The sequence below is a fragment of the Perissodus microlepis genome, chromosome 11 (assembly GCF_051167445.1).
Source record: "Perissodus microlepis isolate ML-2025 ecotype Zambia chromosome 11, ASM5116744v1, whole genome shotgun sequence".
In the NCBI taxonomy this organism is placed as follows: domain Eukaryota; kingdom Metazoa; phylum Chordata; class Actinopteri; order Cichliformes; family Cichlidae; genus Perissodus; species Perissodus microlepis.
Window position 1 is genome coordinate 34,389,039 of NC_140471.1, and position 70,515 is coordinate 34,459,553.

General features: G+C 39.9%; 7 protein-coding genes and 1 long non-coding RNA gene across 10 annotated transcripts in view; 7 read left to right on the plus strand and 1 right to left on the minus strand.

Annotated features, from left to right (window-relative positions):
* Positions 1-4,695: 4,695 nt before the first annotated feature.
* On the plus strand, positions 4,696-10,627 carry LOC146378341 (interleukin-21 receptor-like). The gene is made up of 8 exons (XM_084944933.1): positions 4,696-4,765; positions 6,954-7,089; positions 7,205-7,359; positions 7,517-7,668; positions 7,762-7,924; positions 8,282-8,378; positions 8,461-8,545; positions 9,790-10,627. The coding sequence occupies exons 1-8, from the start codon at positions 4,696-4,698 to the stop codon at positions 10,324-10,326; spliced, it is 1,395 nt and encodes a 464-aa protein (XP_084801059.1). The 3' UTR covers positions 10,327-10,627.
* A 9,419-nt stretch (positions 10,628-20,046) lies between these two features.
* Positions 20,047-23,152, plus strand: LOC146378342 (uncharacterized). The gene is made up of 4 exons (XM_084944790.1): positions 20,047-20,261; positions 21,023-21,117; positions 22,210-22,369; positions 22,476-23,152. Exons 2-4 carry the CDS (start codon positions 21,115-21,117, stop codon positions 22,631-22,633), a joined length of 321 nt encoding a protein of 106 aa, XP_084800916.1. The 5' UTR covers positions 20,047-20,261; positions 21,023-21,114; the 3' UTR covers positions 22,634-23,152.
* A 1,965-nt stretch (positions 23,153-25,117) lies between these two features.
* Positions 25,118-30,870, plus strand: LOC146378343 (uncharacterized). Its single transcript, XM_084944360.1, has 4 exons — positions 25,118-25,785; positions 27,867-28,151; positions 28,643-28,733; positions 29,558-30,870. Exons 1-4 carry the CDS (start codon positions 25,398-25,400, stop codon positions 29,976-29,978), a joined length of 1,185 nt encoding a protein of 394 aa, XP_084800486.1. The 5' UTR covers positions 25,118-25,397; the 3' UTR covers positions 29,979-30,870.
* LOC146378344 (uncharacterized) lies at positions 30,869-42,220 on the minus strand. The gene is made up of 4 exons (XR_014801681.1): positions 42,100-42,220; positions 41,472-41,579; positions 34,085-34,151; positions 30,869-33,265 (listed from the first exon to the last, which is right to left on the minus strand). It is a non-coding gene; the product is annotated as an uncharacterized LOC146378344 (long non-coding RNA).
* On the plus strand, positions 32,787-39,089 carry rpz (rapunzel). The gene is made up of 3 exons (XM_084944361.1): positions 32,787-32,865; positions 35,311-35,382; positions 36,622-39,089. Exon 3 carries the CDS (start codon positions 36,671-36,673, stop codon positions 37,352-37,354), a length of 684 nt encoding a protein of 227 aa, XP_084800487.1. The 5' UTR covers positions 32,787-32,865; positions 35,311-35,382; positions 36,622-36,670; the 3' UTR covers positions 37,355-39,089.
* A 229-nt stretch (positions 42,221-42,449) lies between the features above and the next one.
* Positions 42,450-47,511, plus strand: LOC146378346 (protein rapunzel-like). Its single transcript, XM_084944358.1, has 3 exons — positions 42,450-42,555; positions 44,583-45,079; positions 45,195-47,511. The coding sequence occupies exons 2-3, from the start codon at positions 44,586-44,588 to the stop codon at positions 45,883-45,885; spliced, it is 1,185 nt and encodes a 394-aa protein (XP_084800484.1). The 5' UTR covers positions 42,450-42,555; positions 44,583-44,585; the 3' UTR covers positions 45,886-47,511.
* A 15,242-nt stretch (positions 47,512-62,753) lies between these two features.
* rpz4 (rapunzel 4) overlaps positions 62,754-70,515 on the plus strand; it is an 11,483-nt gene continuing 3,721 nt past the window's right edge. The window contains exon 1 of one of the 3 annotated variants that reach the window (XM_084944366.1): positions 62,754-62,899. Coding sequence is in view for 1 of the 3 variants with exons in the window: in XM_084944364.1 (XP_084800490.1) it covers positions 65,496-65,615 (120 nt within the window). In the remaining 2 variants the exon portion in view is untranslated. Of the gene's footprint in view, positions 62,900-65,377; positions 67,081-70,515 lie in introns of those variants that run through there. The other 2 variants (XM_084944364.1, XM_084944365.1) reach the window with 2 other exon arrangements.
* rpz5 (rapunzel 5) lies at positions 64,421-65,421 on the plus strand. The gene is made up of 2 exons (XM_084942656.1): positions 64,421-65,309; positions 65,399-65,421. Exons 1-2 carry the CDS (start codon positions 64,421-64,423, stop codon positions 65,419-65,421), a joined length of 912 nt encoding a protein of 303 aa, XP_084798782.1.

The window sequence follows — 70,515 nt, forward strand, 5'->3', positions numbered from 1 at the left end:
AAACTTTCACCTGAGGCCACAAGTGAGGGAAGGATAATAAAAACAATAAAGATTCTGAATTATCATTGCCGTAATTGCATGTGTTTTCTTTATCAAAACACCTGGAAAATATGTGAACTACTGATATTTTGAAAAATGCATTTAAAAGTTGTTCAAACTTTACCCTGGAGGGTTTTTTTGTTTTTTTAAAGAATGTGCTCATAGTATCTTAATTTTTACATTTAGCTGCATTCACACTGTTACTTCTGTTTATTATGAACATTTCTGACTTTTCATTAAATGTTATTTACCTTTTATAACGTAATGAATTAACAGCAAGGCAAAGAAGGCAAGAAGAAATTGTTAACAACCATCAATAAACAGCTGCTATAAGAGAGCTGACTTCACATTCTGATTCATGAACCTTTTTCTGAAAGAAAATCAGGAAGGAAAAACTGGGAAAGTGTGACTACTTATTAGTGCCACATTAAGAAAAAAATGTTGTCCCTTTTGAAATTTTAAAGTTAAACATGAAATGGTGTTTTCAGAGAAAAGAGGGGAGGCTATTTTGAGGAAAGAAAGTAAAAATATGGAGATTACAGTTGTCCTTTCAACCCTAACAAATGCCACAACTTGAATAACCTCTACAAAAAGACTTGTGTCCATCCCCTTTATTGCACTAGGGTGTAACCATCAATATTAATGCAACTGTCCATTGCCAGAGGCATCGACGCTCTCGTTCAGAACCAAGGAGAAAAAGTCAAAAATATCCACTTTTTGTTTTCTTCCACTGTAGGTCCAGATTTTCTGTTCCAACGCATTTACAATGAAGCTGAATTCACTTAGACCTTGCACCCCAATACAGGAAGTCTGGTTCAGCGCTCTAATTAAAAAGTCCTATTCTGATTCTATGAATATTATGGCAACACAGAGTTCAGATGGAGCCTAAGGATGGGTGAGGGGATTCACCCAGTACTAACTGCCCCTGTTACCTACCCTGCCCCTATGGTAAAAATGAGCAGAGAAAAAGTCAAAAATAATAAAACCAACTTGTAGGTTCACTATGGTTGGGTGGTGGTGGCTCCTCTGGCACTACCTGTTGGCACTACCATTTCTAACTACGGACCTCAGGGACTGAATCTTCAGATGATATCTTCTGCTCATCGCAAGAACTAGATGAAAAAGCACTGCAAATGCCCATTTGCCTCCCCATCTCTCTTTCCTATCTCGACGGTCACCAATGTCACCTGATATCCAGCCACACTCTATCATCACCTCCATCTTCGACCTTTCACTTCTAACTAAGGCAAAGGTTGCTTCATTGATATTACGTCATTACGTTTTACTCTTTTCCATGTTATACTTAACATAATTTGTCATGTCAGTAACTATCAGTCACATATGAATTAGGATTATGTATTATCATTACAACACGTAATACCATTTCTCTTATTCAAAATCATGTATAATGACAGTTTGGCGACAAAGTTCTTATATTTTCACATTCCTGCAGACACACACAAATCTACCAAGGTTAAAGCTGGATCGTGTCCACACACAAGATTAAGACATTAGAACAGTGATTTTCGCATTTAACATATTGGCCAAACTTACATTTTGATTATATATTTGATTAAGAATAAAGATGATTTACTATTAACAAATATGGTCGAGGTCGTTTTTAGCATCTGGTATCATTTCAAACATGAAAGTCTGGATGTTGTTTTGGACTCTTTTAGATGCAGGGAGAGGAAAGCTACAGGGCTTCAACCACTCTCTGTCCCACCTCTCCCGATGGCCTATCTGAAAGTGATACTTAGGTATTTTAGTGATGGAGTGCCTTCAAACAGTGATGTTGATAGCTTTGGTATGATGCTTGACCTTTGATTCTAGTCTAGTGTTTTGATTTTCTGTGGCTCATCTGCATGCATTTGCAAACATGCAAACCAAGCAAAGATTTTTTTTACATGTACTGAGCGATGTCGATTTACTGTGAATGTGTCTTTTCTCACAATCTGATGTCTATCAGTTTCCTCTCCATGTCAAGTTCTCGTTCCTGGTTTGTGAATTGTTCAACAAATGAAAACCTGCTCTTTGTAAAGTGAACATCCAAGTCTAGAAATAATAAGAAATTAAAGGAAAACCAGTGGAGGATCTCAGTCATCTGTCAGGATTATATAATAAATAAAATAAAGTGTCTGATGTAGAGAGGAGCAAGTGTATTTAAACTTTATAGACAGTTAAAAGAGCTTTTGAATAATTTCCTACAGTTGCTTAGTGCAGCTTCTTTAGCTGTGGGGAAGTGTGATCCATTTTATGTGCTTGACAGCTAGAATCTAATTTTTGGAGAATGCAATTTTTGTTTTCTAACTTCTCCTCTCTACACCAGATAGTGCCAGATAAGTATTCCCAAGAAAACTTAACAAGAAATGCATCTTGGGACTTCCTGTTTACTTTTATTTGTGGTTGTGAAACGGGAATGTTGAGGAGTTTAATTGTTGGATATGCACATAACTCGTTGAAACATATTGGTATAATTGCAGTGCAGTAGTAAAACATCAGTATTTTAACAAGATGATGTATTTCTGAAATGGATGATACAAAGAACCTGTATGTGCAGCGCGGAACAGCCATTTTCTGGCGAGATCATCTGTGTGTTCCGGTATTGCAAGTGAACTGAGATTGCTGTGGAATATAAGTGTTTATAGAAAATGTATGTAACACTTCCACATTTTTTAAAGGAGCCTTGTGTGATTTAGCTCTTTGTAATTTGTTCTGCACAGAGAGAGGCCACTGCCGTATTTTTGTGTTTGTATTTTATTTCATTTCCCTTATTCCTCACACTGGCGCATCTTTTTATTTATCGTTTATCCTGTTACTTACCTCTCATACTGTTGATGTTCAGTACAAGTCCATATGGCTGCCGTTTGACAAAAGTGAAGGTCAAAGGACATTTATGTTTATTCAGTTGCCATTGGCAATAAAAACTGCACATTAAGAACCCCAGTAATTGTGTCCTGTGTGGCTAAGCATTTCCCAGGCTACATTTAAATGACCTTGTAATAAGAATAAAAAAGAATCTAAATCTAAAGTCACTGCCAAGCTTGTTTTTACAGTTTTTGCAAACAGCTGTGTTGATGTTCAAAACTTTTTCCACACCAAATGAGATTTAAATCTTGATAAGGAAAAACATTCAGAGGCAGCCATTCTCTCGAGCCTATCTCTAATCAACTTGTGGTTGGTAGCTTCACTGAAGTGTGAGAAACCCAGCAAAAGTCACAAGCAAACCAGTGCAGTAGTTCTCAGATTGTTATTTGTGTTCAGAGCTGTGTCCAGGATCTTCACTTGTTCTAGTGCTTAATTATCATTCTTTAACATGAAGCTTTAATTCTTTTTGGGGTTTTTTAGTTCCCATTTATGGTTTTGTAATTGTTGAGCTTTGGATGCCCATTACTTTACTGCTCCAGCCCTATTTTGGAGTCTTTGAGTATGTTATAGCTCCCTCATGGTTTCCCTCAGTGTTCTCTCTGTCTCATCTTCCTGCTTCCCCTCTTATGTGGTTCATTCATGTTTCATTCCTTGTTTCATTTATCTAAGCAGTTATTTTCCTGTTTATTTTCTGATAACTACTTTCCTCTTGTGCTTTGTTCAGAGTTTTACTGGAGGTCTGTGCCCGTTCCTTAATCACCCTTTGTGTGTACACCGTCCATCATCTTATGCTGATGGTTCTGTGTATCTTTTCTGGTTTGCTCTCTATATTTTGCTGAAGTGTTTGACTTGTTTTGTTTTGTTTTTGGACCTTGGACTCATCCTTCAGCTTAATAAAAAGCTTTTTTTTCTCCTGCATTGGAGTTCCTTATTCTGTAACCTACAGCACACAGAAATTACTTGTTTGGCTCAATATTTGAAACCTTAAACATGTTTAATATGAGCACTAATAGTTTAGTACTAAGAGTACTAGTAACAGTTTGTGTGTGTGTGTGTGTCTGTGTGTGTTTGTAGACATAATGGGTCCCCATAAATTGTAAACTTGTTGCACTATATTATGGAAGACCATCAAACCACCAAAAAGTAAATACATTTAGGAAGAATAATTATCTTTTTTTTCTTTTTTGACAAAGTTGATTTTTTAAAAAAGAAACTTGCACGAGCACTAAAGCGAATAAAAATGCAACCCTAAGTGACATAAAACAATGTCTCTTTAGGTTTTGTATCACAGAAAAAAAAACTTTAAAGAACAGGATAATCTTCAGAGACTGAACAGTTTTATTAGTACAATGAAACTAAATCAAAAGCACGTGCCCAAACCAAGAAGGCAAGAGGGGAAAAAAACCCCAATGACGTAAAAAAAAAAAGACTTCCTGTGATGTGATTGATAAGTTTAAACCTCAGCTCTATGTCTCATTCACCGTCTGAGACATCACTGGTACCACAGATCTGAGGTAATGGCACATTTACTAAAATATCACTGAACTCATGTCAGCTGTTGAATTTATTCATTATGAAAACTTATAAACTTGATGCATTTTATTTGTTATTTTCCTATGACAAGTGTAGTTTACGAAAAGATCAATTCCAATCTATTGTAATATAGATGAAATGGTACAAATTTCATAATACTGAAGAAGTAGATACATTGTAATGCAAAATTCAAAGAGGCTTTAAACATACATGTTTTATTCATATCCATAGAACGATACCTGTGTTCAAAAAGACATGAAGTGCTGGCAGCTCCTGTTTGGGCTTTGGTGCTACGGCATCCTTGCAGTGACCAGCGGGATCGAAGGTATTGCTCATTTGTATGGAGATGTTTTTCACTTAGCTATGGGAAGTCATTAGTAAGGCAGCTTATGGTTTATCTCATCTTGTGGCTGTATCATATCATCCTTTTCTTCCTACTATGATTAATTGCATAGCTTTTAATGTCATACATTCCAGTTGTCAGTAACAGTAGGAGGTTCAGAGGATATGTTTAAATGTCAAATAGTCACACATGTGATCTATCATCATATCACATGTTGTTTGTTTTGAGCTTTGATTAATATTTTGATTATTAGATATGGAAAGTAGCTTGATGTTTACCAAGTAAAATTGATTGTTATTTCTATTACTGTGGAGAAATGATGTACTTTTTTACTCTGCTACATATTTGACAGCTGGATATGCTGGTTATTTACCAATCAAGGTTTTAAATAAAAAATAAATAGAGTGCCTTCTTAAGGATTGAACCTTTTAAGGGAGTGTGCACATGGGATGACTGAGCTGCTAGCAAAAGAGATTTACCCTCTAAACTGGTGATTATCAAAATTCAATCAATCAAAATTTATTTATATAGCACATTTTAAAGACCGAAGTACACCAAAGTGCTTTCCAGTAAAATCATGATACAGATAAAATATCACAATATAAAATATAAATTACAGATATCAATAAAATAAATAAAATATAAAATAATTACATAATCTAAATGCAAAGCCAGATGTAAATTACCCTAATTAGCCTTGAATGCCAGGTTAAACAAATACATTTTTAGACGTGATTTAAAAGACTGAATGGAATCTGATGCGCGAATATGAAGAGGAAGAGTATTCCATAACCTGGGCGCGGCAACGGCAAAGGCACGGCCTCCTCTGGTCTTCAGCCGAGACCTAGGTTGCACTAAGAGCAGTTGGCCCAATGATCTTAGTGCTCTCTGAGGGCTATACAGAGATCAGCTAGGTAGTCAGGTGCCATATTGTTTAGGATTTTATAAGTAAACAATAAAATTTTAAAATCAATTCGGTATTTAATAGGAAGCCAATTTAAGTTGGCCAGAACAGGGGTGATAGAATCATACTTTCTAGTGCCGGTCAAGAGACGTGCTGCGGCATTTTGGACCAGCTGCAATCGCTGAAGAAGAGAAGATTGGAGGCCCAAGTAGAGCGAATTACAATAATCCAGTCTTGAAGTGATGAAAGCATGAATGAGTTTCTCCAGATCTTGGCATGGTATATAAGGTTTAGCCTTAGAAATTAGGCGTAGTTGGTGAAAGCTGGTTTTTACCACAGTAGACACCTGTTTATCTAGTTTGAAGGAACTATCCATGAAAACTCCAAGATTCCTAGCAGCATCAGTGAGGTGGTTAGCAACAGGCCCGAGTGTACCGGTCAGTTGTCCCAGAGGCATATTTCTATCAAAAACAATCATTTCTGTCTTCTTTTCATTTAAAGTAAGAAAGCTACGTGATAACCAGTCTTTGACATCCCTCAGACAATCAAACAGAGGATGTAGTGAAGATGAAACATCCCCAGTCAGGTGGAGGTAGATTTGAATATCATCAGCATAGCAGTGAAAAGAGACATTATGTTTTTCAAAAATGGAGCCCAAGGGCAGCATGTACAGAGAAAACAACACAGGACCCAATACCGAGCCCTGGGGCACACCACAGCGAAAAAGGGCAGAAGAAGAGGAATATTTTCCCATCATGACAGAGAACGACCTCTCAGAGAAATATGATTTAAACCATGACAGAACATTTCCAACCTTGCCAAAAGGATATCATGGTCAACCGTGTCAAAGGCTGAAGTCAAATCCAATAGAACTAAGACCACAGAGCGCCCAGAGTCAGATGATTACATGGTTAATTGTATAAGGCACAAAAACATAGGCGTATCCAGTGTGTCAAACAAAATAAAATTCTTTTCAATTTTTTTTTCATTTGTTTCGCAGCTCCTCAGATTATCCTCAACCTTATATAGCTGCACCTCTACCAGCTAAAACCTGCCCACTTATACATCCTCTTACACTGTTATATGTCTATATTAATTCTAATGTTCTCTTTTCCTTAAATAAAAGATCTGAATAATTATTAAACTATTCCATAACTTACTATTTGTTACTTTGTCATACATAAGTATAGCATTGAAGTAATCAATACCAGAAACTGTGAAATAATAATTGAATATTTCTTTTCTTCTACTTTTTCTTTTTTCTAGCTGATGTACCATCATGGATGTGTGTGACTGACTATATACACAACATTACTTGTGTCTTCAACAACATCACTGCTATTCCATTGGGAAAGAACAAAACGAACTACAGCCTATATTTCAAGGAGAAGTCCGAACACAAGTAAGTTTTTCTTAAATAAATACATAAAATACTTGATTTTTCTTACAGAATTGAAAGTGTGTGTTTCTGCTTCTAAATTCACAAACATGTCCATGTTCTGTTTTTGTTCCAAAAGCCCTTCTTGTCCACTTGTGGTGATGAATCACAGTTACTACTGTGAATGTCAACTCAACAATAAGCTTTGGGCGGATTATAATTTCTATGAAATTGACATTTGTGATGAATCTCAATGCATCAATTTAGAAAATGAATTTTATTTAGCACATCACAGTAAGTATGAATTACACTTGTAGTTGTTGATTTTGTCTTAATATGTTAATGTGCTTCATTTTTAATGATAGTCTGAAAAAAATATTATGCACCCCCTTGATGCTTAGAGGAACATTTTGATATACCTAAATATGATTTGATTGATATTTCTAATCAGTTCAGCTGAAACCGCCGCCTGAGCTTGTGGTCCAAGAAACAACAGAGACTTTCAACATTACATTTAAAAGTCGGTATGATAACCATTTATACCTTGGTGGTGACCTCCTGTATGAAATATTACTTCATACACCTGAAAGCAGTGAGAACAAAGTAAGATGAACTGTTATGTGCAGTATATTTACTAAGAATGTGTTTTATTCTAAAAGAATCAGACAATAATTGTTTCTTTAAACGTTTCCACAGACTTTTACGGTTCCACCCCAAAAGAAGTTTGAATCTATTAATCGGAAATTGCACCTGAAAAATAGTGAATATTGCATTAAAGCAAGATATAGACCTCAAGCATATAGTGAAACTTGGAGTGAATGGAGTCAACCAACATGCTGGGAAAACAAAGCAGAAGAAGGTAAAGGACACATTTTTCATAAGTAAAAAAAGGCCTCTGTTATCTGGAGCTTTCTAAAAATATGCTAACAGTAAAATTCAACTACATTTGCTTTAGCAACTTTATGACAATGATAAAGGAATGGATTTTTAGGTTTATTTAATGCTATTCATAATCACAAACATAGGTGGGACGCTGCTCGTGTGAAGGAGCCTTTTGTTGTCTTGTGAGGTGTTTTCTCTGAACAATGTTTATCAAAAACAAGCACTGCTCTCTTCCCTTTCTCTCAGTGCTTTTGTAAAATAGCACAGATACTTGATAGATAATGGACTTGCTGCCATCTTTGTAGTGTGAGTCAATAATTCTGTGTAATTTCAGAACCAGAAACTTTATTATTATTATTGGCCAAATATCTGTTCCCACTGTGTCTGGTTGTGGGAGCTCTGCTGTTTGTATTCTACAGTCCAGCTGCAAGGTAATTCATCTAAGCTTTGGAATGATTGCATGTCTGATGAGGATAATGTGCCTCTTATTCATATTTTGTGTCTGTGTGGCAGAATGAAGATAAAAACTCTGTCCTACACTCCATCCCCGGCTCCTTTCTTTCAGCCTCTGTATCAGCAACATAAAGGTGATCTCCAGGTGAGGAGATAACATGAGTGATTTCTGAAGGAGTTTTTGGTTTTCATGCTTATGTTTAGCTTAATTTTAACTTCTGTTAAAAGGAATTAAGTGCAGGAATCCTAACATAAGGGTCACAATGGAAGCACAGTGCAAAATGACACATTAGAAATGAAAGAAGACCACATAATTAATGATAGATGTGTATAAGCTTTATACACATCTATCACATAGTAATGATAACTTCACAGTGGATTGGTCAAGGTCCATGGATAGGCAGATAATCTGCTGTGGTTACCCCTAACAAGAACATCTCTGGCATCCTTATTTATTTGATGTGTCAGTCAAAGACAGCGTTCATAGTGTTTGTGACACTTTAGTAACATTCTGACGCTGCAAAAAATGTGAATACCAGCATATTGTCAAACTAGAAATGCAAAAATGCTGAGTTTAGTGTAAGGATGTGTTCTGTCTATCATGTTGACCATCTGGTAACTGGTGATAAAAGAAAGCATTCAGCAAAATAGGATTTTGACAGTTTATCAGTCTTACTGAAATAAACCCAGTGGCTGGAAAGCAAACCCTCAATCGTGTGACGCAGAGCTCCAGATCTTTCAAAGGATAAATAAACTCTAACTACAAGTGACTTTAGATAAAAAGTCGGCGCATCATTAAAACATTCGTCCTGTGCTACCATATTCATACCAAGTTTTATGGCAAATCACACAATTTTTGCTAACACGATTCAGTTAAAAACAGTTCATGGACGCACAATACTCAACTCTGCACTAGAAATATGAGTTGAAGAGTTCACGGTAATCCCCTCAGAAGCAGAATGAGACCTTTCAGTCAGAGCAGGAGTGGATGGCCAAATGATAACAAACAGTGCTAAAGCCTCACAAACAAGCATGAGAAGAAGTCTGTTTCTGTTCATGTAGCGGTTCTACAAATGTCCCTCCTTGAGTTAGTTGTTAGACTTTATGATACTGTGTATCTGGCTGCTGTGAGAGAAAGCTTTCACCGGTCAATAGGACCAGAAATGAACCACTCAAATATGGTTGCAATGACAGATGGTAAAAACTGCAAGTAAAAAAATAGACACCCTAAGTCAAATTTGTAACGGCAGCATGTTACCGTGACAAACCATTAAACATCTGAGTGTATACTGCATTGGTGCTTCATATTCTGAGAGTGCAGGTAGTACACAAGTGTGCTTTTTTCTACTGCGTCACACCTGATGCATCTTCATTTTGTTTAATTTGCAGGAATGGCTTTCACCGAAAGGTAAAAATGTACTAACGCACAAAGCCGATGAGAGCATGATAAGTGATAGAGTGGCTGTTGTGCCAAAACCCAACACGAAGGACCCAGAAGAGACCCAGATCTTCCTAAACCCTCCAGTGATTCAGCTGGCATTCCCTCAGTGCCAGACCTCCTATGTTGGCCTGCCTGGGATGGATATGGCTCCTGCTCCTATAGCTATGGTCTGTCCAGCTAACACCTCTTATACTCAGCTCCCCTGCTCCATCTGGGAGAGGGGCAGGGAGGCAGAGATTGCCTCCTCTCCACCTGAAGATGTCCTGGAGATCAGCTGTGTTGACTCTGGCTGCAGCTTTGAGGATGTGACACAAAGCCCAGAGTACAGTTTACCAAGCAGTCCTGTTGTTGAGACTCTAGCACCATGTTACTGTAGTGATTACTGCATTCTTAACAAAACAGCTGAAGGTGTTGTTCCTGTTTTATTGTCTAAAGAGAGCAATGTAAAAGTTTCATCTGATTCCCAGCACGAGCGCGAGAGTTAAAGCAGGAAATGGTTCTGTCCGTTTGTTTGGAGCCAGAGAAATTCATAAGAGTGGTGGCACTGACAGCCATGGCTGTAGACCACATGGCAGGAGAGATTCCATGAAGTGGCTTGAAGCTGGCCAGTTCACTTGTTGCAAGTTGCTGTGTGTTTTTGATAGCAGCGGGTTTGTGCTTGAACTTCATACAACATTTATATCTGTTCAAATGTATGTGATTATCATTTTTTTGGACAAAAACATAAAAAACACCATATAACACATAGAGTAGGCTTCTGCTTTGGCTGATTTGCATATGTTAACACTTGACGCATTCTGACTGCAGAATGTTAAGACGTGAATGTTTGTGAATTCCACTAGAGCTTTGGATGATATGATTTTCTGTAGCTGTATGGGGAAAGTGTTTTGTTCTGTTTTTTTCAATTTAATCTACCTTATTTGCAATATGTTTATACTTTGCATTTAGCTTTTACTAAGAAATCAACAATAAAAGAGATAAAGATCCATATCTATGCTTAAATCAGTAACTTTGTTCTTGTTTTACTGACTTGTGAGAGATGTGTTTGGATCTTTCTTGGATCATTATCCATCTCCAAGTTGTTGTGCAGGTGATGCAAATATTTAGTGGAAACAATTGTTTTGAAATTTTCCTAAGGGAACAATAAAGTGTAACCTCAATACGAAAGTTTCACTATTTATTTCTCCAGTCAACATAACCAGTGCTGTTGCTGTGGGTCTTTTAGTCTAAAGCAGCTTTAATTTTTAGCCTGCAGATGACAGTCACTATGGTGGACTGGGATGCTTTGTAACAGCCATGGAAATTGCTTTGCCATTTTATTCAGCACACATTCAGGTTTTGTTCCTTTTAGTAGCTGCAACATGTTACTACATTTGGTACATCTTGGAAGCATTTGGAAAAAGACAAAAAACTACCCACATTATGAAGGTGGTTTCTATCGTGAACTTGAACAGCTATTAAATAGATTCTAAAGTAAAGGTGGTTTCTTTAACTGTCACTTCTAAGGTGAAGAATGATGTTAAATGTGACAGATTGAGAGGATACTCTTTTCATACACATGCGTACAGCACACAGTGACAAATTTCTCCAGTTTTTCGCACCAAAATGAGATCATTCAGAACAACTTTCTATTGATTTTCAGTTATTTCTACCATTTAATGGGATAAGTGGCCCCAAATAATGCCAGCAAAATTCCCACTCACAGCATAACAGAGCCTCCAGAGTCCCTCATAGTACTGATAGATTTCTCGTCTCTAATTAGTATGTAGCTTGGGCAGCCACACATATGTACCAAAAAAGTCCTTCTAGAAACAATGATCGCACTTGCAGACCATCTAGGGGCAGAATTATTAGTTTTAGTGTATTTTATGTTTGTTTTAACTTTTGTTTTTAAATCACGTTTGTTTCACTTAGTTTCCAGAGTGGATTTTCTTGTTTCAGTTAAGTTATTTGTTTGAGAATATTTAGTTTTAGTTAGTTCAGTTTAGTCTTCTTAATCATTATTGTATGGAGACTATATGTCAGAGGTAAGATTTAGGAAAATCTGTAGCTATTACAATAAAGAAAAGTCTAACTTTTGAAATCAAGTGAAGGTAGTTTTAATGTTTTAGCTTTTTTAATTGTATTTTTTAATAAACTAAAATATCATTCACATCTAGTTTTAATTTTCACCTCGGCTTTAATTAACAATTGCAACTCTGATGACAACTTTCTACAATCCATTTGTAGAATCACCATCAAATTGACTTTAGTCCAAAATAAGGTTTTAATTTTTTTCCCATCCTGAAATTATATTTCTACCATCATTCACTGATGTTGTGCGAGTGTGTTAAAGACTTAAACTTAAAACTACAGTTCCCTGTGACTCCTTCGGCGGCTGCGGCCGAGCAGACGTTCAAACACCACCGAAGAAAAAGTCATTCGGCAGAATGGGGTGATTTAAATGTGGAGATTTAACTGAACCAAGCTTTATATCGTATTTCTGGCCTCTCTAAGAATTTCAACACCAGACTGTGGCTGTAGATACTTTCCTTTCCCCCGGTGCTGCTGTCATCTGTTGGCGGCTCGTTGTGTGAGTAACTTTGGGTAATAACAAGCCCGACTTCTGCGGTTGTACACCATATTTGGCCGAAGAGGAAGCCGCGGCTGTAAAAACTGTGACCCACGTTATCTGCGGCACCTGAAACAGCAGGGTGCAGGAGCACCAGAGGATGGTGGCCGAAAGGGACAAAGACATAAGAAAGCTGGGGTCCAAGTCAGACAAAAGTAAAAGTGAGCCGAAGGTGCTGCGGCTTTAGGTGGGCAGAGTGCGGCAGGATGAACTTTCCTGCTCTGTCAGCAGCGCTGAAAACAGCCGAACAACCACTGAGTCAAGTCTGGTGGTAAGTACAATGAGTCGATATTGAATTAGATGGAATCCACCCACTCATTTTTCTATTCATCTATCTGTTCATCACATGTAGGTGCAGCTGCTCCTGCGCAAATTTCCCCCAAATGCCATGACACAGTGGCGGCTTTTCCCCGTCAACACGCCCACTCTGGTGAGCCCTCACCTGTTAAACAGGACCCCAGTGGCTATCATTGATTGGAGGTGTGTGAGGCTAGTTTGCTGGGCTGGACCAGCAGGGAGGGTAAGCATCAAGCCAAGTAACATTTGTCAAGAAAAATTATAAGAAAAAGGTAAGCTGGGGCTGAGTTAGTAATAACACTGAACACTGACTAGGCAGAACGATGCTTCTCATGCGTGTTTGCAAAGTAAAACCCCCAGATAAGGCTGTTACAGTAGAAATACATTACGTGAGAAACGTGACTCGTGGACAGACGCCTGAAAAAACAGTCAGGTTTTAAAACGAACGAGGTAGTAACAGGTAATTTAGCTTCCCTCCTACAGGTTTCAGTCGTTTGTGGTTGGCACAGTGTGCATAGATTTACCCATGAAGAACCTGGGGCAAAACAGTGAGCTGAGACTGATTTACTGATACTGCAGTTTTAATGCCAGTCTTTAATCAGTCCGAGGAAGGACCTCCAAACACGCTAGAACTTATCACATGATTTTCACTACACAATTACTGCCCAAAGAACCCTAGAGAAAATCTGCAAAAAAATTTCTACTAGTCTAAATTATCCATTCATTTATTCTCTTCCACTCATCCTTGTCAGGGTTGCAGGAGCCTATACAAGCTGTCTTCAGTTTGCACAGGTTGCCAGTCAGCCATAGGCCTAACACTTAGAGACAGACAACCATTCGCACCTATGGGCAATTTAGAGTTACCAGTTAAACCTAACCTCACTAATTGCATGTCTTTGGACTGTGGGAGGAAGCCAGAGTACCCGGAGAGAACCCACACAAACATGTGGAGAACATGCAAACTCCACACAGAAAGACATTGGCATGATGGTGGAATTGAACTCAGGATCTTCTTGCTGTGAGGCAATAGTTCTAACCACCATGCTGCCAGTCTAAATTATGCTTTTTAAAAAAAAAAAAAAAAAAAAAAAAAAAAAAAATGTATATAGTAGTTTCATGCCAAGAGAGAGGATTTTGCCTTCGTTGATGGAGAAGTGTAGATGCACTGTGTCGTTGTGGATGTGGTGCAGGTTATGTATGAGGACGGCAAGAAGGACAGTTGTGCAGCAGAGGTGACAGATGGATTCAAGGTGAGGTGGGATTACATCAGGTTTTCAGGTCTGTAGTCAGATTAGAGAGGAGGTGGAGGTATGCACTGAGGAGAAGAGGAATGAAAGCCAGCAGAAGCATGACAGAATTCATGTGTGTGAATGAGACAGGGAGACAGATGTTAGGGTGAAGCAGCAATCAGAGGGAGTGTTCGCCCGGGGCGCCAAACAGGCTAGGACCGCCACTGAGCGGGTTGGTGTGGCAGAAGAGGATGCTGAGGATTGAGTGAGGTGGAGGCTGAAGAATAAAAATGAGAACTTAATGTATGCAGTACTCATTTTATACAAAAATTATCACAAAGCTAAAAAAGAGCATCGTGACAGATATCTTGAATGCTAGGAAAACAGGGAAGTGGAAAGAAAGGGAAACAAAACATGACTTAAGTGAGCAGCAGTCTCCAGTGCTTCACCTAACGAAGCAACAGCTGAACTGTTTTTCTAGAATTGTCTTATCTCACGTGTAGCAGAAAGGAGGAAATAGTCTGCTCAGACAAACACTTCGCACTACTGGAATCACTGTGCATGGTTTAGGCCAGGGAGCGTTCCCAGTGTGCTGGGAGGGAGCTCAGCAGGGATCTTGGAGGTTAAAATCGGCTAATATCCGATTCGACCGCACTGGGTATTCACGATCTCGCTTCAGGTAATGTTTAGAAGACTTTACGGCTGCAGTGAATGTGTGAAAACTGCTTTCGAGTAACATTATGAAACTTTTGAGGGAAGTACTGAAAGTGGCTTCTTCATTTTAATGATTCATCGCATCGATGCTGAAGCACAGACAGCGCTGTGTGTCTAGGTGGAGGCTTTTCACACCATCTTTGAGTGCAACCTGCCAAAAGAGGTTTTAGCACAAACGACAGCGCTGTTGGAAAAAGATTTTTTTAATGTGTTTAGATAAACATTTCATCCTCATAACTGTGCCCATTATTAATGGCATTTAATTTTACAACATTTTTTGATCACTTTAAATACATAAACAGCACATCAGTCAGAAGGAAAACACAAGTACACTTCTAGATTTAAATTGGAGTCATTAGTTCCAGATTAGGTGACACTGTCTAATTTAAATAATGTGCATCTAGTATGGGGGCATTTCTTAGAATCTGGTCAAGAGCTAATAACATGTCTAAAATATATGAAATATATCATGACACTGTAAGAAACATTCTTTTGGGCTGGCTTCGTTAACAATGTCTGTGAAGGTTCTCAGTCATCCAGGTCATCGTAGTCAAAGGAGCTTGCAAAGAAAAGCGTCTGGACTTCTTTAAGTTACTTGAAGACGTTTCACCTCTCATCCGAGAAGCTTCTTCAGTTCTAAGGTCAAATGGTGGAGAGTCCCAGATTTAAACCTAGTGGGAGTATCCCCCCCCAGAGGGACAAAAGGACCCCCTGATGATCCTCTAATCGCCTGAGCCAAGGTGTGAAACTGGGTGTGGGTCCCAATCAGCCAGAGTTTCGGGCTCGATGAATAAGTCACTGTTGCTAACAATCGGGCTATCCTGCCTACTGCCTTTCTAGCTTGAATACTTGAAAAAGAACGATGGTGGGCCCGCTTACTTACCCAACAAAATTTATTCTACCCTTTTGACATTTGCTGAGTCAGAAAGATGTAGGTTGAAACCTCTTTATCAAGATGCCTTTTATAAATTATAAATATTTGATTCATAATTAGCTTTGAAACCAGCTAGTTCACAGAAGATGTTATCACAGTCACTACTTAGAAAACCACCAAGTTACTGTCCCTTAAGAAAGAATTCAGGCCCCTGTACTTTTAAAAAAAAAAAAAAAAAAAATTTCTGTTTTGGTTTTAGTGACAAAGTGAACTCGTGTTTTTAGAAATGTTTTGCAGGTGGCTTTAAAGGTCACAGGTCACGTTCTGGTTAAGTAAATTCAACCAAAAATTAAAAAGACATCATCAAAGCACAGATCTCTGGTGGTTACAACACCAACACAACCAGAGATCTGTGCTTACTGTTAAGAAATAAATCATGATACCACTACCATGCTTCACTGTAGTGATGCAGGTTTTGGCACTACTGATGGGAAAAATAAAGAATTTATATCCCTTTAAGAGATAGATGATAGATGGGTCTGAATACTTTTGAAATGACTGTAACTTCAATTGAAAAACACAATTAAATATTGAAATGTTTAAACACTTGTGTTCAGACAAAGATTTTTTTATCCAGTTAAGTTTTATTATAATAGTGTTATAACACATATCAAAGCCATACTCTGCTACAGCAACAAAGTGCATCTGGTAAGTTGATCTGTTATCATAGAGTTAGCTTATATTAAAGACAACGTTTAAAGTCATGAGGCTAGCATGTGTGTAATTTAAACCTGGTAAACTAAAAGCTCAGGCATCACACTACTCATCCAAGTGACAGTCTCAGCTGACTGCAGGTTTCCCCAATCTTATAAACTGTACATTCGCATAATGACTGAAACCAGCGCCACTGAAGGAACAATGGGCTGGGAGGTCAGTTCCTTCATCATAATTATGGAGATTCTCATGAGCACTGATCAAGGCCCACTGATCAATGGCCATGACTACCATTCACAGATACTCTAAAGCTCCATTTCATAGATTTTTTTTTTTTTTTTACTTACAAAACTTTTTGTACGAGGTCACGGCAAATGAATCCCCCCAAAATGGGCATATATAGATGTGACTGAGCACAGTAGCTTGAGCCACGTGCTTTTCAAAGCTTCTGTCTGTCAAAATGCTTCAGAGAAGATAAACTGAGGGGCATGCTAAGCCCAGTATAAAATAAATAAGGATTATTTTGAGCACTGAATAATCAAAAAATACTGCACTGTACAAAAGTCTCGAGTCACCCCTCATTTCTTTATCCTTTGTTTCCAGTAAGTCGGGCTTCCTTGTGATGGTCATAAAGTGGTCTCGAGTGATGGATCTCCAGGTGTTTTGAAGGTCTTTCCAAGTTTTTCCTTTTGACATTGGCTGTTTGTTTTTTGGGGTTTTTTTTGGCTCATTTTAAGCTCAGTTCCTATACCAATACATTTTCAAAGGAATGTTTGTCATCACATAACAGAAGCTTAGCAGAGATCTATGAAAAATGCCAAAGGTAATACAGTATAACAGGCATAAAATAATATTTTGGCATCAACAATGGATTTCAACAGAGCTGCTAATCTCAGCATTATGTCCGTCGTGTCCTTGGACAAGTGGAGAACAAAAGAAGAAGAGGGCTGGTCTAAAACGCTATCTAGGAAACAATCCAGCAAATATCTGACACAGAACCTGAAAGATCCATCTGACCCTTTAGATCCGGGGTCCCCAATCCCAGTCCACGAGTGCCGGTGTCCCTGCAGGTTTTAGATGTGTCCTTGATCCAACACAGCTGATTTAAATGAATAAATTAACTTCTCAACATGTCTTGAAGTTCTTCAGAGGCCTGGTAATGAACTAATCATGTGATTCAGGTGTGTTGACCCAGGGTGAGATCTAAAACCTGCAGGGACACCGGCCCTCGTGGACTGGGATTGGGGACCCCTGCTTTAGATGATCCATCTGCTGTTCACTAAAGCCACATCAGTAGAATGGTGGTTGTCAAGAAGTCATTTTTAAGAAAGTGGGTTACGTTCCACCCTTAAAGGACTGGGGATAAGGGAAAGTAACAAAAGGTTTCTGTGTTGAAAAAAAGGAGACAGGGAGCCAAAATGGTTCAATTAAAGGGTTTTAGTAATGTTTCTATTAGTAATTAACCTAAAAGAGATAGACAATCCACTATCACCTTTTAAAGAAGGGAAACAAAACCCAGGAGTTGGTCATTAAACTGAGAAGCTAAAAAGGGTTAGTAACCAAAACGGACTCCTCTCCACAGAGCAAACAGCCACCACACACACGCACAGCTCACTAGCTCAAAAAACCAACAGGGCTCTCCAGTGCTAGAGCGCACCTTTTTTCGATTAGAGTCAGCTGTACAAAAAGGGCATCACCTAAGGCAGGAGAGACGGCAGGACACGCCCACACGAGTTGTGTCATTTATAATCTTGGCTGTATTCTGTGTGCTGTTGTTATATTTTTTAGTTCTAAAAATTTTTATTACCATGAGTTTTCTCAGTTAGTAAAAAAAATGTTGGTCTTGTTGAGGGTGAAAGGTAAGTTTGTATTCACTGTGAAACCATGAAGACTCTTTGTGTTTCCCTTCTGTAAACCTTTTGCTTGGCACTCGGACATGATTCTCACCTCCTCGGGAGTGTTTGGATAAGCCATTCCTTAAATAAAGCTGTTATTGTTGTTTTTTGTATGTTTGTCTAAATGAAATATGAATTTTTTTTATGATTCTCTGCCTTTTCCTTTTCAGGATTCAGTGCAGTAGCAAATTCTTTACTACTGTTTGTTTCAGTTTGATTTTTCTCACAGGGGTCTGAAAGACTGAAACTCCTGAACTTGGGTTAAAGTTTTTCTAAGAAGTGTGAGTAGGTTTGGTTTGCTTCCTCTTCCTCTTCTGAAAAGGTGGTTACTGTACTTCCTGCCTTTGCACTCAGAATACACCAAGCAAAAGTGACTCAATGATCTGTGCTAATTTCATTCAGAAGTAATAATAATAATAGTAATGGTATGGTTACTGTGTTTAACCATGAGTTTGTCATGTCTTATGTTTTTAGGTTTTCTAGTACATGCATATATTCTGTGTTGTCCACAGTTTGTTGTCTCTGTTTAATTTATTTGCTTTTTATTCCTCCTTTTTATAATTTTTGGTAACTTTAAAAAAAAAAAAAATTAATGCTGTTTTAAAAAAAGTTGAACAAAAATGAAATGTAAAAAACAAAAACAAGCATATTTTGAATGTAAAGTGGTTATTTTTTTCTGAGTTTTCTTTATTGTTTTACTTATTTTACATAGTGAATAACATTTATTACTAAAGATCACAAACTCTAGATCCTCTCTAGATATGACTAAATGTAACTGCTGGTTCAGATTAGTCTGTATATCCTGTAGCTACGCTGTACTGATAGTTACATTTAATGTTAACTAAATGTCCATCCATCCATTTTCTTCTGCTTATCCAGGGCCGGGTCGTGGGGCAGCCCAAGCAGAGAAGCCCAGACCTCCCTCTCCCCAGCCACCTCCTCCAGCTTGTCCGGGGGGACACCGAGGCGTTCCCAGGCCAGCCGAGAGATATAATCTCTCCAGCGTGTCCTGGGTCTGCCCCGGGGCCTCCTCCCAGTGGGACATGCCGGAAAACCTCACCCAGGATGCACCCAGGAGGCATCCTTGCCAGATGCCCGAACCACCTCAACTGGCTCCTTTCGATGTGGAGGAGCATCTCCCGAATGGCCGAACTTCTCACCCCATCTCTAAGGGAGAGGCCAGCCACCGTTTTGAGGAAGCCCATTTCCACCGCTTGTATCCGCAATCTCGTTCTTTCGGTCACTACCCACAGCTCATTAACAGCACAGTTAACAAAATGTAACAAAAATAATCCAGATTAATGTCCCATGGGGGGGAAAAAATGAAATAAACTGCATAACCATGTGTTTGTGCTAGCAAAATGCTATCAAGTATCAAACCTGGTGATAAACGTCTGTTAAGTAACACTTCTAGCACGTTTTTAGATGTTGACTGCTTATTGGTTCTATATTCTAAATCTAAATAACTTTTTAGACTGACAGACTGAATGTGAAGCAAAAACTCCTCATTCTCAGACAAACAAGTTGATGTGTGAAGGTACTGCTACAAGAGTCAGTCTGAATTATACCGGATCACAACAGCTACGGAGCACAGCTCCGTATCATCAAACATTAATGCACAATAGACCTTATCATGTCAGTAGCAGACGTACATCCCTATGTCAGCTCCACAACCCATGTGTGACCATAACAGTTTATATTATATTTTTGCATCATTATTCTGTATTTTGAAATCATAATGGATTAGAATTGTTGAGATAATCTGTGGTTCTGTTCTTACAGCATTACTGTAATATCAGGTTTCATTTTAATTTTCAGGCATCCAGAAGTTGGACCCCAAAGGCCTTCTTCCTTTGAACACAAAGCAGTGGACCTCCACTGCTCACAACAGGGTGGACCCACGGCTGCTGGTTCTTACCTTCATGCAGTTGCTCTGACCCCTCAAACGGGACCAGTTTGCCTCGAGAGCCCCTGCCATCCTCAAACTCCCTCAGAGAGTGGAGCTCTTTGGATCACCCTGACACTCAAACCCCTCTTAGAGTACAGCTGCTGCTCCATTTGAGATGGTCTGGGCATCTGCTAAGGTGTAAGTTATTTCAGGCAAGTCCTGCTGAAAGGAGACAGATCCAGGACAGACTGAATGAATTATGGGGCACATTTACGAACAGTCTGCACCAGAACAAAACCCTCTTTGGCTGTTGAAAATCTACTGTCAATATTTACTAAAGAGCTGCAATGTCACTTTTCCCACGGCAGGATGGTTCAAAGCTCTGAGTGCAGTGCCTTAGCTTTGGCTGTGCCCTGTAGCGCTTCACTAATTCCTCTTCCTGAGTCTTTAGTCTGGTTTCCTTTGTTTAATGCATTGCTTGCTCTCTTGCCCTATCAGTGTTGTGTGAATTTGCCCAGCTTAGTATATCAGGACGTGCATCTTTTGCCTGTGCATTCTGCTACAGGAGCTGAAGTGACAGATAGGCAGAGGGAGGTCAGACTGCTACCTCCATGACTGGACTATTGTTCCACATAATTCACACATAATTATCTTCTTTCTCCCTAACCAACCAACCAAATATAAGGCTGCTGCTACCTGTCAGTCACAGCTTAATGAAACTGCAGCCAAACAGGAAGGAACATTTACAAATACGTAGTACTTTGGTAGATGCAGCTCCAGTCAGTCTAAGAATAGCACATAAAAGGCTTTCTGGTATCTGACAACACAAGTGATTATGTATCTCTTTTTTAAGCAATACTTCTAGAGGTTCTTGTTTCACTGGAAACCATCAAAAAGCAAAACAGCACTGTTCTAAAAATACTGCGGTCACGAAATTCATCTGCTGTGTGAACCTCCAGATGCTGAGACGCTTCCTCTGCCGCTGCAGTCGGTACAGGATTTAAGAACCTTGGATCACAGACTCTGCACTGAGCCACAGCTGAAGAAGAAAATGGTAAGTATCACCAGATGTTGGAATTTTATCAGTTTTAACTTGTGTCAGTTTTCACTAACGTTTGCATGTGATGACTGGGAAATTTTTCTCTTTATAAGGTTTATTGATAATTTTAGAAAACATGATAATTTGGGCCACCTTATAAAGTCTTAAATTATATTTACTCCTCAGTTGTTTTTGTAGTTGTCCTTTGCTCTTATATGCCAGTGCTGTTTTTTGGTACTTTAGCATTTTGCTTGGTGAAGTCTGATGACTGGTTGATTCTCATCTTGACTTTCTGGGCTTGGCGGGTCAAACTGAAGATGATGTAACTTTAATACAAATAAGGTGGACTGTGCCACAAGGAGGGGAGGGAGTTATAATTAGGGCGGCTGCTGTGTTCGCTTCGTATTACTCCTCACCCCCCACCCAATCCTGTGGCTTGTCATGTCTTTCACAAAGTTGTGCTGTGGACATTTATGTGCTTTTTGTGCAGAGGAGTTTTTTTGTTTCCTGTTCTCATGCTGTCCTACCATGGAAGCACAGCATGAGTAGAGGTCTCTTTTTTTCCTCTTGTACTTTCCCATTGTTGTGTATATTTCAGTGTTTTTCTGTAACGCTGCCGATCTCCGACTTGTATCCCCATGTAATGTCTGTGTTGTGTCTGTAAGGTCGGGGGGGGGGGGGGTCCCATTTCACTGCAGGGCAACCTGCATGTGGCGAATAAAGCTTTGATTGATTGATTGATTGATTGATTGATTGATTGATTAATTACTGTGAGACTCTTTCTTCCTGTGGTTCTGCATTCTGGGTCTTTGTCAAAATAAACTGAATTTTTACCAATAAACATTTCTCTTTAATTGTAATAACAGTTTAGCGGTTTATGTACTTCTGCAAATGTAAGCAGCTGTTAGATGTATTTGTAATGGTGTGTTGATATGGGGTAGTATTAGTCTTGTCATTTTTTGTCGTATTTTTTCCTGGTTGATGTGAACCATGTAGGACCAAAATTTGTTATTTATAGAAATTATTATATATAGTTTTTTGGGGAGGGGGAATGCCACATGGCGTATATACTAATGAGTTAATGTGCACGTCATTCTTTCTGTGCAGATCTCTTACTTCGACCTGTCTGGAGGTTTGTCCAACAAACACAGTGTGTGGAGGACAATGACAAAGCTTTTTACTAACACTTTGGCCAAAAACATCAACTGGAGGGGAAGAAATAACAAGCACAAAATAGAGAACCTCACCATCAAGAGAGTTCTCCTCAGTGAGTGTGCTTCTACAGGACACATAAAAAAATATGGTGTATTTTAAACAGTTAAAGCATTTACTTACTTTCATGTGTTCACTTTGCTCCCCTTTTACCCCTGCAGACGCAGTCAGGCAGAACTCGTTCTGTAAGGATGCCGTGGACGAGGAGATAGAGAGGTATATAAAGCGATGGCTGCAGCTGGCAGGAAACCGAGATGGAGGAAGAAAAAGAAGACAGGGAAAGGAAGCGACCAGCATGGGGAACTACTGCGTAGAGTAGCACAAAATGCATCTGCAGCACATGTTATTTTGACTCTTACATCTACAGCATGAGATGAAAAGAAAAATACTATCCCTCCAATGAATGCTCACAAGGCTGGATTCATCATGTCGTGTTTACCTGTCATGTGATGCTACATGTAAGTTAGGACCTGATGGACACAACCAGAAACACAAACACAGTTACTTTTTAAAATATTATTTAAAAAATCGTTGCACTTTTACTGTTATAGCCATTGTAGTTTGATCGAGTTCATCATGCATTACACTACTATGCATTTTAATCATATCTCAGCATCAGTTTATAATGCCATTTCCTATAATCATAATCATATTTATTCATTTTACTCTAAAGATTATTAATTTCATGCAGGTAGATCTTGTAGTCATCACTATTAAAACATTTCTTGTTTGGGATGTTTAAGGATGCTGTCTGTTTATGTCATGTGTGAGCATGTCAGTCCCAGCCACGAAACGCACTAAAGTGGTGATATCAGTAAAATTACATCTTTGTTGTTAATTTTTCTACATTATTTGCTAGTTGCTTATATTTTCTTCATAAAAACGACTTCTCCTTTTGCACTTGGTTTCAAATGTGCACTGTGTGGAAACTAGTGACATCCAGCGGTGGATTCGTGAATTACAACAACCCAAGCATGTGGTGACTGTTTATAAGTTTCCACTAGTGCCATCCTGGTGTTCTCGATTAGAGAGATTCTGCTCACTATGCAGATATGAAAGGCTCATTATCAGCTTACAACAAAAAGAAGCTCACCAGTATTTTCAATTATGTTTAATGTGACAGCTGACATAATTGAAAATACTGCAGAATTATTATCACTATATTCCATTTCTGCTAATAGAATCCTAAATCTTACACGCTGTCTTCTTTTAAAATGATCCAAGTGCCAGTCAGTCTACATCCATTAAGCCCATATTATCAAATTAAAAATGAAAATTAATTCACCCCACACTTGTAGGGTTTCCAGGTAGAAGCTTTGAAGCTCCCTCACATTGGACAGGAAGTTTCAGCTCTGAGGAGTCTGCTTGTCCCAGCCACTGAAAAGCATCAGTATAGCACGATGCTGGCTCACAGAGTTTTGCACGTTCGCCCATGCTTGTGCGGATTTTGTCTGGGAGATTTGGCTTCATCCATCATCGGAAAATGTCATAGATTGCTGCTACCCAGGACACTCAGAAGAGATCTCAAGAGTTTCACTTCATGGTAAAATGAATGAAGTTTTATTTTTTATTTTTTTTATAAATTCACAAATATGCCAGGAGGATTGCCAGGACTTATACATCGGGGAAACCAAACAACCTCTGGCGAAGCGGATGGCACAACACAGAAGAGCTACCTCGTCAGGCCAGGACTCTGCAGTCTATTTACGCCAGTGATGAGAATGTACACATCCTGGACAGGGAGGAACGCTGGTTTGAGTGCGGAGTCAAGGAGGCCATTTACGTGAAAAGGGAAAGACCATCTCTGAATCGAGGAGGGGGCCTAAGGGTACATCTTTCGCCATCTTGCAATGCTGGGATTGCAGCCATTCCCCAACTCTCTGTGAATGGCACTCATGACCATTGATCAGTGGTCTTTGATCAATGGTCATGAGAATTTGCATAATTATGATTAAGGAACTGACCTCCCAGCCCATTGTTCCTTCAGTGGGCTGGTTTCAGTCATTATGCGAATGTACAGTTTATAAGATTTGGGGAAACCTGCAGTCAGCTGAGACTGAAGAAGACACTTGGATGAGTGACGAAACGTTTCTCCCACAAAACGCTACGTCCAGATGAACAGAATCAACTTTTGGAGAATTACTTTCCTGGATGATTGAGAATGCATCAAGAAATTCACAAATACTTATGATTTCAGAGTGCATGGATCATTGCAGAATAGTTTGGCCAAATGAAACCAAAAACAAGCGAGGCCTCTGAAGCAATTATTGGCAAAGCAAGGCACATTAATTTATATAGCTCGATTCAAACACAACAATAATTTAAAGTGATTTACAAGAAGAATTAAAACAACTTATTTTCTTTTTAGAAAAGAAAATATATAGATTAAGAATAAGTAGAAAAAAAAAAGATCCATCCATTCCCTTTTGCTCCTTTGCAGTTAAACAACAAACAACAAACTGATCTGGATGATTTTACTTCAGAAATATTTTAAAGATTGCTGAAAGATTTAAAAAACTTGACAGTAGTATGGGTGATGAAATTATGCTAATTCAAAAGGATTAGGACATAGTTTTATCCCCAAAATAAACCAAATAGTGCTGAAAATGTTGATAACCTGTGAGTTTTGGATTGAGTTATTTCCTTAACTATGAATGAAAAAAAATCAGTCCGTCAGATAAATCTCTAGGTTAAAGAAAAACAACTTTATTTGCAGTAATGTCATACCATTGCTAATAGTAACTGTTAGTGTAGTTAGTCAAATGACCAGTAGTCGGTGCTATCACCGTCAAGTCAATATTTATTGACCGCCACTTTTAGGCGAAGAAGATAATGATGCCCCTGCTGCTTCTGCTGTTCAGCTAGCGGTAATAGACACGGCATAAGTGACATTAAGAATGTAACACTCCATCATTTTATATTTTTAAATCACTAAAAAAAAAGCTTTAATTGGTGTGTTAATTGTTGTTTTTTGGAGGGCGCATGCGCGCGGCTTATCGCTTCAGTGAGCCAGCGCATCCTCACATCTAACGCTAGCATCTCCCTCTAGCACAGCCTGTCAGTACAAGTCAGTTAAAGGAAACATGGATTTGGTCAAAAACAGAACTTTGCACCCACATCTCCGCGACGACGAGGCTCTGGTGGTGGAAAACGCCATCCGGCTGGCCATAGACTCTGTGATAAACGTTTTGTACGGCGTAAACAGCGCCAAGAATTACGAGTATGAGCGGATGGTGGCCGACAGGGACAAAGAGATCCAGCGCCTGGAGTGCAGACTGACAGAGATGGAGCACGAACTGCAGGTGCTGCGCCGGCAGGGATGCACTTGCGGGCTGTTCAAGAACGAGCACAGCCTCGGCAGGTCCCGGAGCTCCGGTGACCGGCAGAAGGGAGATCAGAGCGACTTTGATCCGGGATGCGTTGACACCGAGCTGACAGCGGAGCAGCAGGACTGTGAGACGAGTTTATCGTGTAAGTAAACACGAGCGTCACTTCTGGCTTTGCAGGTTTAGGCTGGTGACAAATTACAGCCGGTCAGCTGTTGCCTTGAGTGTTCCCTTTGTTAGACCCACTACAGGCCACTAGTTCACAAGAAGATGAGAAGTAATGTCTTTGACAATTCATAATTGCCTGTAAAGTCCTCGGGATCATTGACCCCGAAACGCTTCCAATCCCGACTGTCTGATTGGGATTTGAACTGAGAGAAGTTTTGTTGGAATTGCTCCATGAAGGAAAGTAGATGAGAATATTAAAATGAAGAAAAAGAAAACTGATCTTCCCAAAGGCCAATGGCCAAGTCCTTTTACCCCTGCACTTCATTTGTCAGGGCAGGCTAGAAAAGAGCAGCTAGTGGATGCTGTGCAGATAAATCAATTAAAAAAAATAATCTACCCTGGATGGTATGTGGTGCGCTCCTGCCTCTCTTCACCTTCGCAATCTTCTCTTGCAGTAGGCTGAATATATGTTGTCCCCCTCCCCCCTCCCCCACCCCCCTCTCTCTCATTGCCACCCACCACCTTATTACAGAACATTTCTATAATTTCCTCTAAGATTTTGTCTGCTGTTGAGGACAGGAGTCTGTGACCTCTATGTCAAGCACCGGTTATGCAATCTATATGAGACTTGCTATAATGTCAAGGGGCCATCCTGGGCTTTCTATTCATGCCATATTCATGGGGGTTACATTTGCAGTCCATACTTAGGGTGGCTGTAATTCTGGAGGTAGAGCAGGCAGTGTTACTGCTGTTAAGAGAGGGGGTGGAGGAAGGCTAGACATTATAGCAGGAAGGAGAAAGCTCAGAGGAAGATGTATGAGCTTCTGACCCCCTCTCCATTATATGGAAAATTGTTTAATGTAGGGCTCTGAAGTTTTTAGGCATTATGATAACTAGAAGGGGAAACTAGAACCTTTCCAGTGGAATTCATACACACCCAGTCCCACACACACAAGCTAAGAGTTTGAGTTCTTCCTTTATGCTGTTGATTTATATAATTAATATATAGAATAGAATAGAATAGAATTCAACTTTATTTATATACTAAAAGTGCACTAAATCCTATGTCTCCTGTCTTCATCAATTCACTTTCAGCCATACTGAAGTTGGGCAGATATTATTTTATTTATTTTTTTTAGCATGAAACCGAAAAACAGGGCAATGCTAGCCACGGCCACCAACCATGTAGTCAGCCAGGTTTTAGAAGAAGAAAAAACAGAGCCCACAGACCACAGGGAGGTGCTCATTTCTGAAGGTAGCATTAATACCATACTGAAATTGGGTTGAAATTGTTTTTAATATGACACCTGAAAAAACTACCGGCGGCCACAACTACCAAACAAGTGGTTATAAACTGAAACTAGGCAACCGGGTTTGAGAAAAGGAAAAAACAAAAAATCAGAGCACACAAACAAGTGGGAGGTGCTCATCAACAAGACTGCCATGGAAAGATGATTCCCTTCACAGGCTGGTGTCCTTTCTGACAATTTCAGAGCCCTAGCTTACACATTTTGCCCTTTTCAGGCTCCTCAAAGGCATGTCCTCCTCTCAGCTCTCATCTTCTCGCTCTCATGTCTGGTCCTCCTCCACCTCATCTCCTGAAGTATTATTCCACTTCACAGTTTTGAGTAAAACCATTTCTCACTGAGCCCTGAGATTTTTTTAAAATATATATAGAACATGAAAATCCATTGTAGTGAGTAATGATTTACGCATATCAGAAAATTGAGTGATTTTTCTATAAAAGTTGGAGTATATCAGGGAAAAGGTGCCTGTTATTGTCATTTCAAGCTCTTGTTTTTAATGCTAAACTCTACTCACACTGAGTTGCATGTTTCATAATTTACATGAATCCATAGTTGTGTTATAAGCCCCCCAGTTCATCTTCTGTGTAAAAGAAGCTGTTGTAGCTCCTCCCTCTTTAAGCAATACTGCCTTTTGATTGGTTGCATCTAGAAAACACAGTGTTTGAACGACTTGAGTACATGTGACTGTGGATATTATGGAAATATAACACACAAAATAAGCCTTTCTTTTGTTTGTTTCCTTTCTTTACAGTGGGTTTTTTTGCAAGACCCCCCTCACACGTTTCCTCCCACAGCCAGGAGTCAGCTCTTCCATCTTCCCCCAGCAGAATGGTCCTGGAGCACAGCTGCACCTCCCGCTCCTCCGAGGTTTCGGGTATAACGGAGTCAGCCAGAAATATGCCAACATCTCCCAGCAGCCTCGTGGTCAAACAAGAGCCATGTGACGTCGACACAGTCTTAATCAAGTGGGAGATGAATGAACATCAGCAGAGCACGGGCAGTCCGTGTCAGGACAAAGAGAGTCTCAGTGTAAAAAGTAATGCACTCTGCATTTAATTTATTCACATTAATATTCTCAGCACTGGAAAAGCAAATCCTCTACTTCTCTTTGTTTTGCTGTTTGCACAAATGAGAAATATTATATAAATATAGGGCACGCTGTTAAGGCTTTTTGGTCACTTAATCATAGGTCAGTCCACAGACTGCTGCCACTGTTGACTTTCTGTAAGATTCTGATGAAATTCAGCATTTTTTTTCCACCCGGTCCTGTCACATGGTGCCGTTGGGGGAAAACGACTCGTCTGTTTTAACAACGCTAAACTCATCAGTATCACTGTTTTCTAACTGACCCATCAAACACTGAAGATCTAACATGGAAGTCTGGTTTTGGAATCTAGCAACAGAGAAGCTTGAAAATAAATACAGCCAAAGGAAAAAACACTGTAATTAAATACAATCATAGTAAAAATAATATCAACATTGTAGTGGTACGACTAAAAATATGTTCATCTCTTCTGATCCATGTAGAAAAAATGGAGACCAGAGAAGGAAGGACGTTCAGGGAGAAACCACAGGCAGACCCGGGCGGAGCTGCAATGACTGAGGCAGAGCACATGAGGTGAGTTGTATCAGAGAAACTAATGAGCTGATAATTCAGCGACGCCTCAGAGGGGATGCTAATACAGAAACATAATAATTATTTACTCGGGGACTTGATGATTTGTTGTATTTTTCTCTACAAAGTGTTGAAACCAAAGTGCTTGTTTTTGTCTAACTAGCAGTCAAAATGCAAAAGATTCAGTTTACTAAAAGAAAGAAAAGCAGCAGATTATTGATTCATCGTCACTGTGGGAGTGCAGACTGAAGTTCTCTACAACAGCAGCGTGCAGCCATCACCTTTAAACTCATCTGTTACTGAAAGTAACACTGTCAAGGCTGTAAAGGTGGTTGTGAGAGTTGGGCGCCTTTGATGTAATTGATTATAATTTAGTACTTGAACTTATGAACTCATTATTATAATTCCACGTCTCTTATATCTGTTTCAAATGAACATCTCTGGGGGAATATAGGGCAACCTCAGCGGTGCAGGAAATTAACACATACAGGGTGTTTCCTGTCTCAAAACGGGACTTAGTGGGATGATTACGCACGTAAGCACAGTTTCTCTGCGGGCAATGAGTTTGTGTTACCCTACTTAACCGAAGTCCGTGCCTCGTATCTTTTTTTTTTTTTTTGGCTTTCAATTTTAAAAAATGTTTAAAGGTAATTCCTTGAGACACTGATACAGGACTACAGCCTGGAGACTAACCAAGTAAACGCAGAGCACAAAAATTCCCAGGGTGTTTTTCAGTTGATTAATTTATAATATCTATTAGTTTAGAAGTGTCTAACAGAAATAATTTTGGTGTAAAATCTTGCTTTTTCAACCTTTTACCTCCTCAGGAACAAGAAGAAGAGCGTGCCAATGTCGGAGCTGCCAGAGGAAGCTCAGAGACTGAAGAGGGCAGCCTGGAGAGCAGCTTCCAGACGATATTATGCTCGAAAGATAGCTCGCCAGCAGGCAAACCCATCACGATCCAGCCCCTTCCCCCACATCGCAAACTCTCAGTATTCACAGCCCAGCTCTTTTGTGGATAAGAGGAGGAGGACACTGATATCGGAGCTACCCGAAGAGTCTCAGACGCTGCAAAGGGAAGCTTGGAGAGCCGCATCCAGGAGGTACTACGCTAGAAAAATCGCTCGGCACCAGACGGAGACGACACAGTACAGAAACCTGCTGGAGAACATAAACCCATCTGGAGACACGCAGGGACCCAACAGGGAAGGACCTCACATGAACACTGGAGGAATAATGTGCAGCTGATAGACAGCAGTTTTACATTTTAGATGTTTCTGTTCAGCAGATTGGAGGCTCCTTTTTACTGCGGTGTGAAGAATAATGAAATCTGACTGTTTGTGTTTTGGTGGCTTTGAATTAATAATGATGGGAATTGTCTCAGGTCTGAATAACATGAACCTGGTGTTTCAAATGAGTCATCTGTGCATTTCCTCAGTTCATGACCTCTTGATGATGTGTTAGGCAGCAGGATTCATCAGAATCCTAGTACTAGCAACATCGAACCTTCACATATCACACATCTCAAAAATATATCAAACAAAGAAATATTGGAAGAAATTGTCTTGATGTTCTTTAAAAATTATAAGTTAATCCGGCTCCTGTCATCCTTCTGCATCCCGGAATTTTTGGTGGAGTCATGCAGTCTCAGACTGTTATTGAAGTTAACCTTCATGAGATCAACTCTACATTGTGACCTGTCTCCCTTCATGTCAGCAATATTTGCATGTACAAAACTCTTACTGGAAAAGAGCCTGAATAAATGTATCATGAGGCAATATGCATAAATCCATGGCACTAACTAACATGGCAGAACAGCGCCCCTGGAGTGTAACATCTGTAACTACAGTGAGTGCATCAATAGTGGCTACAATTTTAGCTCAACATCTTTGATTTCAGTGTCGGGTAAAGAATTATTAGTTCAGACAATGCTGGTAAACTTTAAAGTGTATTTTTGGACTTTGTCAAATATTAAAAACACGATTACAAAAACTGTCGCTCCCCTTTTCCCGTTGAAATGAACTCTCATCAGTTTCTGGGTTGCACTTCAGTATTTGAAGCAGGCAGACAGGGTGAACACAGAAATGTTACATTTCTCATTTTGCAGTAAATGTGTACAATAAAACAAAGAGACAACGTTTCCATGTTTTTGTATTTATTTATTCTAGAATATTAAACACATTCGCAAACAATATCTGTCTGGTGTCCCAAAGTATACAGCACACAGAGCTGCAGTAAAGCAGCTTGTTTAATCTAGATAATAAGAATGGTGACACTGTACATGAATATCTTTCGATGTTCTGTAGTCGAGCCTCTGCCCCGGGGCTTCAATATTGTGGCTTTCAACGTGTCAACAAGGCGCTCCTCCTGCCCCCAGCTAAAAAAAAACAAAACAAGGTCTTGCAACAGAGATTTGTCACCGCGGAGCGTAAATATTACGCACAGCTGATCTTGCACAAATGCGGTTACTAGAGTATAGTATATGTCTGCGTGTATTCATCACAGTCTGAAATGTGAGCCGACTGACAGCTGCGGTGGCAACTGTTCACTGAGGACAGGCGTGCGTCCGGCTGCAGTTCCGCCTGCAGCTGCGGTGCTGAATAAAGGCTGTACTGGCTCACAGACGCGCTACTGTACCACCAGCACGCCCTGAGCGTCGATGCGGACCGTTTTCCCAGCCGATAACTGAAAGCTTTGTCGTTTCTAGTGAACAGTCGGCTTTTATCTCTATTTTTTCCCACTTCACAGCGCGGGGAGGACAGGGCTTCTCTTGTGTTGCTGCTGCCTGAGGCTGGATGTCTCAGTGAGGGGATGCGGGGTCTCTAACCCACTCGCGGCTTGCTCAGGTCTGGACATGCTGGGAGGCAAACGCCCATCCTAACTGTGGCTGTGTGCTGCTCTAAAAAGCGACGCAAGGAGCAGTCAGGTTAAATGAGGAACAAGTCTGTGCTTTAACGCTGTGTCGTGCTGGTCGCTGGCAGCAGGATTTGCATGAGGTTTATTTTGGGGGAAACAGCTTCAACCGTCGGCGCAGCAGGCTGATCCTCACACCAAAGGATTCACCGGATTTGGCTGCACGTTTTTTGTGCCTAAGGTTTCCATTTATTCTTATTTAAGGCCGCATGAAGGACCAAATCATAACTATACACGATTACTTTGGCGCACTGAATGGGAGCGCCTGTAGCTCAGGCTTTTGTCTGCTAGATAGCCCTTGTTGGTCAGACAGGCGCTCATCTAAATTTAAAAACATGTTCTACGGTGCTGTCAGTAATAACAAATGTATTTTTCAATAAATTATGTATTTAAATAAGTTAGATTAAAAAAATATTGTCGACAGTGCCATTGCGCATTTTGGAGCATCTTTCTGAATGCCCTTCACTTTTTTAGTAGACTTGAAATTGGACATTTTTAAAATGCAACTTTTAATTTGTATGTACATTTGGCAAATGTTGGTTATATTTAGGATTATATTTACCTTTTACGCTGGATACAATTTTCTTTTATACTCCTGTTGCCTCTTGAGAGCTCCCTGAGCATTTGGATACACCTGTGCACTTTTGGAGATGTCCATTTGGATTCGCGGCTCACTTTTGGCTTTGTTGGATTTTATTCACGTGAAAATATTTTTCTTCGGATTCTTTTGATCTAGTCCATAAGAAAAGGGTCCGTTTTACCAATTAATCCCACCAATGGAGTCTGTGTAGCTTCTCAGAGATGCTCCATGACTTGGCAAACGCACGAAAAGCAGCAGCAAGTTCCTAAGAGTTCAGTTGCGCACTCACGGACAATCCCTCTTCAGTATTAACTGTATGACTACTGGATGGACCAAAATAAGTTGAAACCATAGGGGTAGAACAGTATATTTCTGAGGAGGGGGCTTTACCTTTTAATGCCATTTTTTAAATTATTTTATAATGGGTTATTGGAGGTCATGTTTATTTAGGGCCCAAATGGCCATTTTTAGATTTGGGGGACTTTCTGGGCTTTTTAGAAATGATTTTGTCAAATTTGTTCACCCCTACATGAGCTACAGACATGGAAGTGTCCTTTTTGCAGGGATTGCTGGGAAGAAGAAGGAGGCTGTCGAGGTTGGGAGTTTGGAGAGGGAGGTATAGTTAGAGCCACTGTCTGAAAGGTAAGCAATCCTCTGTTCTGATGTGGCCAATGGTGCCTAATGTTGGCTGGAAGGCAAGTAGAGCCTCTATAGTCATTATTTAGACAGAGAAATTTAGGTTTTAAGATGTATTTTGGTGTTTTTACTGTATAATAGATCAGGGAGGGTCAGGGCATTATGGTGTGCAGTAACAAGGAAATATGGAGGGACTGCTAGGGGGAGCCAGAGCTGGGGCAAGAAGGCAGTGTGCCGGGCCTGGGCTGTTAGGAGAGGATGTTATTCTTGTAGAACTACTTACAAACACGGACGAGAACTCCGGATGGCCCTTCATTGTTGTATGTTCCTTATCAAAGTAGTTGTTTGGCTGTGTTGGCCACCAAGGGAGCACTTCCCCAGAGGAAAGCCCCACACAGGCTGAGCTCTGTGAAGGGAAAGTATCCTGTCATTTAACACGAATAAGTAGCACAAAAATAATCAGAATAAGCATTGAAAATGTAAGTGGCGTACATTAGGAATAATATTATTGGAGTTTATTGTGTAAATTTGCGCTAGCCTAGCATTGGTGACGTTATAGAAAACATTCAAGATGGCCTCTCCTCTGCTTGGAAACAGGTGAGAGCCGTCTGACGTTTCCTGATTACGTCACAAAGCTGCTTTGGTTACAAGGTGTCGCCAAATGTTTCTTTAAAAGTAAAAATAAATAAATAAATACAATTATTATAATTGTTCCTTTGCTGGTTTCTGCACAGACGCACATTAATGCAGAAGCTGAGTCACAACTACTGAATCACAGCTTTCTGTCAGCTCCTGAGAAGTGTGCAGCCTGCTGGCTGTAAGGGCCACGCTGCCACTCAGCACTGATTGGTTAACCCTTTCAGAAGGCTTTAACCTCAGGAGCTTTAGCTTCTCCACTTTGTTCACATTTAATTAGGAGTTTTATTAATTGTCCTAAACTTATATACTTAAATATGATTGAGTTTCTTCTTCAAATGACTATGAATATCTTAGAATGATGGAGACCACTTGCTAAGAAAAGGTCAAAGGTCAATATAAGATTAATTTCATTAACACAAAGGGTTAATTTAATGCCGCTAATAGAAGCACAGCAGTCGTGCTCTTTAATTGGTGCACAATTCACTGAGTTTGTTATTAATACAGCTCAGATTATACAAATGACTTCACATTTTGCTGTAGTATTAAATAATCAAAGCTTTAAAACTGCAGTTAACCCTTTCATTACCTTATTGCCTCGTGCAGTTTGTTGTATTATGTTGTGAAATGGGGCATCTTCTCCTCCAGATCACCTTCTGTGAAATTAAGGACACAGGTAGGAGACACAATACGACATCAGTGCAAATTTAGAAGGATTTAATTGCCATCAGATACCAAAAATGAAGCAGAATTGGCCTTTTATCAACGTCATGGTAGGAAAACAGAAACTGGAGGGACATTTACTGACAGAAAAAATGTATTTCAGCCAAAAAATGAAAAAACTAACCACTTAAAAATTGTAAATTCCTGAAAAAATGACATTTAAGAAAGCCTTATGAAGCTCTAAAATCATTCAACGTGATCTTCTAAGTGCAGGTTTCACAAGTACTTAGATTAGTCAGTCGTTCCCTGTTATTTTTGTTGATTACAAGCATTTAAACTGAACATTTAAAGTTATCCTAAAGCTAAAGGGTTAAAAGTGAGCGTCAGTGCTTTTAGTCCACAGTGGTGGTGCTGAAATCAGAAGGATGGTTGCTATGGGCGGTGTTTTTATTGTGGGCATATTACCGCCCCCCCCTGGTGGTCACGGGGATTTACAAAGACAGGAACAAGACCGTGCAGTGAGTGTGGGGCCTGTTTCCACTCGCTGCCTTCTAGTCACCACAGCGCCGCTGATGTGATTAGCTATATTAGTTTGAGATGACACGGCACCCAACAGGTCTTTTCTGACAATTACAGGAAAATGAGAGGGCTGAGCGTGCAGTCTTTGTAGAAAACACCCACATATAGTTCTGTTAATAACAACTGGACGTCATCAGCTCTTTACAGCAGTCAGTTTAAACTTTAAACTTCCACAATCTTCCTCTGAACTGAAGACTGAAAGCACTTCCAGAGAAGCTGCTGTTACACAATGAACGGGTTTGTCAGCTCAGTCGGCCGTGCCATGTTTGTTTTTGTTCCTGTACTGCGGCTGAAGAGCGTCTCTGTCCCGCCCTGAAGCTACTCCGGCTGTCTCGGTGCGCGTCCTGTTTGCCTCTGAGGAGCTATCTGCTCGGGCCATAGAAACACAGAGAGAGCAGCCTGGTGCTGAATGCAGCTGAAAGAGAGAGAAGCTGTTAACTCCTTCACTGCTGAAAACTGTAGCCAGCGAGGGACAAAAATCTGTTTACTTCCTGGTTCAGAATCAGTGTCATGAGACGTCTTTGTTGGATCCAAGTGTGCTGTCTGAATCTGTCTCTCTGTCTTTTGTTTCAGGAATCATCTTCATCAGGACCAGCATCCATATTTTCATTGTTCCAGTGTGAACTTGAAGGGAGGAAATTTGATGTAAGCTTCAGCAGCACCTTTGTGTCACTGTCGACACACAACAGTCCTCTGTCACGTTGGAAACTCTGTGAAACTGCCATGAAATGCTTGTTTTCTGTGGCTGTCACAGCACAGCGAGCGGCAGCTGTAAATAAATGCTGCTGTTAGATCTGCTTTTCTATCAAACAGCTGACACGTTAGACTTCTGCTACACCCAATTTGCCTGGTGAATCACAGCCAGGGGACATTTATTATTATTATTATGAATGAAGGATCCACACTAGGCTTCTATGACATAAATTATATTTCACTGCATTCTTTTGCAGTTTAGCATCACTTAAATGTGTTGATACAGCATTATATTTAATTAGTGTACTACAAATTGTTGACGGGTCAACCAGCATAATATCACCAACCATGATCGGGACATTTTATGTCTTTGCCTCAGACTGAAACAATAAGCTTTTTTCTTTATTAATATATTCATTAAATTTTACATGAATGTCATACATGGGAGCCTAAATATGTTTGTTTTATTAAAAGTAAAACTACTTAAAAAAAAAAATCCATCATAGTGGATATCAGTGAGAGCAGATATCCCTGCTCCACTCAGGTATGCAGCTTTGGTGATAACCACACAAGCACCACCCACTGGCTGTTGGTTTTGGTTGGGGACATAGCCAGTTAGACTGACTGTAAACTGAGGGAGCTACACAAGATAAACATGAACCATTTAGAACTGTGGATCATGCAAAGCTGCTCTGGTACAGGCTAAGAATAAGAGTGAAGTTGGAAATGAGCAGAATAATGAAAACATAATTCCTTATATTTGCCTTTTTAAATTTTGCATGTTCACCTTTTAGATCCATGGCTCATAGCCAGAAAGTTCTGCTAATAAAACAAGCACATTATGTCGATAACGTCCTCTCATGTCAGTCATATTGTAGTCAGTCTCATTATCAAGTGACACAAAGCCCACTGCAAACCAGGGTCGCTGGCCCTGAGAGGTTTGAAATCCTCTTCTTTAGCTAACTCAACAAAATAGATTGTGTTTTCTTATTTTTGTTTAAGAAAAATATTGAATGTACCAACTACAGATCAGGGAAATCTAAAGCAAAAGCACAAGAGTATATTTATGTCACAGTAAATTCAAAGAATGTAATAATCCAAATCTGAGGTTAAGCATGTACCCAAACTGACATTTTGATAGATGCACAGGATCGAAATGCATAAAACTAACCTAATCTCTAACTGTCACAGATCACGTCCCACTTCTTGACTCTGTGACCTCAGCACCTGCACCTCAGCCATGATGGATGAGGAGATCATCGAGGAGAAGGCCAAGCTCAAGCAGGGTCTGGTCAAAGTGCTTCAGTGTGTGGCCACCATCTCTTCAGCTGCTGCTGTAGTTAACCCCATCTTTGGTGTTGCCGGTTCCCTGATCCGGGTGGTGCTGCACCACATCGATGATGAAGACATTCGTACTCTGAAGCGCGAGTTTGCGTCAGTCAACCGAGGGCTGGACCAGCTCTCCCAGCTGAACCGCAGCACGCTTGTGCAGATCAAGAAGGAAACGCTGGACGGCCAGTACAATCAGGTTGAAGAGAACCTGAAGCACCAGTTCAGAAAGTTCATGGAGATGGTGGAGGCACGGCCGGAGCACCGCGAGCGCAAGAAAGACGACTTTGAGGAGAGTTACGCCAACGATCTGGGTGACCAGAACCTGCACACGCTGTACGACGGCGTGGTGGGGAAACGCAAGCTGTTCAGTAGACCCATCCTGGAGGTCTACTTGAAATACTCGCAAGGCGATCGCCAGACAATGGAGCGACTGTGCACGCGCCTCACCTACCTGTTCTGCATCGGGCTCATCGCCCTCATGGGGTACGCGGCCGTCATCGGAGACGACGAGGAGGGCCTGAGCGAGGAGTGGGCTGAGAAGATGGAGCACGTACAGGAGAAAATGCAGGAAGCTCTTAGCAGGTGCAAGTGAAGAACCGTGAAGAGTCGTCGTCTCTGCTTCATCAGTGCTTTTCTTCACTTTTCGGACTCGCCGGTCCACATTCCTTCTTTCATTTTCTCTCCCAATGACAACGTCTCCCTTCACTGCTTTAAAAGCCTGGTGATTGCTGCACATGTGAGCTGTGTGTGAGACGTGAGCCTGGCCCGTTTCCTGCTGCTTTGACATCGACTGGCTGATTCCTCAACTTAAAAAAAAAAATGTTACTGCAGTGGTTTCAGCTCATGGCAAGAAAAGATATATTAATCATCCATGGGTTCAGTATGCTGCGCTAAAGAAATTGCACACACATAATTATACAAAAAACATTAAAAAGTAAGTTTTTTTCATTCCAGGGCATCAAATACTCCCGTTCTCAGTTGCTCACACAAGGTGTGCCAGACTTTGCCAGATAGAAGACTTTAGTTCATGTCCTTCATTGGACATTTTTGCACTTGGCTTAGTTTAAGCAAAGTCCCTGTGGTTATTTATCTGGGACCAGTCTAACCTGATTTAAAAAAAAAAACACAAAACACTTTTAAAAAGTTTAACAACTTGACGGCAAAATAAGAAAAAGCTTTAAAAAGCTTTCCCTCCATTGAAGTTGCACATATGTCTCTGAAATTTCTGCTCAGGATTGTTTGAGCGCCGCAAAATATCAAATACAGCCCCCTACCCAGTGTGTTTAAATGTGACACTAAAGTGTCCTTTGCAAGTATCTGTATGTGACGTGTTGACAGTGAGTGCGCCGCCTCGTTATAGCTTTAACCAGTGCTCGTTCACATCTGCTCTGTCTCTGGGAGAGTCTGGTGGCTTTGTGGGAAAATGAACAGAAGCATTTTAAACCTTTGGAATGAGAACTGACTGTCAATGCATCAGCTCCATATTTAAACGTAATCTATTGCAGAGCTTTACATGCAGTCTATTCCAGCCAAATGCACTTTGTGAAAATATATTACACTACAAGAAAATCAGTGTGACGGCAGGAGAAACCAGCCTTCAGGTGAAAGAGTTCAACTAGAACTAGAGACAAGCATCTCAAAGCCTCATATCTATGAATCTAATAACCGACTACTGTGATATAATCCTTTATTGAATATAATCAATCGTGTCATCTTAAGAAAATTATCAAAATCTGTGCCACAAATGTGTCTGTCTTGTTCTTACGTTAAATTTATTTTACACTAAAGTGATGCTGCTGTGCTGAGTTCTTTATTTTCTTTCCCGAGTGCAGAAAATATTTGAAACATTAAGACACTACAGATTTTCCATGCAGCACTACACCTGCCAATAACGAGCACTTCACTGGAGCAAGAAGCACTGAATATGTCATTATTTACCATTTATGAGGTCAAATTAAGCAATGGCTGCAGTTCAGTTTCCCCAACCTGTAATACACACCTGTGGTATTTGAGTTTCTAACAGAGCTCTCGTTCTGTGCAGCTGTGCCACTCTTACTTTTCTATTTAATGTGCACTACAGCTTTTTAGCGATGCAGGAAATGCACCAAGTATGTAAGGAGATATCAGAGGGTTTCTTTGGTGGGAGGTTTTTAACATCTGTTGAGCCGTCATTTTCTTTAAGGCCATCCTGAGCAACTATGTATCATTTTTAGCGTTTTGTGTCCTTTCCTGTCTGAACAACAGTGCCTGAATGTCCCGTTTTTTTGTATTTTTATTAAGGGGTTTGTTTTAATGCAGTCTTTATGTTTTGAACAATTTCTCTTATTTTTCTAGAAAACTGGTGATGCCAAGAGTATCAGATGGTTGGTGGGTTTACTGCATTAGAACACAACGTCAGTTGTCACAGTGTTTGTTGGAAAAGTTATCCAGTAACACCTCAGTTAAAATTATTTTTTTAATATATATATATATATATATATATATATATATATACACATATATATATATATATATATATATACACATATATATATATATATATATATATATATATATATATATATATATATATATATATATATATATATATATATATATATACATACACTTTTCTCCTACTTTTTAAACACATAGACTCTGTTACAGACTGGTTTATGGTTCTGTTGCAGTTTGCCGCCATCTTGTTACAACACTATATGCTACATAAATATAGTTAAAATTCTGTTGATATTTTGGGAGATCATATCGCCCTCTTTTTTGGTATGCCCTGTATGTGAACATGTTGCCTTTTTGTTCTGCAAATTTGATGCCTGATTGTATATGCACCATAAATAAACAATCAATAATACTGACTTGGCATACTGAATTATTTAACAGCATTAAGAATAGATCGGTGTGTTTGTGATTAAGAAAAAGTCTATTTTCTTATGTTAAAAAGCTTCTGCCACTATGAAAGTGTGCGTGTAACTGAGTAATTCGCACATACAGGTGACCAGACTTCCCTTTATTTGTGGGACGCATCATTTTTTTTGTTAAAGCTCATCTGTTATCCTACATTTTGATTTGCTCTAACAGTCTCTTTTTGAGTTAACACTGCTGTGAAAAAAGCAGGTATGACTGACACGATCAGGTTAATCTGTCGCCCTCTACAGCCAAAGGGAGAACATTACAGGTCACCGCAGTGTCACAGGTTTTGCAGTTTACAGCAGAACATGATGGAAACTGTCAGTGCGCCCCAGGGCGGCTGTGGCTACACTGTAGCTTACCATCACCAGTGTGTGAATGTGTGTGTGAATGGGTGGATGATTGTGTATAGTGTAAAGCGCTTTGGGGTCCTTAGGACCAAGTAAAGCGCTATACAAATACAGACCATTTACCAAATGTCATAATAAAAGACAAAGCTACAATAAGACTAGAAACCTATTTATAACTGAATTAACCTATTTTCTGATATTCATGGATGGAACAGCAGATTTGCTGTATAAGACGCTCCTCTTTGTGCTGATTATATTTACTTGGAAGGTTGGCAAAGTTAGTCTTTTTGAGTCTCTGTTGGATGTAGGAGGACTTATCTGGCCTGCACAGAGCCCTGACCTTTTACCCAGTACTAGTCATCAGTACTGGATGTGATTTACTTTCTACAACAAGGTTCTGCAATCTGATGGAAAGCACTTCCAAAGTAGAAAAGGTTTGGAATTTATTTCAAATTTGGGTCATTTTTAGTTATTTCTTTTATTTCTTTTACTCTTTTGTAGTCTAAAAATGCTGAACTAGCCAAAGAACTGGTTTAGATGTGTAATAAATGTGGCATTTAAAATGTATAAACTAAGAAAATGTGTTGTGGGAACACAAATGTAATAAATTTAATGCCATTAAAAGAATGTTTTTGGTCCTAAAAATTAGATTTTAGATATATTGTTAAAGATATACAAAGAAAGGTCATTGCTCAGTTACATTAAGGTGTGTAGTGCACAAAACGAAATAAAAAAGATCAAAACTGAAAATAAAACGCTCTTTAGTAATGAATCTGTGACATGAATTATTGTTTTGTTCCAGTTTCTTTATTTTTTCCATTTTAGTGAATATTTTACTCTTTAATAATGCTGGCATTTTTTTTTTAAATGTATTTAACATTTTTTGAGTTTTTGTTATTTTGTCCAAATACATAAAATCAAAACCATCCATCAATCATCATCATCTCCTTACAAAACGTGTAAATTTCCCCGAAAACAAGTTATACCTCGTTTAATTTTAGCTATGAATAAGAACTTTGTTATTACGGTTCCTCTGTGCAGCAAAGAGAGGCGTAAACTGAAGTGCAGTTTACTCATTTGTACGCAAGAGGGCGTTAGTACTTTACTTGTGTCACCATTACACCTGTTTTCTCGGCGCTCCTTCAGGGTCCACGGAGTCATATCTGTGTATCAAAGCTGTCAGCCTAATAAAAGCTGTTTCCATTTTTAGAGGCCAAATAACTCTGCTGGAAAACCCGAAATTAATTTACAAACGAGTGAAAAAAAAATCGCTTCAGGTGAGGTAAGCAGGGCGCATCGCCGAGCTTAAGTCCCTCTGGTATGGCCCTCATGCATTATTATCCAGATGAACAGGTTTGACTCACAGCTCAGTGTTGGGGGATCAAAACAGGAAAATGCGCATTACGGGCATTTGCAGTGCGGATTACTGAGACACAAAGATTTTGAGGCGCTTACCTGCGCTGCAGATTAATGAGTGCTTGTGAACCACCGACGCACATCCTCCGTCATGTGATGGAGCTTTTTCTTCTCCCCTCTTCGTGACACGAGGTCCTTTCGAAGAATCTAAAGAAAATTTGTATTATTTGAAAATTGTAAGAGCTCTCCGTCACATAGCGAGTATGAATCCGTACATATGATGTTTTAGCCTCGGCGCTCAGGGCGCGTCGTGTGCGCACTGAAAAGGCGGGGGTGTGAGGTTTAATTTAATCTCAGCCTCATGAGAATGATGAAAAATGACAACATATGGTCTTTAGTTTATAAGAGATGTTTCACGGATGTATATAAATTTATGGCAAATCTGAACAGAAAATGATGACATAGTGATGCGCAGTAGTTCTAAAAATACACAGTGGGTAGTTGTCAGATTCCCCTCGCTGATTATTTAAAATATCCTTTACCGTGATAACATTTTCACAGCAGTATCAAAGCTCTTAAAGGCTCTGAGCATTGGGGTTTCTAAAACTGCAGAAGGTCAAATAAATTCGTTAATGATCCGAAAACGCGGTTGAGGTGAAAAGGAAAATCAGTGCATCGTATTCAGACGCTAAAGAGACAAAAGACAACAGTTTTTCGATCGTCTTACCTCAACTTCTGGATCATTTTCACAGCAGCTGAGGCATAAAATGGTGAAATATCTGCGACAAGTGTGCACGAACGCTGCCCCAGAACAAGAAGAAGAAGAAGAAGAAGAAACGCCCACTAGAAAAACAGTTTGATTAATTTCCGTTTTGTTGAAGAAGTTAAACCTTCCAGTCATGGTGACCTGACTGAAAAGAAAATGGACCCACCACACATTTCACCCTGCGCAGTTTTGCGCTCTCCTCCTCCTCTCTCTCTTTCCATCTATCTCTCCTTCTCGCGCGCTCTCTCCCCCTTTGCAGGCATTCAATGCGCATCTCCGCTCTCAGTCCGGTTTTGGACCCTTCTCAGCAGTGCATGAGAGAACCGTGGGAATTTTCTCAAACTTGAAGGGGGGAAACGTGTCTGCAGCTGTTGGAGCTTATCAGCCGCGAAGAAGCAGTAGAAGCATTTCATTCAGGTACAGAAAAAAACACTGTTACTATAAGAATGTCATGAATGTTTATCTTCCTCCCTCATCCCAAGGGTTAACATGCTCCAAGGTGTGTCCGATCCTCTGAGGGGATTTGCGCGTAAAAAGATCCACGTTGCGCATTTCTTTTGAGCGCGCATGGCAGATAGAAATGGTTCACTTCGGGCACATGGAATTCCCATCCTTAGAATATTTACTTAAACCTTGTTGTTCATAGTTGGTATCTTATTGCGCTCATGTTTGTCTTTATTAATACAACAAATTACGAGGCCTTTTAAAATGTAAACAAAATGAATGATGATTTGTCGCCGGTTGTCGGTGACGCAGATTCGAGTTCAGACACAAATAGCGTGTGAACTGGGATTGCACAGTAATTTATACATGTCAGACTGAAAGATGAAAGGTTTTTAAACATGGTTTGGCCTTGATCTGCGAATCTAAAACGAGTCAGAGCCAAGGGCATCTTCTCATCCAGGCCCCCATTTTGTTCACATGACATCATCATCTACATCCTTTTGGATGCGTAGTTTAAAAAATGAAATGTAATCCAAGGACATAATGGTGCCCATCAGAGCAGGATTAAGACGCAATGTGACCAAAAAACAAAACAAAACACCAAACCATGCTCTAAAAATACTGAATTTCATCTTGAACTCAGATTTCTGACATCGCATCTCTCCTCCACTTCTGAAAGAGTCTTTGACATAAGATTAAATAATAATAATAATTCAGTGGCATATTTTTAAAATAACAAGCATTCAGCAATGTCATTTGACTTGTTTGTCAGAAAATGTGTATTTATAGCATCAAATTGATCTTTTCTACTATTTACAAAATAAATATAGAGAGTTGGCTTTAATATATTTAGAAAAAAGGTCCTTACCAGTATGGAGCAACACAGTATTAAACTGTAGAGCATCACTGCTCTTAAATTCAGTGTACACACTACAATTACTAATCAGGTAAAGTTAAAGCTTTTATTTTAAAGCAACACCAGTGTCCTTCATTTTCACACACATGCAGTTCAGTTGAGCTTTGTTCCTGCAACATCTGTTGTCTTAATATTAAATGCAGATACAGAAGTGGCTTTCAAAGTAAGGACCAGGGACCCCCAGGGGTCTGCAACAAATTGCTAACAAATCTGGAAATTGATTTTCTATAAATAATATGCCAACAAACTTAATGTGTCAAATAGTGTGTTCTGACCAACACAAAGCTTCACTTTGCATTGGACCATTTTGCGCTCCATAATTATTCTCATCTAACAGCCAGTGGGGGAACCAACGCCTTTAAAAGTACAGCCAACAGCTGGAACAGTAACATTTCCAGAAGTTAGAAATGTTCTGTACTCTTCTGCAAGCTACCTCCCTTTTCTGCTCTCTTTATAAAAAGGGAAGTTGGATCATATTTCTATTTTTAATTCTTGGTAAATCCAGGTTATGAAACCATAACAGTCTGAAGAGAATTATTTGCTGAAGCTGGATTTTTTTCATCTAAGCAAGCCGTTCAACAACTTTTGGTCTGAACAGTTAAATTTATTTTTATTTATATAGTGCCATATCACAACATATGTAAACATGTGTGCAGAGTGCAAAATGTAGAATCCCACGCTTAATTGGTGCTTGGATTTTTCCATCCTTTCTCCCTTGGCCCTTTCTCTCTTCCAAAGGACTCATTGCACAACAAAAGGAACTTTTCATTCACAGTGTGGGAATTTTTCAGAAAACTAACAAAAAAACTGGAAAAGTATTTTCATGGTGCAGAGATTTATATTCAGACCTTACTCCATCTAATCTTTGACTACTGGACTACCAGTTAAATAATCTGAGAGACACTTTACGGTTTCATGGCAAAGTCTGAGAAATGACCACTTTCTCCTCATCCTAATGAAGATCATAGATGGAAAGATATTATGAGGGAATTTTTTGTATGATTATGATAACAGCATAAAGAATCATCGCTTAATTTCTACGTTTCTATCTATGTTTGACATATTTTGCTTCTCTGTATCCCAGAACATGACTAATCCACTGGAGAAGGTTGTGGCTCAGAAGAAGGAGGCCATTGAGGCAGTGATGGATATGTTTCAGAGGGGGGCCGAGGTGCTGGCCAGTGCTGTGGGTGAGCTCTTTCCTCTTTGCGAGGCTGCTGCTCCTGTCCTGCGTCTGGCCTTAGATAATGTTCAGAGCAAAGAGGTCTTCTATGTCAAAGAACAGTTCCTGACAGTAAAGAACAAACTCGATGTGCTCTCGAGTCAGCTGGAAGACATAGACTGTGAGCTCAAGAAGGGAAGACTGGACTCCCAGTACTTCTCTGTTGAGGAGAACATTCGGAACCAGTTTAGGAAGTATATGGATATACTGGAAGCAAAAGAGCAGTTTAGGGAGGTGAAGAAGAGACTTTTTTTGGAACACTTTGCCAAAACTAGAGGAGAGAAGAACCTGCTTGTGCTCTGTGATGCTCTCATGGGGACTAACTGCTTTGGAGAGCCCATTTTAGATGTGGTAGAAAGGTAAATTGTTCCATTTTGTCACATTTATGCTTCTGGATTTACAAATCACCACTGCACATTTCTGTGGATGGGATGTCAGATGAAAGTATGATGAAACTGCTCTTCTGTGTTGTAGGTATGTGGCACGGAACCGCCGCCTTCTGGAAGATTTCTGTGTTCGGATGAAGGAGCTTCTCTGCTTGGGTCTGATTGCTCTTCTGGGTCACTGTGCCTTAACACAGGGCCAAGAAGAAGAGCAGGAAAAAATCCAAGAGTGGAGCAGCAAAATTGAAGAAGTTGAATCCAGGATGAAGTCAGCCATTGAGTCTTGCATTGCTGCTTTCCCAGAACAAGCAAAATTAGACACCGAACGCCTCCTGAAGGAAAACCACGAAGAGAATCTTCAGGATTCAACTCAGCAGCTTTTAGAGTTCTTGGTGAAAAAGTACGACTGGGTCAGCTGGTCAGTGCGGCTGATCAACCATTCAAGCAGCACCTATCGAAACTGGCGAGCAGGGGAGCATTTTCACCATGTGGCAGGGCAGAACTGGTTCGAAGTGCTCCAGGTGAACAACATCAACCTGGTGGTGTCCTACAGCACCAAACCGCAGCCTGTGCCCCACGACTGTATCAGGCAGGTGATGGAGGGTCAGGGGAAGAAGGGAAATGCCCCAGCTGTGGTGGAGGTGTTGGAGAAGCAGCTGTGCGGGTTTGTTGTTCATGCAGTCAGTCGTCACAAGGAGTCCGCGGCTGCGTGGAGCTTTCCGGAAGACTGTCATTACTGGGAGAGGCACAAGAATGTGGCTGTGTGTGTGCACTCAGAGTAAAGCTGCTAGATAATCCAGGTTTTAAGATTTTAAGGCAGAAAGGTTTATCCGAATGAAGACACTTAACATTTTTGTTGCTGAAAGAAAAATTGATGATACACTGCATTGATCATCAGATAATTTATATTAACACCGATCACACAAACGAAGCATTTTCAGGTATTAAGCCCAGACCTAATGCATTAGTAGTAATACATTTAAGGGGTGAAGAGATAAAAAAATTAAGTTGAAAATATTACAAAGCACTTTTGTTGGCAAATAATTATGTTGCTTCTATGCAAACTGAAATGGACCAACATCTCTGACTGAAACTACATTTAATACAACAATTCTTTTAATTTCAGCTGTAGGGTTTGTTTGTAGTGACAGCGGACTGAATCAAACTGACACTGTTGCACTTATTTTTAACATTCATTTTGTGAATGGAAAGTTTAATAAATGTGAAAGATTTCAGAATGCAGCTTATGTTTTAAAATCTTCCTTTTTAGTCTAGAGGTGTTTTTTTCTGAACGAGTTATGCCATAGTTTTACAGTAAAGCCCATTTGAGAACAGAATTGATTTGACACTCCTACATTAGAGCTACACATGACTGGATCAGTGCTCTGCGTACGCCATCACCCAAACCGACACGTTAGAATCAATATTGGAAAACATCCGATCAATGCAGCTCGTTCAGAAAACTTGGTTTCACGTTTTAATGTTTTGTTAAAATAATATAACCACAAATGCACTTGCAGAGCTGCGCGAGCTCTTAGATACTCTCGGATATTTTCTACATAAATTTAGTTATAGCTCTTTAAAATCACTTGCATATTACAAACTGTATTGCTACATGTCTATCCATAATGCTAACAGTTTACTTCAAAAGCATTTTACCTCAGCTGCATGCAGTAATAACAACGTCTCCCTTGAGAAACGGCTTCTCTACCTACTTACAGCTTTCAGGAGATGGTTTTGCTGAGGCTGCATCTACAGCTCTCTGCTCCCTTTTTGTCCGTGCTCAGCAGGCTGGCCTACATAACCCTGACAGGGAGCGGAGAGGTTACTTTTTCAGGCGTGAAAAACAAGAGGCTTGGAGGTTGGAGACACGACAATGTGCCTTGTGTTCTAAACACAGTGAAAGCCCTCGATGTCGAGCCAGACGCACACTGCCGTCCAGTGCTCTGCCTAAAAATAATAACACGAGTTAACTGCTTCACATCATTTATGTTTTATGTATCATTTCACCTATCTCAATGCAATTTACTTCCTCTGTTAGGTATTCTTCCTGACATTAAATATTCAGTTGTTTTGTCTGAAATTTAAAAATCAACCAAAGATTTTCCCAGGAAATTTTTATGAACTCTGTTTCTTTTTTTTAAAATCCACAGCATTTAGATAAAAACTATTGCTTGCTTAAACCGCATCTGCTTTGTTACTCATACCAAACCATCTTAACAAAATTAGTGGATAATGAATGGCTAGCATGTCTTTTTATGCTTTATGATAATTAATGAGTAAAAACAAAAAGCAAATGGATGTGTAAACACGTGTAATCTAATATCTGTCTCCTTTTTCTTGTATAAATGTGATTTATGTAGCACTGTTAGTGCCTGTGCCCATTAAACCGAAGCAGTGCACCCTCAGCAACGCAGACTCTGGCTAATTTAATTGATATTTACACATAAGTCAGCATTTCCTGACCGCAGCTCTGCTTTGATAGTCCATGAATAACCTTTGGCTGAGCTAATATCCTGCAGACGAGCAGCAAAGTGCTTGACTTAGCAGGATGGTATCAGTCATAATGCTCAGAGTAGGTGCAGCGCGGGTGGAGATGCCCTTCATGTCATATCTCAGTGGATCTGCAGGGTCTTTAGCTGCGCGGCTTGTGTGTCGTAAATCAAGCCTGTCAGAATCCATCAAGCGCTGTTCCTAAGACCCAGTGCAGTGCAGCAGGAAGTAGACTGTGTTCAAAGGAAAACAACTGATAATTCAGCTGATCAAATTGATGTATGTAAAAAAAGCTAATTAAAAAATTACGTATAGAAAAGCCTAATTAAAACTATTTCAGAGACTGTTAGGGTGCAGACTGTGGGGGAGGAAACATCAGACAAGATCAGAACTAAAATAAAATCAAAAATAAGTCAAGTTTCTCCCCTCAACAAAAAAATAAAATAAAATAATATCCAGAAGTAAAAGTAAAGTAGAGACAGACGAGTACTCCAATGTGACCTATGTAAGAGGATTCAATTCTGTGATGAGTGTTTTTCCCAATATCAGGGCTTCATGAAGTCAACATGAAGAAACTTATTCATTTATTAAGTTGAATTGTATAGAAATTGATAATTAATTGATCATAGTGTGCAATGTGTGTTGCACTTCAGATTTACTATTTTTTTTTTGTTATTCTAATAACAATAGCCACATTCCTTATTTTGTTCATATGTCTAAGACCGGTAGATGAGGTCTAGGCTGGATGCTGTGATCATTTTCCACTGGTGGAAATCCTGATTGGATGCAAGAGTAGAAGAGCTTGACCAGTCTTCTCCAAAGCTTTGAACATTTCTCAAATTAATTAGTAAACCAGCACTTTATTTGTCCTAAAACAAAAAAGTAATCTGACACATAATCTATCATTACATTTCTAATTGGCATTTTAGGAAAGAAGATTAAGAGGTTTTAATTAGCAGTTTATTAAAGTTGAACAGTTTCCCTCAGTTTCCCTCTGTTTGAACCCTGGATGCTACCCTAAAGAAAACCGTCTCGAGACTGTAGCTTCATATTTACCCTGCAGCAGTGGAATGTGTATTTCTGAACACTGGAAAGTGCCGCACTAGCATTCAGTCTTTAACCTCCTAGAACCTGGCGTCCACATATGGGGACATCACATTTTGGATTGTCTGGACCACAATACCAAATTTTTCTCTTTCAAATGAGCCATATTGCTGAAAGGGGCACAATTGTTGTTTCTCGTTTTGTTTTTGTACTCAGGAAAAATGCTGCTGTGTTCACACACCAAATAAAGAGTTTTGCACATCTTTACTCAGTTGTGCCAAATAGCAAAGAGAAATTAAAAATGCATGGCATTAAAGAGTTCGGGTCTTAGGGGGTTAAGCTAAGATGTTAAGCTTGGCAGTGGTATTGACTTAATTTTTAAACTTTAAGTAAAACAAACAAACAGAAAAAACAGGTTTTAGATTGGGATTGTTTCTTGTTGGGCACATCTTGTACCTGTCACTGGTCTAAGATCTGCAGTCGTCATTTAATATGGATGAGAACACCCTATAAATAGCCTTAAACCACAAACGTCTTCACTCTAAATCAAAATGCTGGAGAACAAAAACAAAAGAAAGGAAAACATATCACAGACTTCCCCGTGATGCTAAACACTCCACCTGCTACCTTGCTGGCACAAAGCCTTTTTGTCATTACAAATCCCAGACAGGTGACTAACTGTTTTACCACCTTTGATCTGGTGCTGAAAAAACAGAAAATGTGGAGCAGACGGGCGGATGGGTGTGCCAGACAACAGTGCAGCCCTCAAACACTCACAGACACAGAACCAGTCTCTGTGTGCAGACCACTAAAACGACAACACACAATAAAACAAACAACAAGCTTGCTAACGTTACACCTGCGTCTGCTGACGGATAACAGACCGGTTTGTCTGTTGTTATTGTGCTCAATTTAAATTTAAAATAATCCAGTCATTTTATATTCCCTTTTTTGTTGTTTTCCTCTATGGTGGCTGGATTTGGATGTTAAAATTAACATGACCACCAGCAGTATTTAACATTTCCTTGGTTTTCTCCCCTGTGGAGAAATGGAAAGCAGATGCAGCCGGCACTGTAAGGCAGTGGATTCATTAGTGGTTGTGTGGGCTTTGCCTAGGTAACAACTATCGATCCAAGAGGCTCTTCTCCTGCATAAAAGGCTCTTGCTGTGGTAAACAGTCAATCCTGGCTGTCATTATGTGGAAGACGGAAAGCATCTGTTTACTGACCAGCTGGCATCTTGCAGCAGTCAGACTTGTAGTGTTTTGTGGTTGAAAGGAGGTTAACGCATGATTTTAAGAATGAAAGAGTGAAATATGGCAGGGAAATGGTGGTACTAGCGGTGGTTTGCAGACAGAGGGCGCTATCAACAAACAGATCTGAAGGTAACTCTGTTCCAAAAGCAGTCTGTTGCTGCCACGATTTCAAATAAATTGCTTTTTCACCCATTTGTCATTGTCCATTTATAGTTCAAAGCTTTTTCTGTTTCAGTATCTGGTGAACTTTTCATTTCTCTCACCATTTTAAACTGACTTTTACGATTTGAGATTAAAGTCGTCATGGATGATGACCCAAAGCCCAGCCTTAACGCCATGCGGAAGCATGTACTAAATTATGCAAGTCAGTTACAATGATTGCCCAGACTTTAGACCCCCCCCCCCCTTTTTTTTCTAAGAAAAACAACCAAACTACATGTTCAGTTAGCATATCACAGATGATGACGTATAGCAGGGCTCACAGGGTTAAGAGGAAATATTTGCAGACATTTCCCTTTTCTCTGCTGCTCCTACAGGCTGTGACTCATAAAGGGACTTTTAACAGCGGAAAGATGACTTTATAAAACAAAAAACCTTCATGGCGAAATTCCGGAAATAATAATTCTAGAAACTTGAAAATAAGTTTACAAACCTCCCTAAACAAAAACTCTTCCCAGCATCCTCTAACACAGTCCTTTCCATCAGGCTGACTTTCCTCATCTCCAAGAGGAGATACCAGCCAATATCAATATTTCATAAACAAATGAAAGACTGGATGGAGGCTAACATCAGGCTGTCCCTGGAGGAGACAGTCAATCGATGGATGGTAGGATAGCGCTGTGAGGCGGTGTCTGCCAATCCTGTCCACGCAGGATAATGGTATTACCCATCAGTCCGAGTGGCCCATCGACCAGCCTGCTGCTCTCTGAGTGGACTAATTCAATAAAAAGCATTAAAACATTTGTTCAGTGGCACACCGACTGCAGGTCCGAACCCAGATCCAAGAACTGAGTTTTTTTTTTAATGGTGCTGCCAGGTTTGAGATTCTGGCTATTAATGTTTTATCCATACTGTCTGCAAAATGAAGGATCTGAATTCTGACCAGTAGGGGGCAGTGACTCTGGATGCAGTAAAAGTCTGGGTCTATAAAAGTCTGAGAAAATGATCCTACTTCTCTCTTCATTTTTGACTTCAGGACACATTTTTCTTATGTGTTTATGGTCTCTGTGCTTTAGTTTAAAGTGTTCTTACTACCGTACGATATAACTTAGAAAATTATGGGCAGTGGTTGAGCGAAACTCATGAAAAAGCATGGGTACCTTCTGACTGTGACTAAGGTTGCATCGCTTGCTGTCTTCTGTCAGTTATCCAATTTGGCCATGGCAAAAAAAAAAAAAAAGTTGAAGTCTAGGCTTCCACAAACTAATAGGACTCAAAACACGGGAAGTTAAATGAACACAGCGGCTTTATTGCTGGAAAAACCTCCATAAAATAAACCCACAAAAAACAAACCAAAACCCTGAACATGGGAATTAAGAACTGAAACAATGGGAAACTAGAACTTAAACTAGACCACAAGAAAACAAACCTAGAACTGAGGACTAGGCATTTAGACAGGAACACAGGACAAGGAACTATCAAAATAAAACAGGAAACCGGCATGGAGACACGGACTTGACAAGGAGCGACGACTGATGTGATGAGTCAGTCAATAAATGCATAACTCCTAATTTTTGTTCTATTAACCTCTGTGTAGTGATACCAAATATCACGAGCAACATGGGCTATTCTATGATTCTCAGTGGATCTCAAGGTATAGGATTCAACATAGAGGCCACATAAAGGTGGCATCTGACACATGCAGAAAGGTACATCTAACCATGTAGGAATGCCATGCCACTTCTGTTACTTCAGGCAATATGCAGCTGCTAGCCACAGTTAGCCACATATTAGAAATGAACAGCTGTGCAGCTAGGTCTACACACTCAAATACAGGTTGGGTCATTTAGCTAAAGTTTATTTTCTCTCAAGCAGGAGGTAAACAAACCCAAAGACTAATGCTGTTGACCAAGTTTTACCTTTAGAAATGTAGTTAGCTGCTCACAGGTATTCAGGTGAGATCTTCTTATAAACATATGAGTGTGTCGTCATTACAGCTAAGTGCTTTAGGAACCACTGTGCTGAATGTGGAAAACAGCTCGATCTATCTATCTATCTATCTATCTATCTATTAGGGGTGCAACGATACTCGTATCGATATTGAACCGTTCGATACAGTGCTTTCGGTTCGGTACGCATATGTATGAACAATACAAAAATTGTAATTTATTTTATCAACTTTCCTTCTGACGATGCTGTCTGTGTTGATCGCTCAGTGGATCTGCGCTCGACAGTGCAGCCTAGGCGGAGTAGTCGAACGCAGATTCACTGAGCGCAGGGCAAGCTAGCGAGACAGAAGTTAAGCTCTCCTTGCAACATGGCAAATTGAACCTCCCCCACCCTCATTCAGATCTGGCGTTTGGAACTATTTTGGTTTTCATGTGACATATGACCCTGAAGGTAAGCGCGTCATGGACTAAAGTAAAACAGTATGTTGGATGTGCCACGCAATGCTCAATTACATGGGTGGGAGCTAGTGTGTTAGCGCAGTTAGCTCGTTAACGTGTTGGCCGTCCAGCCCCACGCACGGGGCGATCCGCGGTAGCTCGTTAACGGAGATTTGCCGTGTTGTGGCGTTAACGTCATTTCAACGAGATTTACGCTGACAGCACTAGTGGGAACACAACGAATATGACTGCACATTTACGCCGACATCATCCTAGTGCAAAGACAAGTGGAAGCAGACAAAAACAACAAGCACGCATGCTACAAACTTTACCCGAGTCATTTAGACAGCCGTTAGCACATGATTCTCCTTATGGGGACCTGATATGTTTAATATGCTGCTGAGAGTATAGCCCAGAAGAAGCGTATAGTATAGCTTTTATTTTGGAAAGAGCCATTTCTCTGTAATAAACTCTCTTTTCCAAAGATGAGTGATTCCTCAATCAGATACAGGGCTCGCAAAATCGCTAGCCCGACGTCCCGGGGCTAGCGATTTTTCCAGTCGGGCTACCAAAATCTATCTCTGCCCTGCCCGTCGGCCTATTGTAGGAAGGAAAAATATATGTCAATGCTTTTGCATTCTTTCGGAAATGTAGCAGGGTAATTATGTCATTGGCATCGGTGAGCCACTGTCAACATGTGACATATTGAAATCGTGTTTGAATTTGCGCTTGTTTTTTGCTTTCACTTTGCAATCGCGCGAACTGTGTATAGAGAGCGACAGCACTGATTGGTGAGTGACGATAATTTGCGCACCAATTCCTCTGACATCGTCTTATCAATCGTTAGCTTACTATGCAAACATGACAAGTGAAATCTCCCGCAGCTTAAACATGTGAGAGGTTGATCGCGCAGAGAATCGCTGAGCGTTATGTGAGTGCGTGTGTAAAAGCAGCAGGATATATATTTTAGTTCTGCTGAGCCAAATAAGACAGGTCAGGGTGAAGAAGTGACAGCCAAAGAAAAGCTTACCACAAAACGGAAAAGACAAATCAGACTATAAGGCAAAAAGAAAGTGCAGCTTTATGGTTTCATGGACAAAAGAATTTCTGTGGCTGCAATATGACAAGCTAAATAACCAGGGCTGCACATAAGTGGTCCGCAGGTGCGCATTCGCTGTCAAAATAAAAAACGGGCACAAGATAAGAAGTTGCAACGCGTGTTTGCGTACATTAGATTTTCAGGAGGAGGACAGACATTTGTTTAGAACTCTTAAAGATGTCGAAGAAGCAAGCTCCTTTAAGCAATTACTGTGATGTTCCCCCACCTCCAAAGAAATGTCAGAAGGAGTCCGAACCACAAAAGAAGCACGTATTCTCGGAAAAGTAGTTGCAGGAGGTGAGCTGGCTTCAAACAAATGATGAACGCACAGAGATGTGGTGCGGAATGTGCCGTGAAAATTTAATAAATGACAAATTAAAAAGGCATGAACATTTTTTTGTATCGAAAAAATATCGAACCGTGACACCAAAGTATCGAACCGAACCGTGAATTTTGTGTATCGTTGCACCCCTACTATCTATCTATCTTTTGCTCCTTAAATTGTCCATCCTGGTTTAGCACAGGCCCTTCTGCAGCAATGGCCTCTTTAAAGGGCTGCAAGGTGGCTGACTGCCAATGACCCAATCACAGCCTGAGAAATAAAAAGTCTATAAAGAATGCTGCAAACCCCAAAGATAAACATTTCAAATTAAAAGTACATAAATGTAATATGACATGCAAACAAAAGCAAACAAACAAACAAAAACAACACAGTATTAAAAATTTCAGAATTAAAAAAATATTCGGAAATTACCAAAATTACAAGCTTGTATTTTATTATTTACAATTAGATATTAAATAAGCTTCATCTGGAAAGAGGAATAAATAAGTGGTGCAACTTTCAAATATGTAAAGCTCATTAACAGAAGGCTTACACTTCTTGTATTCATAATATAGTTTATTTATAATATATCTTAAATAATTACCTTTTTCGCTGGAATTATGTTTCTGTAACATGTTAGAAGATTTTTAGGATTAGTATTTTAGTTGATGTTTGTTTGATAGTCGACATAGATTCACAAATTTTTCAGTTTATGAAAAAAATGTATGGGATGGTAACATCTCATGCCTGGAAAGTCTCATACCAACACTCATGCCAAGCAGGTTCAGTTTCAAAGTTTTCAGTTCAGTTTTATTTGAGTGCAAACTGTTGCCACAACAACAGTCGCTCACGCCACTCTGTAGATTAACCTAAAGACCCTGCAGTAATACAGCAAAAACCCCAACAATCAAACGATCCCCTTTGAGGAAGCAGGTGTTGGTATTACAATTATTTTTGTATGTTGTATATTACACAAGAATTCTTAGTGTTTTCCAACAATAAGTGTTTAAAAATCTCTGCATACAATTCCTGACTATACATTACTTCACTGCAGAGTTGTTGCAGCTTTTATGTGCATGTTTTAACATATTGTTGCAGCTTTGCAGCAATATGTGATCAGTCACAGAGGTCTGACTTTTTTAGTGAAAGCTTGAGGACTGTGGAAATCTACTGAAAATCTAAAAGATTTCATCTTTACCGGTTTTATAGATCTGCAAAGGACTTTAAGAGTCTGAATGCATCTGGGGAATCCATCTGTCAGAAAACCTTTTAAATGAAAATCCACTGGGTGGTGAACACGTGTCTTGGCCATCTGCAATGCCTCAACATTTCCCTCCCGTCTTCCAACACTCTCTTTTCTCCTCTGATACCAGTCTCCCTCTGCAAGGCCCCATGTTGTCTCACTCAAACCCCCAGGGTGTTGCAGTCTGAACTCCCCCCTCGCGCACTCATACAGAACCTCAGATTCCTTTCCTCCTCCTTTGCAGCAGGTCAGCGACCCTTTAAGTAATGAAGAATCTCAGAAAGTGAATCTGTTCTTTTGCTTTCACTCTGTGTTTCTGTTGCTGACTTACCTATGTTTGTTTAATTGTAATCTACAGCTCTTTAGCCATATGTCCCCTGATTGTTAAATAGATAAGCTAACCCCCCAAAAGCTGAACAAGTTTTAAATCTTATGAGAAACAAAGAAAAAAGGACACTTGTACAGAATGTACTTATCAGGAGGATAATAAGTAAATACTGACTGTCAGTGTGGGGATTATATCATTTTATATCATTTTAATATCATGTTTATTCTCTTATATCCTTTTTATTAAGCTTTGATTAGTGGCATTTGATTAAAACATTTATTCAATATTTTACACATGTAGTTTCAATCATGTCATTACACATATTGCAAAAATGTGTTCATAAAAGAGTTGGCCTTCTGTCTGGTAAGAGGTTACAAGCTTTATCTGGTGAGGTGAGACAGTGCAGTGAGGTCGAGACAGTTCGCCTGCATACACAGACAGTATATAGATTCATTTCTAGGGTAGAGTTAAGACATATTTTGCTTGTAACTACATTTTGTGCCTGCATAAGTAACGGTTTTTGTAGAATGTGTTTCTGATGTTCCAGAGATAAGCGAGAATAAGAAGATCAACAGGAAGCACCTGGCATGGAGACGGAGAAAATGTCTTTTTGAGTGTGTGTCAAAGGTTGTCAGCAGAAGAGCTGTGGTTACTCTAACTTATGCATATTGTGTATCTGCTTTGACACATGAGGGGGCATTATACCCTGACATATAAAAACATTTTAAGTATGCTTTTTTGGGGGATTTATGCTGAGGATTATGATGGTGTATTTCCTCCACACATGTGTTTAATAAAATCCTTGTTTTGACGCACTTGGACCAGCAGTCGTTTGTCTCACACCTCAATCACGAATCGGGACATCAGTAATTTGAAACATTTCTTGGATTAGTTGCTGGTTTTAATGTGCTGACAGAAAGCAGTAATGCTTTTATAGTTCTAACAAAACTTTGATATTGACTAAAAAAAGCACATCCTCTTTCTTTTGCCAAATCTGTAACAGCAGTAGGTGAGTGTGGCTGTGCAGCATGATCATAAGAGAGGGGGGCGGTGAAGCTGTGTATCATGATCCCGAGGGAGTGGGAGGTAAATGAGTAAAAGCGTGAGAAAGGGGAAATGAAAAAGAGGAAAACCAGGAAATGCCACGTCACAGGGAGCTATTGCCTTCAGTGGGATAATCCCTCACAAGCTAACTCAAATCCTCATGAGAAGACCAACAAATGCAGTGAATCAGATGCAGGAGCAGCCTTAATGGTTTAAGGGCCTCGGGGAAATACCAGCATGAAGACCTCCAGTTTTAGAATAACTGAAAAATCTGAATTCTTGATAACTGGTTCATGTGCCAGTTTACAACTCTACCCAAAAAACTGTTTAACTTTCATATGTATTTGTGTAAGATTTAAGTTAATATAATGTTTGTCTCCTGAATTTTTTAGAACTGGTAAAAAAAAAAGAAATTTCTTCCCTCATAAATATATTAATTTGTTTTAATAAATCTGTAAGTTTTATTCTAATAAATCTTATTTTTGCCAGCATCATGCTAAAATATTTTTTTAGGGCAGTGCAGTAGTTAGCATTGTTCTGTCACATGAAGATGGTCATGGGCTCAAATCCAATCTGGTGGGTCTTTCTGTGTTCTTGCTGCGTCTGAGTACTCTGGAGTCCTGCCACAGTCCAAAGACTGCAGGCAGTAGGGTAAGGTTCATTAGTAATTTATTAGTGACTTGCTCATAGTTGCGTGTCATCGGCCGGTTGTGTGGCAAGCAGGAAGTGGACCTGAATGCTGGACTCTGCAAACAAACATGAACTCAAATCACAACTTTTCTGGCAGCTTTAACAAAACATAAGGCAGAGCAGAGCTGCAGCACACTAACTGGAAAAACTAACATTGACAGACAGAAGGGAACATAACATGAGGAGAGATCACAACAAGGGACTGAAGTAAAACTAAGGCCTTAAATACACACGAGGTAACCAGCAAACTGGAACACACCTGGGAACACAGGTAAACTGAATCTGACTAACGAGACAGAAAAAAAATTTTTTTCTCATACATTGTGTGTTATCTGATCATTTTTATTGTCTCAGAAGTTTCTGTACTTTTTTCTGATAAAATGGAAAGTTTGTTTTCCTCTCAGAAATTTGATTTTCTTTCTGATATATTTATGAAAAAAACTGGAGAAGACTTAGCAGACGATTCTTTTGCAGCGATCCACTTTGTTAAAGCAGATTTTGAAGGAACAGTTTATTTTAGTTAGTGTGGGAGGGGATTCTGTAGCAATCACACTGTGGTTTCTTTAAGCAACAGTATAATTTAGGAGCCAGGCAGAGCATGGTGATGTGTAACCTCAACATTCAGGGAGGGTCTGGAAGAGTATAAATTGTCCCCCAGGCTTATTTATGCATCTGCAGAGTGATCTGTGACTTACCGTGGTAATTCTGTATTGAATTTCCTATCCTATATGTTAGTTTCATTTTTAAGACCCCGAAGCTTTGACATGGAAAAATACATATGATGTCTAATTGTCGTTTCCTTTCACAGCTCCAAACTGCAATACCTTTCAGAAGTCAGTGGAACCCAACAGGAGGCTGTAATGACCAAAGTAACTATAAACCAACTACAGAACAAGTTTTTTGAGGTTTTCAGAGAATTAGTAGTAAAACTAAACGATTGAGTGAAATGCCACAAGAAGTAATTGGATTTCCAATTTACATGGAGCTTGAAGGTGGTTTGGCTCAATTTGTAGAAGGACAATTATTGACTTGAGGTGAATTTTCTTGCAATCAATATGCTGCCTACTTTCAGCCTGTGATTCCCCATCTATTTCCTTAAATCCAACCCGAGTTTGTATTGATCTGCTTGAGCAACAGATGGATTTTTATCAAGGAGGACAGCCAGACAGCCACCAGAGTCCCTGTTGTGCATACAGATTGTTGGTACGTGAATCAGACTGGGCAAAGTTCACTTGTGTTATGTAGTGATCCTGTAAAAACTGTAAACACCAACTCAATAAAAAGAAGGCTGGGAATAGATCAGGGTTTGATTCCAACATTTTGGTCCACTGAATGTGGTTATTGTTAATTATTAAAACTCAGATTAATCTGAGACACTAAAATGTCTCAAAGCAACAACTAAGACTTTGTCCACATGGTTCAAGTTAAGCATATTATTACTATTGAAAATGAGCAAAGGGGAACTGGTAGCAGCTGGGTCGCTTTCATTTTCCATGAACATGAAGTGAGGAAGTACTTGTTCCTCTGTCCTTGCTCTCTCTTGACTTATTTAGACCAAAGAGATGCTTCAGTCTGTCTCTTTATGCCCGCTTCTCTGTGACCTGGAAGCATCTGGACCAGGGAGGGGAAACCCAACATTACTCAGAATGCAGACGTGAGCTTCAAAACCCACACTGGACACATTCCTGTGCAAATACAGTGTATGCTGACATTCTGGGCTGACTTCATCACAAAACCTCCCTGAAGGACATTTAGATAGAGAAATTTCAGGCATCTCTGAAATTCCAGGCTCAAGATGGTGTTTATATGTAAGTGTGTTTTAACCCAAACAAGCTGCACGCAAGGCACAGGGAGCTGGTTGGCTGCTCAGTGCACTGCTTTGGCGAGGGGTGAAATATTTTAACAAATTTGACGTTTTGTACAGAAAGCCATCACCCCGGAGGATGAAGTTGCTGATCTCTCAGGCACCACCATCATGTGCCATTAAAGTGATGATCCCTTTAAATTGTTGAATTAAATTATGCAGATGTCTTTGTATCACAGGTCAAATTCTCTGTTCATAAAAAACCCAAAATAACAAAAACCCTCATTTAATTCTCCAGAATATTCTTTTTGCAATGAAGTCTCCAATAGTCTTTTCATAGAATAACTGACTCTCTCCATCTCCGCTCATTTTCAATGATCCAACCGCATTAAAACCCCTGAAATGTAGACACCATGGCAAACATAGCATGTCCAACATATCCAACATACCTGCTGTGAAATATATTTATATTTTCCTTTTCTATCCTCAGCTTTTTGGTGTGCTGCTACTTGCTCTGATAAGTAAATGAAAAGATCATTTTTGCATTGGACAAAGACAAGAGTTCAAACTAAAAAGGGGCACACACACTTTTTATTTCCTTCTGACTTCTGATTTTTATTGTCCTCCTCTGTTTATCTTTAGTTTTATAATCTCCTTCATCATTTACCAGCACTGTAATGAGCAGTGTAATGAGGTACCTAATTCATGTTACCTAACAGTTGTTCTAACAGAAGTTTTAAAAATGAGATTTGTTTCTTTTTTGTTTATCACCTTTAGAATAAATCACCTAAAACAAAACCTCCTGCTAGGCCGTAAATTGGCACCTGCCCATTCACCTTTTCCTCCAAACAGCTACCAATGACGGTTTCCACTATATATTTTTTCTCCTTTAGTCAGTAACCACAAGACCGCGCAGACATCTCGGTGACTGAAAACCAGCTCGGCTGATCCTACTTTTCAGTGGCTTTGGAGGACTCAATAAAGACCAGTGTTACTAGGATTAGCTGATAAAGGAACAACCACTTAGTCTGAGATGTTTTAAGAATAGAGATGTTCAGTGTTAAAGGAAACAATGCCATCAGCTGTCCAAAGGATTAGGTGATTTTGAAATAGCTTTAGATATGAAAAAATGATTCTGCATGAGATTTTTCAAGAATTATTGCAGCGAGCCGATTGGGCAATCTGCTTACAGAGTTCATGCTGGTTTTTCAAACAGCATTTTAACTTGTTGGTTGTTGCTTTTCCTGATAAATCAATCATAATGAATCATTTGCAGTTACATCTGGCATTACGATCTCCAAATGAGTCTGGCTGGCTTTGACAGCAATAAAGTCATATTATGGTCTACGTGCATTTGTGGCATTGACTGTGTCTGTCTTTATTCACACATTACGTCACATAATGTGGGATGTAGCTCAACTATAACACAGTTCATTATGAGACATTATGGACAGTTTTAAATCACTCATCTCTGTTTTTACTGCACCGAGCTCTTCAAACAGCTAAACATATCCCTTCCTGTCATTCAAATATACACAGCACAGAGAGAAAAGTTAAAAGGTGATAATCTGGACTCGAATCAACTTTCTTTCTGCTGTTTCGTCCCTCTGGCAATATCTCACAATCAAACATCCATCTCACCAGGAAACACATTTCAAAGGACCTGTCTGCCCTGCCCACCTTTATTTTCCCACGGGAGTCAGCCAATGACGGTTACTAAATCCTGTCTTTCCCACTAAACAACTTTCTATTTATGAAGCAATCCTTTGACATACTGATCTCATACTCTTGTGTGGATTTTCGGGACATGGTAGAAAATGGCCGTAAGCACCTTCTGTCTTTTTGATGTGAGTGAAGCACGTTTATCTTGAGGCATGTATTCAACATTTTCAGAGGTTTGCTTGTAGCTCTGCCAAAATGAAGTCTGAATTTCAAATTGAAAATCTTTGGCCATCTGTCTTGTTTGTATCGAGCCTGTGTCTGCACCTCTATCTATAGTTTAATATACATAATAGAAATCTTATCTTCTGAATAAGTGCTTTCTCTTGTCTCATAATTAGAGCTATTGATATTTTGAAACACTCAACCCTTCCCAGAAAATGCTGTGCATCTTCTGCCATGAGATAAACCAATGGGGGCTTTTCCTGTGAGCTGAAGAGACATCTTGTGGCGAGGAGAAAACACTTGTCATTGACCAAGGTCAAAATGATAACACATGGCCATGCTTCCTTGAAAAAGACAGCCGTTTATCATTTTAGCTTCCAGACATAAACAAACTCTGTGATTGGATAAGTCAAGGTAAGACAAAATGGTTATGAGCTTTCTTTAACATGCCATTAATGCATAATATACAATCTACACAAGCTTTTTACTTGTGTTTTGCTGATTCAAATATTATTCAGCAGCAGGCAATGAAGCGCAATAAGCCCAAGTTTGTACTTTCATTAAAAACAAAGGAAGGCACAACTTTCAAAGGACTTCTCATTACACAAAATCAGGAATGAGACTCCTAATTCAGCTTTCCTAACATGCAGTGTAAAGAGATGAAACGGCCTCTTTCCCCTCAGCTGGCTGTCATTATCTCAAATATTTCACCATGTTTCCACCTGGCAAGCCTGAAACCACAAACAACAAAGGCCAAACTTTTCTACAAATTCAACACTTTCTATTGATGCTGGAGCCAGACTACCTTTAATAGGCCGTGTTGTTTGTTCACTTGAAAGTAAATGTCAGGACACAGTGCATGTGTGTGTGTGTTTGCTGATCATTTTCTTTGCCGGCATAAAGAAAAGAAAAAGCAGCATCCGAGGTCTTCCGGCTGAGCAACGTCACGCTCAGGCATCTGCAGCGAATGTTTACCAGCATCAGTCTGTACCACCCATCACACCACATACTGTTGAGTCCCTGCGAAACCTACTCTCTGGTTTCCGATGGTCACAATTAGTTCAAGTGTGAGATGTGACAGAAGGACGACACAGGAACAAGGAAGCCCAGCTGACCAGCTTCAGTTTGTCACACAGTGCAGTTTCTCCTCTTCCTCCTGCCTCTTTATCGTGCCTAAAGTGGCACAGATGACTGCTTTAGAAAGCACAAAGGCTCAGAGTGAACTCTGAATGTCAGAAACACAGACCGCCTTTCTGTAGTCTGCGCTGTGACGGACTGATTCTGAAAGTGCTGCCCCTGCAGGGCAAATGTCATCCCGATTTGTAAAGCTTGACTCCACAGAGCTGTAACTTTCTATTGCTAATAATCAGATTTAAAGTAAAGTAGGTCAACATTTATAAGATCACCTAGAAGTCTAGCTAACTTGCCCTGGATCCCAACTGGCTGGGAGAACAGAGAGCTCACTTTGGTTCTCAAGCATGCAGAGTCTCACATAAGTTGGGGGAGCCGGTGCAGTGGCCATGGCAACCTTGTTCGAGCCACAACAAGAGGGGTTTTGTGCTGGTGGGCCACGTAGTTGAGCCCTACTGTGACTGGCCTCCTTTTTAGTCTCTTTCACACTGCCTTTGTCTATCTGTCTCTCTTTCTCTTGCATTCATACTCACGCACACAAACCAGTATTTTTATTTTTTTTATCTGTTCCCAGGGTGCTTGGTGTCCCTGCATAGGGGAGTGTTTACAGGATGTTATCTGTGTCAGCGCTGGTCTCTCATCCCTCTGAGTGGGTTATTTTATGGAATGCTGGAACAGGATAGAGGAGTTGCAAAGGGGGAGTGACAAGAGCCCAGACAGAGAGAGAGAGAGAGGGAGAGAGAGAGAGAGAGAGAGGGGGAGAGAGAGAGAGGGAGAGAGAGAGAGGGAGAGAGAGAGAGAGAGAAAGAGAGAGAGAGAGACTATATATATATCCTAAGGAGGCTGGTGCTCACAGGCACAGCTGGACTACTGGATAACTGGACTGCAGCCCATTGGATATTTAACTAAAAAGGTGAGTTTTTTCATTCTTTTCTAATTATTTGTTCAGAATCTTCATCATTTATTATTATTTTAAAGAAAGAAAGAAAGGAAGAAAGAGAAACTCATTCCCTATATCCATATAAACATTTACATTTTTCATTTCATGCTCTCAACATTAAATGAAAATTTTAACTGGAATGCCACAGGTAGAGTGAGTCTTTCAGAGGATGTGGGCACTTGAAAAACCACATCCTAAGTGCGACAGAGCCGTTAAGTCTCCGTCGCACTTAGAGGAGAAACCGGAGTTTGATCAAGTGCCTGTGTGGGACTCGCCTTTTTCTCCTGTCTTTCTCTCACCAAAATATGTTTGATGTCAAAGAAGACTTTTTAGTTTTACAAGGGAGGTTATTACCAAGCAATTACCAAGATGTTCAGTAAATACTTACTCCCTGTTTTTGTTTTCCTTCATTAGAATGGAATCTAAATCCGTTATTTAATTCCAAATTAAAATTTTGAAAAGTTAATTTTTGTTGGTTGTCATTTGATTCTCATAGCAATGCACAAAAAATCTGATGGTATGTTACCAAATGAAGTAAATCTAATTAACACAGTGATAGGAAAGGCTGTAAAATGACACCACTGATCTCATCACTGCAGCAGTCACTGGTGAGCTGACAAACTGTTGTTACATATAAACTTGTATTTTTGTGGTTTTTTACACAAAAGTAAACCCTCACAAATATTACATCTGGGTGCATTCAATTAAACTGAGGCTGTAATGAGGAGAGAAATGTGGTTGTATTACTGAACAAGTGCACTGGTGGGGATTTTCTTCTCTCAGTCTTGGGTGTGCCTTTTTCTGAGCTCCAGGGAACTAGAAATTAGTTAGCTCATCTCTTTTGGGTATTTTACATAGAAAAATATAGAATCATCATCGAAGTAAATCCCCTTTTTTACCCATGTTGTGAACATCTGTGTTTGCTTTGGTTCTTGGCTATTGTTAGAGAAGTAAAAATGACATCCCAAAAGGCCAGCACTGCAGTGTTGCACCATATGTCCACGTCATAATTCATGAGTACACATACCATATTTGACATCTGTTCTGTTTTACCATCCATGACTCGTTTGTGTACTTAATTTTTTTTTTTTTTTTTTGGACCTGTGTCAATGCCACCAGGACTTAAAAACGAGTCCCTGTCATTAACTCATGGTCTGAGGGCGCGGCCTGAAACTGGATGCCTACATGTGCTGACATGACCTGCTGTTTGCTTTTATTGTAGAGTTTGTTTGTCAGGAACATGTTCTTAGAGAACCTATTCCTGACACAGGGGCACCATGCATGCTGAGAAAGGATTGAAAACGACAGAGAGAGACTTCATGTTACTTATATTTGTTAAAATAAAGAAAAAGCTGAGCCATATTTTATCTGAAATGCTAAAAAGTCTCAAATTAATGAACTTCACAAGGGTTTCGTGTTTCTTCTCCTTTCAGGCACCAGCAAAGCCTTTGGAAATTCTTTTAGATTAGTTACTGTGAAACATATAGTTCAAAGATGAACAGTGTGGCAGACTGGCTCGTGAACAACAGGGACAAGATAGAGAAAGGTGTGGAGATCATGGGGCAAGCCTCTGAGGTGCTAGCTGCCACTGTGGGCCAGCTACACCCCGTCTTGGAGGCCGTGTTCGTGGCCTCAGCCGAGCTGCTCAGCAACCCAGACAGCAAAGAGGCTCGCTACTTAACTCAACAATTCGAGATGGTGAACCAGAAACTTGAAGGAATCCAAGATGAGATTGATAAACTTGCCCTGGAGCTGCAGAGGACGTCGATGAACAAGCAAAACTTTGATCGAGAGGCACAGATGATCAGTCAGTATGAGAAGTTTCAGGTCTTTGTCAACGCCAAGCCAAAGTTCAAGGAGAAAAAGATGGAGAAATTCATCAGCCATTATGAGAGCACCGATATGGATTTAAACTTGGATGCCCTCTACAATTCTGTCACTGGGGAGAACACCTCAGGAGACCCTATGCTGGAAACTGTAGTTAATACAGAGCAGAGAAGCAGAAGGGCAGTGGAGGACTTCTGTGCTCGACTGAAGAAGCTTTTTGTGGTTGGCATTATCGCTGTCATGGGTTATGCTGCCCTCAAGGAAGGAGGAGTTGGGGAGGAGATGGTGAAGAAGTGGCAAGGACGAATGGAGGAAGTGGAAAAGCGAATGAAAGCAGCTGTGGATGACTGTACAGAGAACTTTGCCACACAAGCCAAGGTGGACATAGAGCATCTAGTTCAGGAGAACCCGGGCACTGCCGACCAGAACTTCACCAACACCATCTTGGATGCTCTTGCTAAGAAATACGACTGGGTGAACTGGTCCATCAGGGCCTTTAATGACCGGGAGCGCATTTTCTTTTTTAACTGGCTAGCTGGAAAGAAGTACCATGGAAGTGGGGGAGCCAACTGGTTTGACCTTTTGACCAAGAACAAGATCAAGATTGTGGTCTCTTTCTGTGTCAACCCCAAGCCTATTAACAAGAGTCAGATCCAGGAGAAGATTGAGCAGGAGAAGTTGAAGGGGAACATGATGGCAGTTGCTCTGTCTTTGAACAAAAGCTTCCCCAACTGCCTGGTCCATGCTGTCAGCCATTACAAGGCAGTGGTGCAGTCCACCAACTTCCAAGAGGATTGTTACTACTTTGGAAAACACAAACGAGCGTACTTGTGCATTCATCCTGAGTAGGCCAATGAAAAATGTAATGTGTACCTTCTTATTGATGAATTTATGAATGTCTTTATCAGAGACTTGAAAATATCTCCATTCAATATAGAAATGTATTCCTAAATCTTGCCTCTGTTGATGTGTAATCAGCTCTGTCTGGGTTTTGCTATGTGACCCATTGTCTAATGCAACAATTTATATTCTTATACATACATATGTGTAGCTTTGAGGTGAGAAAATTCAGAGCCAGATGTGTCCATGCCAGCTTTGTCTTAGCATTAGGGTCGTGAATCTGTTCCCACTGAATATTAGCCTGCTAAGGGTGGATGACTGAGCAATATGTGTTTGTGAGCTTTCAGAGATTTTAAAATTATATGTGAAAATCTACCCTTGGAAAAATGCTGGCTTTGGATGTTCTGAAGATGACATTCGTGACTATCAAAACTGGGTTTGGATGGGATTATTAGTCAGTGACTTGGTTCTGAATAAAAAAAGATATTAAAGAGGTGTTCAACAATTAAAAGAATAGTTCTACATTTGGGGGAAATGTGCATATTTGCTTGCTTGGCCTTCGATTTCTATATTAAAAATCGAAAGAGAAATCCGTCCATTCATTTTCTTCTGCTTGTCCCTTGGGCCTACCTCAGCTGTCACAGGTGAGGGCCAAGGTAACATGGATCACCACTATATCAGACAGAGATATATTCATGCTGAGAACCACTTAGAGTCACAATTATGTGTACTGTGGAAGGAAGCCAAAGCACTCATGAAGGCTTTAAGAATGATTTAAGTTCACATTAGAGTAGTAGAGCTCGTCTAATCTCAACAAAACAATCAAACAAACAAAAAATAACCACTTAAAAAAAATTCAGGTGCCCTGTTATAAAAAGATAAGATAACCTTTATTAGTCCTACAGGTGGGAAATTTGTTTTGTTTTGTATTCAGTAAAGCTTTTCAAAATGTAAAGGACATGTGTCATAAAGAATGATCCAGAGTGCACAAATGACTAATACTGTGGTAGACAGTGTAATTAATATTACCCACTCTCCAAATAAAAGCCTATTTTTAAAAAAATCAAATATTTTGCTGTGTTTGGTGCTGTGTGGGAAACCTTTCACATACAGTTAATGTTTTACTTTGATTCTTAATAAACTAAAATTACGGATATTTTGTCATCCTTTGTTATCGTCGTTACTCTCTTATTTAAAGGCTCGTGTTGCGTTCAAACGAACTCAGTCAGATTATCTCTTTAACGGTTATAATGCTGTAATAACATGCCTTTGTTTATTAGATGGGTGGAGGCCGATCTGTATACAATATCAACAACAGTCTATTATGCTCACAACTGATTTTCCCTCCACCACCCAGGATTTTTTCTTTTTTCTTGTACTTCTTCTGGGTTTGACTGGGTGTGTCTGCTCTCTGTAACATGAGAGCCACATGACCAATAGGAAGGCAAACAGTCTGGAAGTTAGAGTTCTTCCGCAAACTTTATGAGGTGAGTCCGTTTCTCTTGAAAATGTTTCATAGTGGACAGGCACATTTTAACTGCGTGTGAGCAGAGACATTATAAGGGTCCTGTGGCGGTAGTGTTAGTGCTGATGAGTGGAGGATCGATTCAGCTTGATCGACTTCATGCCACTCTCGTTACATAATCGAGCTGTTTTTTTTTTAAACCCGCTTTTTGTTCACTGCTGGTAAAAGTCCTCGTATATTTTGTTAACGCGGGTTGTTTTAATAAATCGGAGTGGGTGATTAGACGAATCTGCAAAATTTAATGCAGTTCAGGCAAAACTTTTATGGGCGTTGGTTGCCAGATCTGGTGCCACCGCTTTACTTTTTCCAGGAAGTGCTTGTTTTTTTTAATCCACTGACGCGGCTGCGCTGTAACGCAAACCTAATCTGTGGTGTGAAGCTGCTGTGTTTGTTTGTTTCTCTGCCCATCAGATGTAAAACGATACAATTACAACCCTCGCGCGCGGACTGATCGATACTTCATCCATTAAGAGAGCGCATTTAACAGAGCGTTAAGTTTTTTCCCTGCTCAGTGGTCAGACTGAGTGGTCAGCTGTCAGATAGAGGGTTTGTTCTACTGTCCAGATGAAGCTGGCACTAAAGTCAGTGCAGATAGCGCATGCGCGTTGTGCGTTTCTTGCCACTGCACAGATCCTCATATAAATTTGCCATTGGCATATCACAGTGTTTAAATTCTGCACAGTAATAATAGATGAGAAGAAAACCGCCACCCTGGCTGATATTTTTATTATATTGCTCTTTGAGGCCGTATCAACGCATAAGCAGCATATTATTGGTCAGTGCAGTCCTGAGCTGACAGAGCTAAAGCTTACGCCTCTCCAGTGGGTCACACACAACTGAAAGGTCATCATAATATTAATGTAATACAAAAAAGATAAAGACACTTTTATAATGTTTGCTGATTTGTAGAATATACTGTATTTACCCTCCTCTTTGGTCTTTGAGTACTTAAAAAGGCAAATTCATGTTTGTATAACTGTGAACAACTTAAAGATACCTGAAATGTAACTAAAGACCCCAAAAATCACAGAAATCATTTTGCATTTTCTTTAGATTTTTAGTGTAAAAGCTTGATCTGAAAAGCTATGGAGTTAGAAAATATACTGGTCAAATAGGAGCAGCAGAAGAATGACTAAAACAGCATCTAAATGGCAGTACACAGACTGCGGTGTGCATCTCTGTTATGTGAGCCGCAGCAGCCCTTTGTCTATGAAAATGTGATTTCTTTAAGCACTTTTATGTTTGAAGCATCTGCGTGGAGGTGTTTCATGCACTCAGACTGCAGTTACAAAACCCACGAGACCCCGAGAAGTAGCGAAACCGAGAGATACCATCAGTGGAAACATTTTTTATGCTTAAATCAAATGAGATGCAGTAACTGGAAATGCTCTAACCTCCTGCTGGAATTTCCTACTTTGCTGTTTTTCTTAATTTTTAGAACAAAACTGCACAAATATAACATCCTACATATGTTATATTTGAGAAACAGCCAAGTGAACAGCCTTCACGTTTCCTCTTTGCTGTCTGGGTTGCTGAACACATAATATCCTTTATATCACTTTTTTTGTTGAAGAGCTTTGTGTTTGTTTATTCACAGGTGTGGCACTTTGAGGATAGAGTTCTTGTGGAGAGTTAGATGAAATTAATCATATTTCTCCATGAATATGAAGCAACTGATTAGCTTAGTTTGTCATAAAGACTGGTAAACAACATGTCTGGCCCTTTCCCAAAGAATTCTTGGCCGGGACCAATGACTTTGACTCCAGGCCAAAATGTAGCCAATAAAACATAGCTAAACCCCAAATTCTTTTGCGCTTAAGTTTTTGTATAAATTAATCAAACAAGATGTCATTTACTGGGCACTTTATTAAGTACAAGTGTAAAAATCTAATGCAATCCAGTGCAACAGCTTTCCCCTCAAATAAAGATTGAATGTGTTCAGTATTTGCTGACATTGTCAAAAAGGCAATATGTCTTTTTTAATATATTACTTAGGTTATAGTCAGAGACGATTACATTTAAGTTTCTTTCATTTCCACCACCCATTGTGCTGGTTATAACGTTGTTTTATTGCGAGAGGATAGACATATCTATATAGACATCATTCATGCTGGTGTCTGATAGCTGCAGAGGTGTGAGATGCATCAGCCTGAGAAATGGGTGCTATCTACTGCAGTTTAGCCACATAACCCCCCCTGGGACAGACTTGACCTCAGCAGATAGATAAATAAGCTGACAGATTATTTTCCATTGTCTTGTTGCCGTGGTAACTTGCTGAGTTTCACTGGAAAACGCACCTTCGCCCAGCAAGTTTAACCTCTTTACGCTTAATCACTTCCCACGCCTGCTGCTCTGATATCGACTGAGGAGAAACAGCACTGCTGCTTCTCACTCAGCTCCAAATGAAACACACCATGTGAACAAGACCAGAAAGCTGAACTGAAGAGTGTGATGGCAGATTCTTTACCGAGAGCTGCAAAATAAACAGTCACAGTGGACTGTTTTTTTTCCACACAAATGAAAGTTTCTTCCAAAATTGCACATTTCCAGATTTGCACCAAGGACATGTCTGAACATGCCCAGTTAGTGTTGCTCATGCTGTGAGTCCTGGAATTTGGAAATGTTGTTCAGACTAAGACTTTCCAAGTTCAACAGGGATCCGGCTTTTAGGCTGAAATGAAGGGAAAACTTTTTCCCCCTGCATATCAATAAATGCCCAGCATGCTTTAATTTGTGGAAGGGTTATTGCCATCTTGAATTTAACCCTTGATTTTACTTTTACTTCTTGCTTGCTTGATTAGATTTAGGAAAAGTTCACTGCTTCGACAACGTTAGTCCTGCATGTAGAAAAGTGAAGCCCATCCAATATATGAGACTTAGAGATTCTTCATATGTCTGTCATGACCTGTTTCACTTCTATAAACCCAGAGCATCGAGCACACACACCTTATGTGTGTCGGTTAGCAGCTTTGGTGCTATGGCCATTTTTAATGCTTTGGAAATGACAGACTTTCACTACTCAAAGCGAAGCTTTCAGACATATCACACCGTCTTCCTTTTGTTCAGCTTTTATGGGAACTGATCTGTTGCCAGAAGCTCATGAACTGTCCTGACTTCACGTGTTACACTTTTAGAGACTTCCTGATAATTTTGGCCTTGAATTTTCAGTTTTTCCAGACATGTTTTCAGTCTTTATGTTAAGCTAAGTTGCTGGCTACAGCTTCATTATAATGTTGAATCTATTTTATAATTTAACCCTTTGCAAAAAAGGCAACAAAATAATGGATTTCAAACTCTTTCTTAGCCATTTAATTTTACTTTTAACTTGGAAAACAGCCCATTGAACAGTGTGACTTAAAGAGGAGATAGTTGCATTTAACAGTCCAAGTACATAATT

What these genes read in the sequence shown, in the direction of transcription:
- LOC146378343 (XM_084944360.1), top strand. Translation starts at nt 25,398, where the DNA reads ATGGATTTGGTCAAAAACAGAACTTTGCACCCACATCTCCGCGACGAC. An exon ending in CTGTGAGACGAGTTTATCGT is followed by an intron (nt 25,786 to 27,866) that starts GTAAGTAAACAC and finishes CTTTCTTTACAG; the next exon opens with TGGGTTTTTTTGCAAGACCC. An exon ending in AGAGAGTCTCAGTGTAAAAA is followed by an intron (nt 28,152 to 28,642) that starts GTAATGCACTCT and finishes TGATCCATGTAG; the next exon opens with AAAAAATGGAGACCAGAGAA.
- LOC146378342 (XM_084944790.1), top strand. An exon ending in CATCAAGAGAGTTCTCCTCA is followed by an intron (nt 22,370 to 22,475) that starts GTGAGTGTGCTT and finishes TTACCCCTGCAG; the next exon opens with ACGCAGTCAGGCAGAACTCG.
- LOC146378346 (XM_084944358.1), top strand. Translation starts at nt 44,586, where the DNA reads ATGACTAATCCACTGGAGAAGGTTGTGGCTCAGAAGAAGGAGGCCATT. An exon ending in ATTTTAGATGTGGTAGAAAG is followed by an intron (nt 45,080 to 45,194) that starts GTAAATTGTTCC and finishes TCTGTGTTGTAG; the next exon opens with GTATGTGGCACGGAACCGCC.
- rpz5 (XM_084942656.1), top strand. Translation starts at nt 64,421, where the DNA reads ATGAACAGTGTGGCAGACTGGCTCGTGAACAACAGGGACAAGATAGAG. An exon ending in TGGAAAGAAGTACCATGGAA is followed by an intron (nt 65,310 to 65,398) that starts GTGGGGGAGCCA and finishes CCTATTAACAAG; the next exon opens with AGTCAGATCCAGGAGAAGAT.
- rpz (XM_084944361.1), top strand. Translation starts at nt 36,671, where the DNA reads ATGATGGATGAGGAGATCATCGAGGAGAAGGCCAAGCTCAAGCAGGGT.
- LOC146378341 (XM_084944933.1), top strand. Translation starts at nt 4,696, where the DNA reads ATGAAGTGCTGGCAGCTCCTGTTTGGGCTTTGGTGCTACGGCATCCTT. An exon ending in TTCTACAGTCCAGCTGCAAG is followed by an intron (nt 8,379 to 8,460) that starts GTAATTCATCTA and finishes TCTGTGTGGCAG; the next exon opens with AATGAAGATAAAAACTCTGT. An exon ending in AACATAAAGGTGATCTCCAG is followed by an intron (nt 8,546 to 9,789) that starts GTGAGGAGATAA and finishes TTTAATTTGCAG; the next exon opens with GAATGGCTTTCACCGAAAGG.